Source organism: Lontra canadensis, unplaced genomic scaffold (assembly GCF_010015895.1).
Source record: "Lontra canadensis isolate GAN:19392208 unplaced genomic scaffold, GSC_riverotter_1.0 scaffold210, whole genome shotgun sequence".
NCBI lineage: Eukaryota > Metazoa > Chordata > Mammalia > Carnivora > Mustelidae > Lontra > Lontra canadensis.
The window spans coordinates 1,179,607-1,247,819 of record NW_022631204.1 but is presented as its reverse complement, the minus strand read 5'-3'; the positions used below and the strand labels follow the sequence as shown (position 1 = coordinate 1,247,819).

At 45.0% G+C, this 68,213-nt stretch overlaps 3 protein-coding genes across 14 annotated transcripts; 2 read left to right on the top strand and 1 right to left on the bottom strand.

Annotated features, from left to right (window-relative positions):
- Window positions 1-1,159: 1,159 nt before the first annotated feature.
- Window positions 1,160-16,608, bottom strand: ZMYM3 (zinc finger MYM-type containing 3). 7 transcript variants are annotated; one of them, XM_032848866.1, is made up of 25 exons: window positions 16,543-16,608; window positions 14,450-15,135; window positions 13,453-13,496; window positions 13,060-13,132; window positions 12,317-12,611; window positions 11,876-12,053; window positions 11,300-11,518; window positions 10,855-11,005; window positions 10,482-10,597; window positions 10,214-10,300; window positions 9,917-10,067; window positions 9,522-9,694; window positions 9,150-9,315; window positions 8,378-8,475; window positions 8,129-8,291; window positions 7,736-7,848; window positions 7,429-7,603; window positions 7,125-7,271; window positions 6,545-6,648; window positions 6,055-6,223; window positions 5,576-5,727; window positions 4,757-4,871; window positions 3,644-3,898; window positions 2,757-2,874; window positions 1,160-2,621 (listed from the first exon to the last, which is right to left on the bottom strand). In XM_032848866.1, the coding sequence occupies exons 2-25, from the start codon at window positions 15,114-15,116 to the stop codon at window positions 2,429-2,431; spliced, it is 4,122 nt and encodes a 1,373-aa protein (XP_032704757.1). In that variant the 5' UTR covers window positions 15,117-15,135; window positions 16,543-16,608; the 3' UTR covers window positions 1,160-2,428. The 7 variants fall into 7 exon arrangements, with proteins under 7 accessions (XP_032704757.1, XP_032704758.1, XP_032704759.1 ...); XM_032848867.1 differs by lacking the exon at window positions 16,543-16,608 and adding an exon at window positions 16,333-16,356; XM_032848868.1 differs by lacking the exon at window positions 16,543-16,608 and adding an exon at window positions 15,897-16,063 and having other exon boundaries at window positions 13,060-13,126.
- Window positions 16,609-29,685: 13,077 nt separating this feature from the next.
- On the top strand, window positions 29,686-42,836 carry NONO (non-POU domain containing octamer binding). Of its 2 annotated transcripts, none has more exons than XM_032848855.1 (11): window positions 29,686-29,803; window positions 35,854-36,013; window positions 37,187-37,380; window positions 38,634-38,935; window positions 39,538-39,633; window positions 39,830-40,026; window positions 40,371-40,455; window positions 40,852-40,954; window positions 41,547-41,586; window positions 41,823-41,932; window positions 42,672-42,836. In XM_032848855.1, the coding sequence occupies exons 2-11, from the start codon at window positions 35,863-35,865 to the stop codon at window positions 42,804-42,806; spliced, it is 1,413 nt and encodes a 470-aa protein (XP_032704746.1). In that variant the 5' UTR covers window positions 29,686-29,803; window positions 35,854-35,862; the 3' UTR covers window positions 42,807-42,836. The 2 variants fall into 2 exon arrangements, with proteins under 2 accessions (XP_032704746.1, XP_032704747.1); XM_032848856.1 differs by lacking the exon at window positions 29,686-29,803 and adding an exon at window positions 31,473-31,669.
- Window positions 42,837-43,591: 755 nt separating this feature from the next.
- On the top strand, window positions 43,592-67,990 carry ITGB1BP2 (integrin subunit beta 1 binding protein 2). Of its 5 annotated transcripts, none has more exons than XM_032848860.1 (12): window positions 43,592-44,399; window positions 44,636-44,685; window positions 44,775-44,831; window positions 44,910-45,055; window positions 45,758-45,852; window positions 45,958-46,016; window positions 46,147-46,217; window positions 46,336-46,435; window positions 46,703-46,816; window positions 47,064-47,126; window positions 51,397-51,435; window positions 67,767-67,990. In XM_032848860.1, the coding sequence occupies exons 1-12, from the start codon at window positions 44,336-44,338 to the stop codon at window positions 67,878-67,880; spliced, it is 972 nt and encodes a 323-aa protein (XP_032704751.1). In that variant the 5' UTR covers window positions 43,592-44,335; the 3' UTR covers window positions 67,881-67,990. The 5 variants fall into 5 exon arrangements, with proteins under 5 accessions (XP_032704751.1, XP_032704749.1, XP_032704752.1 ...); XM_032848858.1 differs by having other exon boundaries at window positions 51,397-51,450; XM_032848861.1 differs by lacking the exon at window positions 51,397-51,435.
- The last annotated feature ends 223 nt before the right edge of the window (window positions 67,991-68,213 follow it).

The window sequence follows — 68,213 nt, the reverse complement described above, 5'->3', positions numbered from 1 at the left end:
AGCCCAACATGGGGCTCTATCCCATGTCCCCGAGATCGTGACCTGAGCCGAAATCGAGTGGGATTCTTCACCGACTGAGCCACCCAGGTGCCCTGATACTGTTATTCCGGGTCCATTTTCCTGTGTGGCCTTTGCAACGGTTCTCTGGGAAAGCTGTGGCAAGGATATGATTGCATTTTTAAGGTGAGGCTCAAAAAGGCAGGACTGTCCAGGTCTAAGTGGTGGAGCTTTGAGTAGAAAGTCAAGTTTGGGTGTTCTCCAGCACAGAGGTGTCTCAGGAGAGTCTCAAACCCAACATGACCAAAACCTCCACTTGTTACCAACCCCGTCCTACTCCTACTCTCCGGCAAAGAAACAAAAACAGAACCACCACTCTCCAACCAGCAAGGCTAGAAACCTCGGATTCACGCTCACTTCCTCCCTCTCCCCCAGATCCTGCAGATTTAACTTTGAAATATCTGAATCCAGCCTCTCTTCCTATGTTATCCCCATTGCACGCATGAAGGCCCAGACTCTACCAGCCCCCCATTCTTACCTGCCCCCACCCCCCATCCTTTATAGTGTTGTCGGGGTGGTCTCCTCCCTAAAGAACAGATTAGATCCTGTCGCTCTCGCACTTCCCTTCCCTGTGGCTTTGATTGGGTGGAGCCCCCCAACCCCTCCCACTTACGGAGGCCCAGGTCAAATGCCATCGCCCTCAGTGAACTTACCGCACACACCTCCCCATAAACTGGAAATGAGTTCCTTATTCCTCTGTTCTCCCAAAGTACTGGATGTATTTATTTCACTCTGCCAGTCTTAGAACTGTGCACGGGTCTGTCTTCCCTTGCAGCCTGGGAGCCTGCTGGGGATAGGATCCGGGTCTAATTAATCTTTGTCTTCTCTGAAGCATGTAATCTGAGGTCCTTGACATAGTAGGTCCTTAACGGAGAGCTGCTAAATTGATTTTTTTTTCCCCCATAAGTATTTGGAAACCCGTAATAAAGAGGACTGTATTCCTAGTGGATTCCTTCAGCAAGGCAAGCAAAAATGATTCTTAGACTAGGGCAGGACACCCCTACTTCTTCACCCCTCAAGAGCTTTGAAGCTGTCTAGCACTGGTCCTCTGTATCCCTCGCTGCACCAGACGCTGCTCTCCCTCCCCCAGAGAAGGCAAAAGACAATTTTAACTCTTTATTTGAAACAAACAATTCCAGAGACAGAAGGTTAGTCGTGACAACAGCTTCTCACTACAACACAAGGGTGGGCATGGCTCACGGAAGGGACAGGCCAGGCGCCTCAGAACAATATATACAATTTAAACAGTGGCTAAACTGGTGACAGTTATAAAAACACAAAAAGGAGGCTGGGGAACTGCAAAGCCAACAGGGAAAGAACTGGGCACCCCTTCGCTGGACACTAAAAGTTTTCTGGAACTACAAAGGCAAGGTGGGGAAGAGAGCTGTCAGCAGCGGGGGTGGGACCCCTGCCCATAGCTCCTTGCCTGTTCTTTGACCACAGATCCCATCCTGCACGACCTGGGGCCCCCACAGGCTTGGCCTGGCTCTTAGGATGGGGCAAGAACAAAAGCGGGGAACCCAGCCCCAGTCCCAGTCAGAAGGTAGTTTTTTGCCTTGGGAAACTCTGTCCATTGAACTAGAGGGAGGCAGTTACAGAAGGGGGCTAAGCATGTTGACACCATGGCTCATGCCAACCTAAGATGGCAGAGAAAGACAAACACATAAACCAAGGGGACAGGAGTCGGCTCCCCATACTTAGAGTCATTCTCTGCCTTTGAGGGAAAGAAAGCATTTGGGGGGTTTCAAACGTGCAGCACCAGGGGTCGGTGCTTGCAGGGGTGGGAAGGGGGGATACAGTGGCAAGGGGGTTCCAACCACCAGTTATCTCACGGGAGGGGAAGAGCATCTAAGCTCCATGTCATAGGTAGGGGGTCCCCTCATTACTTTCAGATCTTTCGTAGAAGACCCTCCAGCATGGTGCCGGGGAAGAGCAGAGAAGGGAGTGAGCACAGGGCAGAGAAGGCAGCTGGGTTTCTTTCCTTGGCCGAACCTAGGAACAGGGAGCTTTACCTACGTGGGATGGGTCAGGAAACCCAAAGCCAACAGGATCACCAGAGCTATCAACACTCCATCCAGAGTCTGGCCCCAGGAGAACGGGGTTTACTCTGAAGCGTAAAGACAGTGGCCTCGCTGGGTTTTGCCCATCACTGGGAGCCCAGCCCCTGGGGAGAGAGGACTGGGACCCTGGGGTTGTCAAGTGGTAATGGAAGGAGGTAAAAGCCAGGGGTTCCTAGGGAAGGCAGGGGACGGAGGAGGGCAGTCAAGGGCCCTTTCAAATGAGTAGCATTGGTTCCCGGGCCAGGCGCCCTGCGGGACGCGACCCCAGGCCAGGTGTCGGTGTGAGAGACAGACACAGCTAGCACGCAGGCTCAGTCCAGGTCTTCCTCCCCAGGACGACCCAGCTCCTCATAAATCTCACGCACAGCCAGAATGCGATTGAGCATACTCTCCAACATGCTGCGGTCCATGGGGATGACGGAATACCAGAGAGGGGACTCCGCGATGCACGACCGCTCGGGTTGCAGGTAGAAGACATCGTTGCGAGTCCGGAGGCTTTCGGGACTGCGATGATGGGGAAGGGGAGTGGGAGGCGGGGAAGGTGGCAGGGGGGCGGGGGGAGGACAGAGATCAATGTGGGGCAAAGTAGACCCCTGGGGTCCCCATGCTAACGTCATTCCTGCATAGCCTCCAACTCACCATTTGGAGAGATAGAATTCGTAGAACTTGACCGGGCAGCGGAGGGGATTCATGCGGTTTTCACGCTGCTCTAAGATAGGGGCTTCGTCTTCTCTCTTCCGTTTCCCAGGCCCCGTGTCTGCAGAAGAGGCAAGTGACCCAGAGTGGTTAAAAGCACAGTGCTCATGAACCACCTTCCAAAAGCGACGTCCAGGGCACAGAAGGCCTAGGGACGCCCAGTACAGTCTCAGAGGGAAATAAAGGCAGGAGAGTTGGTGACAAGTAAATGTCCTGTGTGTATGTGTGTGGGGGGTGTCACTCTGCAGGCCTCCCTGGTTCTCACTGCCAAAACCTCTTTTTATGATCTCCCCCAAACAGATTCCCCAAAGAAGTAATCTCAGAAGTGATACGCACATTCTCCAAAACAGGCCTGACCCTGCAAGGCTGGGCTGGCCTTCCAGGACAAAGAAATGGCCACAGTCCCGGCCCCTGGGACATGAATCCAGGGGGAGGCTTGGGTCTGGGGCAGTGACCTCGGTGACTGCACACAGAGGGGCCAGGACTCCAGGACCCAGAGCAGAAAGCAAGGTGTGGTTTCTGTCATGCCCAAGAGCAAGGAGCCAGGGAGAGTCTCCCTTCCACGGGCATCAACTCTCCCCCACAGCCGAGCACACCCAATGGCTTCCTACCTGTCCGCCATCCCCTAAAAAAAGGAAACTGCCTGGAAATGAGATGAGTTAGGACACAGGCAGCTGGGCGACCTCCCACGGATGCAAGAGCCACTGGCCAGCTGTCCACACCTGCTTTGCCAGCAGGGGCATGGAGGGGTGGGGAAGTGGAGGAGAGGGCTGGGCTGGTGGTGAGGCAAGCAGAGGGGGTAAAGATAAGAGTGGGGGGCAGCCTCGTACCTCGCCCTTTTCTCTGGCGGACTGGGGCATAGTAGCGGATGCTCACCACCTTGGTGGTGCCCCGAGGGGTGGTACACTTGCGGGACTGCCGCACCACATTGGTGAAGGAGAGCTGCATGTGCTCCTCGGCTGTCTGTAGCCCAAAAAACTTCGTGTTGAAGAACATGAGAGTGTTGAGGAGGACGAAGGGCGAGTACACCCCCAGCTGCTTACACTCCCAGAGGTGCTCTTCCTCCACCCGGGAGAACACCGTATCTGCAACGGTTGGGGAGGAGATGCCAGTCAGAGGGGATCGCCCGCCCACACCTGACCACCTCTGATCCCCGGATGTCCTGCTCACAAGCATGTCTGGCACCGTCCCTGTCCAGGGAAGCAGCCACCACAGATGAAGCCCTGGCGCTCTGCCAGAGTAGACGGTGGGGCTGGGTTGGGTTTGGTTTTGAAGTAGGCTGTGCGCCCAGCGTGGAGCCCAGCGTGGGGGGCTTGAACTCACGACCCTGAGATAGGACGTGAGCTGAGATAAAGAGTCAGACACTAGGGGGAGGTGGCTGGGTGGCTCAGTCAGTTAAGAATCGGATCACAGTCCTGGGATCCTGGGATGGAGCCCCACAGGGGACTCCCTGCTCAGCAGGGAGTCTGCTTCTCTCTCTCTCTCCCCTGCCCTTCTCCCCATTCTCTCCCCCTGCCCCCCCAAATAAACAAATAAAATCTTAAAAAAAAAACAGACACCCAACCAACTGAGCCACCCAGGCACGCCAAACCGATTTTTTTTAAGGTTTCCACCTGCATTTGGAGCTTCTCTTGCCACCCTCAAGTTACAAGTAGGCAGATGTAAACCTCAGCGAGTTCCACAATGTCTTCTTTTCTTTCAGTGCTTACCGACCAAACCCAGACCACCTTCCTCAGACCCAGAGACAGCTAGTCAGACCTAAGTCAGGTTCAAGGACGGGGACCCTGGGCCCCTAGCTCTGAACCATGAGGCCCCCAGGTCCGTAACTCCTGCCCTCTGAGTCTTGGTGAAGAGTAGTAGACCAAAGAGCCCAGAACTCTTGGAATGGCGCATTGAAAGACCGGAGGAAAGGGCAGAGGGACTGCTAAGTCCCCGTCCCTTACTGTTGGGGAGGAGCGTGGGCTGCCAGGTACTCAGAGACTTGTTGAGTTCTTGAACGAAAGTCAGGTAGTAAAGGTCCGTGAAGATGTTCACCATTCGGTTATTTTCCAGCAAGTACTAAAGAAAGAAAACCAAATGCACATAAAAAAGCTAAACTCTGGGGCACCTGGGTGGCTCAGTCAGTGAAGCATCTGCCTTCACCTCAGATCATAATCCCAGGGTCCTAGGATAGAACTCTGTATCAGGGGGTGGGCGGGGGAAGTCCCTGCTCAGTGGGGAGTCTGCTTCTCCCTCTCCCTCTGCTGCTCCCCTTGCTTGTGCTCTCTCCCTCCCTCTGTCAAATAAATAAATAAAATCTTTAAATAAAAGTGCTCTATTTTAGGTTCTAAAGGAAAGACATGATGCCGAAGGCCCCAGGCTTGTTGACCTGGGTAATGAGGAGGCAGTGGGAAACGGCTGCTGGGTTATGTGACCCCGGGTGCTCTTCCCCAGGGATGCCCACCACTCCGAGGTGCTGGGACCTTGCTAGAAGAGGAGGGCGTTTTGGAAGAGATATGTCATAGCTGGTTCTTCACCAACCCAGCCCCCCTCATCACAAGACACATGGCCGACCTCTCCCTGTGGGAACTAACCACCCCCAACACTCAAGGAACCCAGGTCCGCCCACCCTTCCCTTCTTAGAAGGGTCTGAGAATTGCTGAGGGGACCTGCTCAGGGTAGGAGACAGGGTGGGGCACAGTGAGCAGGACAGGACCATTTCTGGTGGGACCCTGCCTGCTCTGCCGAGGGTGATGGCCAATGAGGCAGCGTGCAAGGGGTACCTGTTGGATGCCAAGACACAGATAGTAGATACTGTCGGGTTCGTATCGTTCACCGTTGGGTCGAGTGATTTCTCTCACAAACTGGGCCAGGCCGTAGTTGAGTTCGGCAGCAGAGCAAGCCAGAATATCCTCTTTGATGCGCATCGGTTTGGCTGCAGGGATGTGCAGTAGAGGTGGATGGGATTAAGAACGCTCTATGCGGAGAATTTCATTTCTCCATTGTTAATCCCTTCATCCCTCAGTCGCATCCAGCTCTAGCACAAACCCACCCATTGCCAAAAAAAAAAAAAAAGAGCCCTCAGCCTTGAAACCTAGGCAGCCCCTCCCCATCTTCACAGGACACCCTTCGGTGATCACAGCCTTATCACTCCCAGACACCATCACATCCTCAGCTGAATCACAGCCCTGGCCCTCTTCCTCCTCCTCTCCCTCTCCCCACTCTCCTCCTTAGAGGGTACCCTCCCTCCGCCGCAACCTACGGCCAAAACGCAGCTCATCCCCCTTGCTCGTTTCTCCATTGGCATATTTTGACTGCACCCAGCACTTCCAAGCATTGACACCATATGAATAGTTAAGGCCAGTACAGCTAGGCTGGCTGCTCATGGAGTCCCGGGAACAGCTCTCCGAAAGCACCAGCCGCTTTTGACCCTGGAAGGGGAGAGAAAGGACAGGCGTGGCTGGGGCAAGGCCAGGGGCACCATGGAAGCTAGGTGGGACAGTGCTGACCGCCGCAGAACCAGGAGACTGACGTCAGAACAAGGCAAGCGGCCGGAGCGCAGAGCCCCAGAAACAGCCCTGATGACCTCATGAACTGAGGACAGAGAAAGTTTGGTTGCGTCTCAGGACTCACCATGGGAGAGACAGGAGGGCAGGGAAGTCAAACTAAGGCTGCTGGCTTGGCTACGAGACACTCCCCTGAGTCCCTTGGGCCCCTTCCCTCTGCCATGGGTTCAGCACCCTAGCCCTCACCTTCCTCATGGTGCGGGGAAGGTCTTGTTCAGTAGACACATCCTCGGGCCCTACCAGGCCGCAATCAAAGAGGAAGTCTACACTGGGGTTAATGTCCAAAGGATCTGTTAAGAGCAGAAAGGAAGAAGAAATCAAGGTTTTCAGATCTCAACCCAGTAATGCTCCTACCCTACCCCTCCTACTTGGCCACATGCATGGGAGGTGAGCCTCCCACATGGCTTCACCGTACGCAGTAGGAACTGGCAAAGCTGTACCAAGAACACACTCAGAGGCACACAGACACCAAAGCTCCCAACGATGTGAATGCTAGTAACACTATGGAACTTTGTACTTAAATGCGGGTAAGATGGTAAATCTCAGGTCACGCTTTTTTGCCATGATTGGAAAAAACAAACAAGACACAGCCATAAAATAGCGCGCCTATCCTGGGATCTCTGTCACTGGTCCCTGCGTGAGCCTTCTGTCATAGGGTCCCAAGGAGCACTGTTTAGGGTCATGCTCAGGCCACGAGGGTCACTCCTCGCCTGATGGCACAAAGGGTCCTCCTGGACTCCCTGGACACACTTTGCATCCTACTCACTCTTAGGGAAGTCAGCCTCTAAATCTTGCCCAGGCTCATCCAGGACATTGGCCATCTTGACAGCCATGGCCAAGACATCATCTCGAGCTGGCCCGAAGAGGTCGCAGTCTTCCAGAAGCCCCTCTGCACTCTGGTTGCTCACAAGATCTGGGAGGCAGAAAAGGTAACCAACACTCCTGCCTAGGGCCCGACCCCAACTACTCCCCAGTCCTGCCAAGGCACCAAAATCACCACGCTCCACCCCCAAGGGCCGAGACAGGTGGGTTGCACCCTGTGTCCCACATCACCGCTGTCTGTGGCATACCACAAAGGTCAGATGAGGCCTTGTCTAACTCCTCAGCCTCGGCAATCATTTCGGCCATAGCCAGGATGTCGGCTTCCAAGGGGTTGGAAGGGATCTTCACCTTCAGCTCCTCGATGGTCTCCACAATCTTGTCTGTGCTCTCCAAGGTGGTGGGCAGGAACATGGGCACAGGCACCTGGAGGCACAAGTCCCAACTAGACACCAAGAAGTGGAGCGGCCCGGGTGAGGCGCCGCTGGCAAGGGGGAGGGTAGGTCTCAGTCCTGAGAGGGTAGAGGAGGCCGCAGTAGGAAGGGCCGTGAAACTCACCGGGATGGGCATGGAGAAAGGCACCGGGACTTTCTGGCAATACAGATGCATAGGCACTGGCACAAAGATGGGCACTGGGATGGGTAGCACAATCACCTGTGGCTTCCACTCTTCTGCCGGTAAGAAAGGGGTCTTCTCAGAGCCCCCACTCTGAGATTGGTCATGTCTGGCCTGGGGTCGGACGCTTGCTCATCACCCCCAAAGGCTTTGATGCACGCCTTGTGTCACAAACCCACGCCTGCACCGAAGGCTGAGAGACAATTCTCTGGTTCCACGACAAACATGCCCATGCTACATGAGCTGCCTCAAAACCCCCTGGTCCGGCTCCCAAGCGCATAGCTGGAGGCCTGGACTATGGAACGTAGCCCCGGATACCTAGGTACCCCAGCTCACCTGTTTGACTTCCTTTGGACTTCATCTCCACCTTGCAGGAGACCCCCCGATTCTGCATCAGTGGTTTACACATGGCAGCTTTGTTTTTGCGGGGTGTTGCTGGGGGCGGTGGGGGCGGAGGAGGGGTGGAAGCGGTGGGAGCCGATCGGGTCTTTGCAGGGATCTGCAAAGACAAAGGAACGTTCGTGCCGCCAACATACCAGAGCCCCCCCTTCTGAGACCATCCACCCCTCTGGCTTCGGCCCTGACCTTGCCCAGATTCCCATTTTCCTCTGGGGTCTTCGCTGTATTGCTGTTCTCCACTTTGGTTTGAGACGGTGTCTGGGGCTTTGACTCAGGAGACTGACCTAGAGATCAAACAAATGAATGCTCTCATCTGAGGAAGTGCTCTCTGTTTTCCTCGTCCCTGTCCCAGGAGAGCTCCGTTAAAGAGGGGTGCTAAATGCAAATGGCCTATCTAGACTATCCTCTCTTCGCCACCCCAGATCTCGTCTTCTCTAGGCCCCAGTGACCGGGGCCAAGAAGACTTGGCTCCCAGCTGCCAAGAAGATCAAAAAATAGTTTCCCCAAGAACCCACACTTTGAGACCTTCCACGCAGATGGCCCTCAGAAGCCTGGGACCCCTGCAGCAGTGGAGGGGCTGAGGGGACATTCTAGAAACAGTAGTCTTCAGTCTCACTAAAGGCAGAGCTTACGAGGACAACTCCTCTTCTCGGAAAACTAACCACAGCCCCCACAGCCCCCCACTAAGCCTGCCCCACCTGGGAAGGTGTTCCTTCCCTAAGAATACATCCTCCATAGAATCGCAGAGGACTCGAACTCGGAGAACCTTTAAACAAGGCTCCCCCTAGTCCTTGCACGGGCCAGGAAGCTGCAGGGGAGCACGGCACCAGGAGCTCTGGCCTAGGTGGAGGTGAAAACCAGAGCGCGAGAAGGGAGACACTGGGCCTGGGGTTAGAAGAGTCTGGGCAGGTTCTCATGGAGTAGGCACCCACCCCCTGCTGCCCCGCCTGGGACTCACTGTTCAGGAGGCTCTCAGGCCCACTCTGGGTGTCCAGATTGGGCTGGTTCTGCTGACTGTAAAAACGCAGCAGACACTGTTGGTTGCAGAAATGGCGGATCTGCCCACGCCAGTGGATGGTCTCCAGCAGCTTCCCCTGACGCTTACAGGCGTGGCACCGGGCAGCCTGAGGGGGTCGACCGGAGGAGGGTCAGCCCCACCTCCCTAAAACAGTGCTGGGCCCTCTGCCCCGGGGACAAGCCCTGGGCTCTGCTCCACTGAGAGCCTGGGCCAGCCAGAGCCCCCTCCCCAAACATGGGCCACAGCCCCGCAGTCAGTGCAGCAGCACCCCCAACACGGTGCCCCCACAACGCGCCATGCTGTGCCCCTCACCTTACAGTACCACAGCAAGTACTTGCTCTTGCAGTCCTCACTGCAGAAGTCCCAGGTGCTGCCGTCCAGCTGCTCGGTGACCCCACGCTGGCAGGTCTGGGAGCAGTAAGTACAAGTGATACAGCACAGCCCCAGCTTCTTCGTGAAGTCCTGTTTGTACAGCAGCACGCAGCCTGGGGAGAGGGCAAGAGGGAGGAGTCCGGAGACACAGAGATGGCCACGGGGGCTTGCGAGTGCCGACCTCTTCGAGGGGGTCCGAGTAAAAGCCCCAACAGCCTCTGGGGCCCGAAGCCTTCGGAGGAGCCCAAGGCCCTCACCCCACAGCCCTCCTGCCTTCCCTGCCGGCCTCTACGGCGGTGAGGTACGGGCCTCCTGCCCCTCGGCCGCCTCCTTACCTTCACTGCAGAAGCTCTTCTCCACCCCACTGAATCGAAGCTTCTCGTGCAGGAGCTTCTCCTGCCGGCAGTGCTCGCACTGGGACACCACCCCCCGAAGCCGCTTGAAGTCCTCGCAGCAGTCCCGGCAGCAGAACTGGAACACCTGGTCCTGAGATGAGGGCACAGGGTGGGAGGACAGAGCCGTGATATCCGGCGGTGGCCACGGCCCAGCGGCCAGAGCCCCTCGGGCAGACTTCCGTCCGTCCGCTGTGCGCTCGGTTGTGCGGCAGGACAGTGGTGGGGCAGGGGTCTTACCTGCCAATCCAAGACCTCAGGCTTGCCACTGAAGAGGCTGTGGCAGTAGTGACAGCTCAGGTGAATGCCCCCCTCGGGGCTTGTGCGCTGGAGGGAAGGAAGACAAGTAAGGGAGGTGCGTGGTGTTGGTGGCAGGGCGGGTGGGGAGGTGGGGGGGAGGAGTCGGGCTTGCTCTTGGCTCGGGCCCAGGGCCTACCTACCCCCAACTCTCGTACCCTTTCTCTGTCACCACACCCTTCTTTAATCCCTGGTCCAGGGTTGGGAGTACCTGGAACTTGGTCCAGCAGCTCGGGCTGCAGAATTGGTAGACTGTGCGATCAACCTTGTTGTAGTAACAGGGGTCAGAGAGGCTGCGGCGGCAGAAGCTGCAGGGTCGGGGAGGGCCTGGGGCACAGAGAGAAAGGGAGAGAGAGAGAAAAAGACAGAGAGACAGAGAGAGACAGAGAGTACGCGCAAGAGAGAGACAGAGAGAGCACACAGAAGGTGTAAGGCAGTGCAGAGGCGGAACAGGAAACCCACGGGAAGATGGGAAGACGTGGCCGGGGCTGAGGTCGGGCGGCAAGGGTTACTTTGGAAGAGGGGAGTACGGGAGGTAGAAGGAAGGCCAGCAGGGGTCTCAGAGAAGAGGGCTTTGCACCTACCAGCGAGCCCTGCCTGCTTCACTTTGTAAGAGGTGGTACAGCACAGGGAACAGAACAAGCTGGTCTTGCCATTACGATCCACATGTGATAGCATCTCAAAGTTCTTACACAGGGTCTTGCACCAGACACAGGGGTACACACGTGTGTTTTTCTGTGAGGATGGGGAAGGAGAGGCTGAGGCTGGATTTGTCCCTTCACTTTTATTTGTTAAATTGTTTAAAACATGAAAGATTTCAGGCATACAAAAAAAGTAGAGATGGTGATATTAACAAAGACCTGTGTATCCACCAGCCAGCTTCAAAAATAAAACATAACAGATACAATTGAAACCCCCTTTATTTGTTTTATTCCTCCCGACCCTCGACCCCGTCAGGCACCTTTATTCGTCACCCGGGCACCGCACCCCCTTCCACAGCCCTCTAATGCACTACTCCCTCGGCCCCACCTTCTTGTACGCCCCCAAGCAGGTTGTGTTGCAGAACCGCTTTTGTTGGCCCTCGTGGAAGAGGAGCTCAGGGCCAGGGCTCCCGGTCTTGGTGTAGATGTAAGCCCCGCACTGGTCACAACAGTTGGTTTTCAGTCCCTTGTTGGCCCGGAATTTGGAGAAGCATGAATCGCTGCAGAGCCGGTGTACCACGCTGCCGTTGCTGACCTCGTGCAGGACCTGTCGTGTACACACACGCACACCCTGAGCAGAGGCCTGGGCACCACCACCCACCCTGGAGCAAGGACGGCCCACCCCGCCTCACCCTAGACCTTCACAGCAGACAGTGGGCCCAGGGACCCCCCAACCTGCATATCGGGCTGCCGACTTGATGGTGAGGTCCTGGGAGGCAAGGAAGGCCGGCTGCGTACATCCTGGAGAAGCTCTATCCTTGAATACGCTCCCTCACGGTGGCTGCCTCTCCCCCACCACACACTCCCCTCTTCCACAGGGCCTGGCCCCTGCAGCCCCAGGAGTGCAGGGGCAGCTCAGGGCCAGCCAGGCTCTGCAAATCCGGCCCCCATTGAGCTTCCTCACCTCTCCGGTCTTCTGGCATATGCTGCAGCGAGTGGCATCGGCGGGATCCCCGGACTGGGGGATTGGGCGCTGCTGCTGGGCCTCATACAGGGACAGACAGACGGACGTGCAAAACTCGTGGAAGGAGCCTCCTGAACCAGTCTGGGCCACAACCGAGTCCTTGGTGTTCCAGATCTCCCTGGAGGGGGTGGGGGTGGGGGTGAAACAGGTTCAGATATTCACTCAGCACTACCCTCTCCTTTCACCAGCTCCCACCGCCCCCTCTTCCTCGGGGACCGGTGACCACGGGCCCCCCGACTACTCTTACTCTCCTCGGGGCCCCTCCCTCACCTGCCTGGCTCCCAGTTCTGCTCCACTAGGTGCTTGCCAACACGGTCTCTGTCTCAGCCATTACTCCCAGCCTGCTCCCTGCCCTCCCCGCACCTGGAGACCTTCACGTACTTCTTGCAGAAAGTACAGGTCTTTTTGCCCGAAGGCTTCTTAGAGAAAGTGGTGAGACAGGATGAAGAGCAGAAGAGCTGTGGCAGCCCCTTGCGCTGGTAGGCAGTCTGCCCCTTCTGCAGTGGCGTCCGGCAATGCGCACACGTCATCTTGGTGCCCACTGCGGAGCGCCCAGCCCTTTGGGCCACACTCGAGCGGAGGGACATGCGAGGGGACCGCCGGGGCCGGAATGGCACAAAGTCCTCATCGTTGGGGTCATCTACCATGGCATCAGAATCCTCATCTGACACGGGAACTGAGGAAGTGGGGAAAGGGGCAGTGAACAGAGGCAACCGGACCGGACCAGGTCTCCAGCCATCCTCTGAACCCATCAGGTAGCTCAGCGGATACTGGATCCCCCAGTGCGACGGGGGCGGGGGCAGGATCCCCATCCCCCTGGTTCCTGCCTTTCCACCCCCACCCCTAGTATACTGGTATCTTAAGCCACTGGTGTCACTCTCTCTCAGTCACTCCATAATCGCCTAGTGAGGGCACAGGAGGGCTCCAAGTGAGAAGACTCAGGACAGGGATGGCACGGCTGAAATAGCAAACTCCATTCTCATTGCTCTTGTTTTCAATTTCCCCCACTGCCCCTGGTTCCCATGCCAACCCACAGCAGAAACAGGCACTTCACACTCTGCAGGGTGCAGGAGATCCATGGCCGCCACATCCCACTCGGTCACACTTCCTCAAGTCCTACTCACTGCTCTCAGTGGAATCCACAACCTCAGGTTTCGGAGGCTCCACTCTTCTAACGCGCTCGCTTCTCTTCTGTACCTTGGAAACAGCGGAGGGAGGAAAGCTGACACCAGGGGCAGGCTAAAGGGCCTGCTGCACTAGTGCAGGGTGGGGGGGGGTACAGAGGTGGGAGGGGGAAGGGAGAGTAGGGACCCTTGGCCCAGCCCTTAGGAGGAGGGAAGAAAAGGGGGCTGGACTTACTCCTTCAGAAGCAGGAGACACAAGAGCTCCCGCCCTCCTCCTAACTCTCCTCACACACACCCTCCACAGAACAACATCTGGGAGGGAAAATGAAGGGTCTGTCCTTCCCAGAGCTACAGGGGGAACCAGACTCCTTCCAATCCCCTCCCCCCCCTCACCCGCTCAGGCGGCTTCTCACTCGCCTTCCCAGTCAGGCCATCTCCTGCAAAGGAAGCAGAAAACAGCCTAAATCTTGAGCTTGCCCTCACCGCCCCCTCCCTGGCCCAACCTCCGCCTCCATTCTTGGGGAAGGGCTTACTCAAAACTGAAAGGGAAAACTCAAGTGCCTGTGGCTTCTTGGGGCCCCTCTCAGGGTTACCTCGAGCTCTGCACTAAGGGGAGCAGCTATTCTCCATTAAAAAAAAAAATCCTAGCCTTCCCACCCTCCTTCTGTCCCAATCATTGAGAGTTAAGGAAATGCAGGTAACACATGCCTTCCATCAGAGGACTTCTAGCTCACTAACAAAACCAAATGCAACCACCCAAAGGTAGCAAGGGGAAAAGGAAGCATTGACGTATGGATAGGTTACCCTGGACTCAGGTGGTTCTATAAGCCCCAAGCCACTGGTCACAAGCTGGGAGAGGCAGAACAGGGGAGAAAAGAAAGCCCCTCAAGCCCAGGCTATGCCTCCCCCCATGAGGGCACAATTCCAGGCCCTGTGTTTCTACATTCCCCCTAAATCGCTATATTGTTGGTGGCTCCAGGACCCAGTTATCATTCATCAAACCCAGAAACCCCACTCTCTTCTGGAACAAAATAGCTGGAAAGACCTTAGCACCAAGAAGCCTGGCATCCTCTCCAAATTCTGAAGGAAGGACGTTGGCACCAACAGCCCACTGGGGTTAAAAAAAAAGGGGGGGAACCTCTCCCAACAAATCCACTCTTCCCAACCCACGCCCTGAAACCTCACCCCTATTCCTCTCCCACAACCACTGAGCTGCCTCTCCACCCTTACCTTCTTTCATCTTTGCCACACCCCCCAAATCCTCCCTTCCAAACTCCCAACTCCTTCTCTATATATCCTCCTCCCCTACGTCTTCTCCAAACACACAACCATCCCTCCTTACCCCTACCCTCTCACCATCCTGGATTCTCCAGCTGATTAGACAACCTACCTGGCAAGGAAGGGTGTGCAGGAGGGCTAGGGCCCCCAGGTTTGGTTTGAGAACTGTTGATTCCATCACCCAGAGTCTCTCCCACTGAAGGGCTGGGGGGACCATTTGGGCTCTGTGGCTGCCCTTGGGGAAGCTCCTCCTCCTGCCCAGGGGAGCCCCTTCTCCCTGTAGCTATGTTGGTGGTCTCCTCCTCTTCAATATGGGGGGACTGCAGTGTTATCAGTGAATCTGGAGCCAACGGCTCTAGTAGCCCCTCCGGTGAAGAGGGATTTGCCCCAGACCCTGCCTCAGGTGGTACCACCTCAGGGGTCTGGCCCCCTGGTCCAGGCTCTAGGGTCTGATCTCCTGCATCCCATGCAAGGGTCCCCTCAGGACCATGGTCCACCTCTGGGGGAGAGGGGGCTTTATAGAGCAGCCCCCCCAGCCCCAGCAGCTCAGTGGCTCCATCCAGGACTCCAGGGTCTTTTTCCAGGCCAGCAGGAGTATCAAGCAGGTCCAGGGCTCCTGAGGATGGAGAAGGGCCAGGGGGTGCCCATCCTCGAGTTGGGGCAGTCTGGGATTCCAGTAGGTCCTCTCCAAATTCCATGTCTACTGGAAGGTCTCCAGCCAGGGGCTTCTCTGGCAGGGTCAATGGGTCAAACGGGCTGGGGAAATCACTGGGGTCCATGAGGATGACTGGATATGGGCTGTAGATTAGGGGTAGAAGAGGGGGCAGAAGAGGTGGTCTTCGCCAGAATGCCTTCTTATATAGGTTCTGGGACACACCCCATCATCCACTTGGATTTCTCTTGAACAGCCCCCACCACAACCGACAAGCATTTCCACAGGCTTTAGTCCGAATGACCACTCCCACCCTCAATACAGCGCCCCCTGTGGGGAGAGGCGTTCCCCGCCCTGGCCCTGTGCCCACACTCGCCTAGCAGTCCGTCGTTCCACCCTCCCGCCTGCCCCCGCCACCCCACTGCAACTCCAAGTTCCCCTCCCCCCTTACCTTTCACTCCCCCCCCCAACTCGGGCTGAACGCCCCCTTAGAGTCTCCTAGGACCGCTGCCACCAAGAGCCTTTCCCACCCCCGCGGTCTCAGTTCCTATCCCCTCCCCTCTCTTCTGGAGCCCCCCAGCTCCCCAGTCTTTACCCACCCTGTCTGGCCCCACCCCCCCTCCCCGCGTTGCAAGGTCCTCCCTCAGCTCTTCCTTCGCCCCCACAAACTGCCCTTCCTAACCCCTCCCCCCCAGTTACCTTTCAGGGTCGCCCACTTCCTCAGCCCCGTCCCCCCTTCCTATTGCTCCCCTAGTCCTCCCTCTCCTGTTGCCCACCCCCCACCTCAGGCATTTACAGGAAGACATTTTGGAGCTACGATCTCTCCTTAGACCCCCCCCCCCGCCTCCTGGCTACTGCGAGATCCCGCCTGCAGGTTCGGTTCGGCTTGATGAGGCCCGACCCCTACCTGCGGCAGGGTTAGTGTAACGGCTACAAGCCTAGAACTGCAGACAGCGACGGCCCCGCGCTCGTTCTCCACCTCCCTCCCTAGCAGCCGGGACAGGGGTCGCGGCCCCTTTAAATGGCAGCGCCGTTCACAGCGCTCAGCGCTCTGCACCAGGCGGGCGGGCGGCGCCAGCAACCAACCCCATTGGCTGGCTCGTGGAGGGGGCTCGCGAGACAGCGCCGGCCCCCGGCGCGAGACTCCCAGCCCAGTGGCCGCCTGGAAATTGCGGAGTGGAGCCTAGTCGCTGGAGATGGAGCTTGAGCCCCCGCCCGGGGCCCCGTTAGTTGAGGAGGAAAAGATAGCCTCTGGAGCTTTGAAGCCGGCCCTCGGGAAAGGCGGCACCCCCTCTCCATGGAATGGCCGAGTACACTAACCCACAAAAAATAGATCTACGCACCTGCTTCTCTTACCTGGCTCAAGAGTCTTCTCCCCCTTCCCACCATCCCCCCGTCACACCCGTGCCCGCCCTACCTCCTGGAGCCCACTCTACCCGTGATCCCCTCCTCTCATTCAAATGGTTCCCGGTCCCCTCCCCCTCCCCGTGTCTCTCTTCGCTTCCCACTCGTGTTCAGCCCCCCAGCGTCCGCCCCCCCCCAACAGTCCCTACCTACGCCATGCAGCAGGCGCCTGCCAAGATTACCCTCCCCCCAACCCTACCTCTCCGGGGCCCGCCCCCTGGGCGACTTCTGGGGTAATGAGTGACAGCGGAGTGGGGGGGGGGAGGCAGGGACCCAGCCCTCACGTGCCCCTCCTTCCCTTGTCTGCAGCCTTGTGCTCCCCTAACCATTCTGAATGTCATAGTTGTGGGGTGTCTTAAGCCTGGTCTCCAGCCACCTGGGGCGAGTTAAATGGCTCTGGCTCAGTGACAACGCCTATGCAGTAACCGTTACTGCCTGATGACCCCAAAACCAGGCCCTGCAAAGGCACTCCCCCACTCCCTCAACGGTCTTAGGGTAAGTTCTGGGATCTTCTCCCTGAGTCTTCCTGCAGGAGCTCCCTGCATTTATCTCTCCAGTAGTTTTCCTCACCGAGGCCAACAGCTCCGTTTCCTCCTTTCTCTCTCTGTGCCTCTCTCTTCCTCCCTCCCTCCCTTTTTCTGTCCTTGTCTCTTTCCTCCTCTCTCTCGCTCTCTCTCTGGCGCGCACTCTCTCCCTCCCTCTCTCTCTCTCTGCTAGTCTCTTTTTGTCTCAGTCTCTGTCTCTGTCTCTCGTATGCACGAGCACGCACGCGCGCACACACACGCCCCCCCCCCAAACCCCCCCTCCCGCTCCCGGATGGTCCTTAGCATGTGGGTGTGGCTGAGGTTGAAGCTTGAGAAGTGGGCTAGGGGGAGGGGGCACAGCGTTAGGCCTACCGGTTTAAAAAAAAAAATATGTGTGCCAGGATCCTTGCTCAGTCCCCATTATAGTTAGAGCACTTTGCAGTCCCCGCCCCCTACTTTCCTCCTCCAACCCCCGAGGGCTGGAGAGCTTTTAGTGTCTGAGATCCCAGAGGAGGCTCGGGCCGGAGGGGAGTCCTGCCACAGATTTAGGAACGTGTAGATTCGGTGTCCAGTGCCTGCTCTAGCTTGCCTCTTTGCTCTGGGCCTTCCTTCCCACACTAAGCCTCTCCGGGCCTTCTAGTCCTAGGGAGTTTTAGCCTCCCTGGTCTCACTCACTTTCCCATAAACCTTAATCCTTCCTGGCTCCCCACATGGCCTTGAGATTATCTTTGCTCTCTCTGGTACACAGAGATAAAAGGAAGACTTTCCCCCCTCGGGTTTCCCAAACCCAGCTTCCTTTGGGTCTTAACCAGTATTCTGTGTACCTATCCCCCACCTTCTGCTTACTTCCATGTCCCTGTACCTCCCTTTGCATTTTCAATTTGTTCCATCTCGGTTAGTCCACCTCCTTCTTTTGTATTGCCTGCCCTTCTCAGCACAGCCTGGATCCTTGGCTCGCCTGGTTGCAGAGAATGCCTGGTTTCAAGCTGAAGGGAGACAGTCTAAGGAGGGATTAATGGTGTATTACTAATTCAGAGGCAGCATGGTGGCATGGAAGTGTGTGGGCTCTGGAGACAGGCGGGGCTTCTAATCTCAGCTCTGCTCACTTTTTAGCCATTTGACTTTGGACAAGTCACTTGTCAAGTCACCGGGTTTTAGTTTTCTCTTCAGCACAGATAAGAAAGCCATCTAAATGTCCAATAACAGGGGATTGGTTAAGTTGGTTTTGTCTATATTCATTCAATGGATGTACTTATTAAAATGTGGTTACATTAGAAAAAAAAGAACCAATGACAGCACACCACAGATAATTTTCAGTGCAGTGGACGCATGTCACACATTATCAAAACTCACAGAACATATGACGCCAAAAGCCCATAACAATGTGTCATCAATTGTAACAAATAAGGGATGTTGTTCCAGGGAGGCGGTGCCAGGAAGGTACACAGAGACTATATGGGAAGTGCCTGTACTTTCAGCTCACTTGTGCCGCAAACCTAAAACTGTTCTAAAAATACACTTTAGTCTATTAAAAGAATAAATGACACACAAAAATGTTCCTGTTATGTTACGTTTTTTATTTTTGTTTTTAAGACATCTCTATACCCAATGTGGAGCTTGAACTTACAACCCTGAAATCGAGAGACCCATGTTTTACTGAGCCAGCCAGATGCCCCCTCTCAGAACATTTTCGAAAAAGGAGTTAAACCATGATGCTAACTTTGTAGAGAAATTCTATATATAGTTGGCCTTGAACAACATGGGTTTGAACTGTATGGGTCCACTTACATGTGGATTTTTTTCAATACAGTACAGTACTGTAAGTGTATTTTCTTTTCCTTATGATTTTCCTAACATTTTCTTTTCTCTAGCTTGCCTTATTGTAAGCCTACAGTATACAATACATATAACGTACAAAATAGGTGTTAATCAATGGTTTATGTTATTGGTAAGTAGTAGTTAAGTTTCGGGGGGAGTCAAACTTGGATTTTCCACTGTGCCCCTATCCCCACGTTGTTCAAGGGTCAACTGTACAGGTATACATAGAAAAAGACTAGAAGGAAATACTGGCTATAATACCTCATAAGGCTGCTATTAAGGGAGATGCACACCTATCCAATGTTGAATAGATACCGCTTCATAGGTTACTATTATCATTAAAAAAGAAACATACCTGACTTCATGCATGGTCTGGGACTTTGCACACTGAAACCTTTGTGTCCTTAAAACAAATACATTTCTTTTGGTCTTTGACTAAGCCAAGAGTACCCACAGTTGATAGGTTTGAATATGTATGGGCCACAGATGAAAGGCTGTAATATAGAAGGGGGGTGTTGGTTAAGAGTGTGGCCTGCAATTCAATGCTCTCATTTTTAGCCTTGCTGGTTATCATGTAGTACTCAATTGTTACTTGTTATTCATCAGTTATAAAGCACTCAAGTGCTGTAAGCACTGTACAACAGGTAAAAACTCAATCCCTGTCCTCGTGAGAGCTCTTTCATTTTAATTATGTATATGTGTGTATGTGTATATATATATACACATGCATATACATATATGTACATATACATATATGTTTTCTGATTACAAAAATATAATAAATGTTCACTGTAAAAATTTTGTAAAACATAAAAAGTCTGAAGAAAAAAGCATTGATCACTTATATCCTACCTATTAAATCTGGAGATGACCTGTTTTTGATGTATTTCTTTCTAGTTCTATTTTTGCATACATATTTTTTTTTTACAAAATTGGGATTCTCTTGTACGACATGTTCTACAACATAATTATAATGACTGTGTATTATTTCATCGTTTGGATTCTACCATGCTTTATTTAATTACTGCCGGATGTCAAACTTTTATTTTTGTACCACAGGCAAGCCTACATATAACCTGGTCAAAGAAATGGAGGTACTGTTTGGCAATCATTTGATTAGAGTCAGATTCACTCTTTAGAAACAACTGTGGAAACACACGGATTCTTACTATTTTATACCATTTTGAAGTACCCTGGAGTGTAGAAAAGGAAATAGGTATTTAGGGAGACTAGTGAGCTCCTCAACCATGGAGACCAGTTTTTATTGCCTCTTTCTCCAGCATCTAGCATAGTCCTTGGTACTCAATAAATGTTTATTGGATGAACTGATGAATGTGTGAATAAAGGACAGAGGGGTTGGAAAGCCCCAACAAACTCAAATTGCAGCAATACTTCTAGGATGTAAGGCTTAACAAGGGCAAAGATAAAACTGAAACAAGAAAGGAGAAAAGGCAGGAAGGCAAAAATAAGGAATATTCATCTTTCTCTTTAAAAAGAATTAGTATAAACCTATGACTATATGGTCAATTAATCTTCAATAAAACAGGAAAGAATATCCAATGAGAAAAGGACAGTCTCTTCCACAAATGGTGTTGGGGAAACTGACCGCTTTCTTTCAGTATACACAAAAATAAATTCAAAATGGATTAAAGACCTAAACGTGAGACCTGAAACCATAAAAATCCTGAAGAAAGCATGGGCAGTAACCTCTTTGACATAGGCTGAGGAAGCTTTTTCTTAGATATGTCCCCTGAGGCAAGGGAAACAAAAGCAAAAATAAACTATTGGGGCTACATCAAAACAAAAAGCTTCTGCACAGCAAAGGCAGCCATCAACAAAACTAAAAGGCAACCAATAGAATGGGACAACATATTTGCAAATGACATATCTGATAAAGGGCTAGTATCCAAAATATACAAAGAACTTCTAAAACTCAACACCCAAAGAACCTCATTCAATTTAAAAATGGACAGAAGACATGAAGAGGCATTTTTCCAAAGAAGACATGTAGATGGCCAACAGATACATAAAAAGATGTTCAGGGAAATGCAAATCAAACCTACAATGAGATGTCACCTCACACCTGTCAGAATAGCTAGGATCAACAACACAAGAAACAACAGGTGTTGTCGAGGATGTGGAGAAAAAGGAACCCTCATGCAGTGTTGGTGGGAAAGCAAACCGGTGCGGCCACTGTGCAAAAGCAGTATAGAGGTTCCTAAAAAATTTAAAAATAGAACTACCCTAGCATGCGATTCTTGATCTTGGGGTTGTGAGTTCAAGTCCCATTCTGGGCCTAGAACTTAGTTAAAAAAACCAGAACTAACCTATGAAAATTAAAAATAGAACTACCCTGGGCGCCTGGGTGGTTCAGTTGGTTGAGCAACTGCCTTCGGCTCAGGTCATGATCCCGGACTTCCAGGATCGAGTCCCGCATTGGGCTCCCAGCTCCTTGGGGAGTCTGCTTCTCCCTCTGACCTTCTCCTCTCTCATGCTCTCTCTCACTCATTCTCCCTCAAATAAATAAATAAGATCTTTAAAAAAATAGAACTACCCTATGATCTAATAATCTCACTACTGGGTATTTACCCAAAGAATACAAAACACTAATTCAAAGGGACACACACACACACTATATTTATAATAACATTGTTTACAGTAACCAAGATATGGAAGCAGCCTAAGTGTCCAAGCATTGATGAGTGGGTAAAGAAGATGAGGTAGATAAACATACAATGGAATGTTATTACATACAAGACTGAAATCTTCTCATTTGCCGCGACATGGATGGAGCTAGAAAGTATAATGCTAAGAAAAATAAGTTAGGGGAGCCTGGGGGGTTCTGTCATCAAGAGTCTCCCTTTTGCTCGGGTCATGATCCCGGAGTCCTGGAATTGAACCCTGCATCAGGCTCCCTGCTCAGCGGGGAATTTGCCTCTGCCTCTCCCTCTCCCTCTGCCTGCTGCTCTGCCTTCTTGTGCTCTCTCTGTCAAGTAAATAAAATTTTTAAAAATCTTTAAAAAAATAAGTTAGAGAAAGACAAATACCGTATCATTTCCCTCATACACGGAATTTAAGAAACAAAGCAAGTGAGCAAAGGGAAAAAGAGAGAGAGAAAGAGAGACAAACCAAGAAACACACTCTTGGTTATAGAAAACAAACTGATGATTACCAGAGGGGACGTGGGTGGGGGTTGGGTGAAATAGGTGCTGGAGATTAAGGAGTCCCTTGTGGTGATGATCAGGTGATGATGTGTGGAATCGTTGAATCACCATACCATACACCTGAAACTAATGTAACACTATACGTTAACTAAGTGAATTAAAATTTTCCAAAGAGAGGGATTAGTGAAATATAGTGAAAAGACACCTATTCCTCCTTCCCAGCAAGTCTAATTATGGCAGTCTGACCTACTAGTGTGCTTCAGACTATACTCTCCTCTTTAACATTCCCTCTGTCCTGTCCAAACATCTCCCCAAGCTTTGGAGGCGACATATCCCAATTGCCTCCACATAAGATCAACTGACATTATGAGACACACCCTATGATCTATGTGGGTCCCAAGGTCCCTATAGACTTTCTGCTATGGCACTATCCCTCGGGAAATCAACTTAGGTTAATAATATTTCTTTGAGTTCCATTTACACTTTTTTTTAAGATTTTTTTTTTTTGATCTAGAGAGACAAAGTGAGAGAGGGAACACAAGCAGGGGGACTGAGAAAGGGAGATGCGGGCTTCCCACTGAGCAGGGAGCCTGCGAAGGGCCTCGATCCCAGGAGCCTGCGAAGGGCCTCGATCCCAGGAGCCTGGGATCATGACCTGAGCCAAAGGCAGATGCTTAACGACTGAGTCACCCAGGTGCCCCCACTTCTTTTTAAAATAAGAGCTTTATTGAGGTAGAATTCATATATTACAATATTTGCCCATTTGCTGTGTATAATTCAATGGATTTTAGTATATTCATGGATCTGTGCAACAATTACCACAATTTTACAACATTGTCATCATTTTTTTATTATTTTAATAACTGTAATCAACATACAGTGTGGTAGTTTTTTCAGATGTACAGTATAATGATTCAACAATTCTATACATTACTCAGTGCTCATCATGATAAGCGTACTCTGTTTTCATAGAGAGGGGGCAGAGGCAGAGGGGGAGAGAAAAAATATTTTTTAAATATTTTATTTATTTATTTTGGGGGGGAGGGGCAGAGGGAGAGGGAGAGAGAGAACCCAAGCAGACTCCATACTGAGCATAGAGCCTGGTGTGGGACTTGATCCCATGACCCAAAGACCTCGACCCAAGCCGAAATCAAGAGATGAACACTCAATCTGCCAAGCTACCCAGGTGCCCAGAGAGAGACAATCTCAAGAAGACTCCACACCCAGCATGGAGCCTGACACAGGGTTCCATCTCACAACCGTGAGGTCAGGACCTGAGCTGAAATCAAGAAGCAGATGCTTAACTGACTGTGTCACCCAGACACCCCAATAAGTTTACTCTTAATCCCCTTCGCCTATTTCACCTGTCCCTGTCCCCCCCCCATCAGTTTATTCTCTATAGCTTAGAGTCTGTTTTTTGGTTTGTCTCTTTCTCTTTTTTCTTCTTTTTTGACTTTTTCATTTGTTTTGTTTCTTAAATTCCACATATGACTAAAATCGTATGGTATTTATCTTTCTCTGACTGACTTATTTTGCTTAGCATTATACTCTCTAGATCCATTCGTGTTGTTGCAAATGGTAAGATTCCATTCTTTTTTATGGTTGAATAATATTCCTGTGTGTGTGTGTGTGAGAGAGAGAGAGAGAGATACACACCTTTACTCATTTATCTATCAGTGGACACTTAGGTTTCTTTCATAATTTGGCTATTGTAAATAATGCTGTTATAATCATAGGGATGCATTTATCCTTTCAAATTAGTGTTTTATATATATATTTTGTAAATATTTTATTTGACAGAGAGAGAGATCACAAGTAGGCAGAGAAGCAGGTGGGGGGGGGGAGCAGGCCCCCTGCTGAGCAGAGAGCTGATAAGGGGCTTGATCCCAGGACCCTGAGACCATGACCTGAGCCCAAGGCAGAGGCTTAACCCACTGACCACCCAGGTGCCACTGTTTTGTATTCTTTTTAAACTTAAATTCAATTTATTTATTTCAGTGCAATTAAGTAACATATCCTGTATTATTTGTTTTAGGGGTATAGGTCTGTGATTCATCAGTCTTATATAATACTTCATTACAACACATACCCTCCCCAATATCCATCACCTAGTTACCCTATCCCTCCAGCCCCCCTCCCCTCCAGCAACCCTCAATCTGTTTCCTAAGATTGAGAGTCTCTTATGGTTTGTCTCCCTCTCTAGTTTCATCTTCTTTCATTTTTTTTCTCTCTTCCCCTAGATCCTATGCCTTGTTTCTTAAATTCCACATATCAGTGAGATCATATGATAATTGTCTTTCTCTGACTTGTTTTGCTTATGGGCAGAATACCCTCTAATTCCATCCATGTCATTGCAAATGGCAAGATTTCATTTTTTTAAAAAGTTTTTTTTAGGGGCGCCTGGGTGGTTCCGTGGGTTGAGGCCTTTGCCTTCGGCTCGGGTCGTGATCCCGGGGTCCTGGGATCGAGCCCCACATCGGGCTCTCTGCTCGGTGGGGAGCCTGCTTCCTCCTCTCTCTCCGCCTGCCTCTCTGCCTTCTTGTGATCTCTGCCTGTCAAATAAAATCTTTAAAAAAAAGTTTTTTTAATTTATTTGTCAAAGAGAGAGAGTATGAGCAGGGGGGAGGAGGCAGAGTGAGAGGGAGAAACAGACTCCCGGTGAGCAGGAAGCCTAATGCAGAACTCGATCTCAGGACCTTGGAATCATAACCTGAACTGAAGGCAGATGCTTAACAGAGTGAACCACCCAGGTGTCTCAAGATTTCATTTTTTTCTTGGTGGCTGCATACATTCCAGTGTGTGTGTGTGTGTGTGTGTGTGTGTGTGTGTGTGTATCACATCGTCTTTATCCATTCATCTGTCAATGGACATCTGGGCTCTTTCCATAGTTTGGCTATTCTGGACATTGGTGCTATATACATTGGGGTGCAGGTGCCCCTTCAGATCACTACCTTTGTATCTTTGGGGTAAATACCCAGTAATGTGATTACCAGGTCATAGGGTAGTTCTATTTTTAATTTTTTGAGGAACCTCCATACTATTTTCCACAGTGGCTGTACCGGTTTGCATTCATTCCCACCCATTTTCATCATTTTAAAAAAAGAAAGTCTGTATGCTTTTTTAAAAGATTTTATTTTTGCAAGAGAGAAAGAGAGAGAGTGAGCACAAGCTGGGAGGGAGGGGCAGAGGGACAAGCAGACTACCTGCTGAGCAGGGAGCCAGAAGTGGGTCTTGATCCCAGGACCCTAGGATCATGATCTGAGCCAAAGAGAGATGCCCAACCAATTGAGTCACCCAGGCACCCAAGAAAGTCTATATTTTTAAGCTAGATTCTCCCATCCCCCCACCCCTGTAGCCTTATGTAAGCACCACTCTACTTTCAGTCTCCATAGATTCACCTATTCTGGACATTTCATATAAGTGGAATCATATGTGATCTTTTGTGACTGGCTTTTTCACTTAGCATAATGTTCTCAATGTCCAACCATGTTGCAGCATGTATCAGAACATATTCCTTTTATGGTTGAAAAATATTCCAGGGGCGCCTGGGTGGCTCAGTGGGTTAAAGCTTCTGCTTTCGGCTCAGGTCTTGATCCCAGGGATCAAGCCAAGAGTCAGGCTCTCTGTTCAGCGGGGAGCCTGCTTCCCTTCCTTTCTCTCTGGCTGCTTCTCTGCCTACTTGTGATCTCTGTCAAATAAATAAATAAAATCTAAAAAAAAAAAAAGAAAAATATTCCACTACATGGATATCCCATTTTTTACTTATCTATTTATCAGTTGATGTACTTTTTGGCTATTATGAATAATACTGATATAAACATTTGTATACAGAAATTAGAGTGATGAGGCACCAAGCTAAGAACCCTGATAGCGACCAAGAACTGGAATAGACAAGACTGTCTCTCCTAGAGCCTCCTAAGAGATTCTGAAGAATCACGGCCCTGTCCACACTTTAATTTCATCCCAGTGATACTGATTTTAGACTCTGCCTTCCAGAACTGTGAGAGAATACATTTCTGTTATTTTAAGCCATCAACTTTGTGGTAATTTTTTACAACACTTCAGGACAGTACTACAGTGATCCTTCTGAAGTTCAAACCTATCATACATAGAAAAACTGTATTTTCTCTTTGTATCTCAGTCTCTTTGTCTCTCTCGCTCTCTAGAAATAAATAAATATATAAATACACATACACACAGAGGCACTCATGCATACGTGTGTGCATCTGTGATAGTCTGGAAGAAAATGCACTAAAATGTTAATAGCAATTTCTCCATAATGGGATTATGATGATTTTTTTTATACTCTTGTTTTTTAGTTTTGCCCTCAATAAGCATATATTACTTTTATAATCAGGAAAAAAACAACATAGGAACACCTGGATGGCTCAATCAGTTAAGCATATGCCTTCGGCTCAGGGCATGATCCCAGGGTCCTGGGTCCGAGCCCTGCATCAGGCTCCCTGCTCAGCGGGGAGCCTGCTTCTCCCTCTGCCTGCCACTCCCCCTGCTTGTACTCTCTCTCTCTCTCTCTCTCTCTCTCTGACATAAATAAATAAATAAATATCTTTTAAAAAGACATAAATTATTGGGGCACCTGGGTGGCTCAGTTGGTTAAGCATCTGGCTTCAGCTCAGGTCATGATCTTGGGGTCTTGTGATCAAACCCCTGCATAGGTTTCCCTGCCCAGCAGGGAGTCTGCTTCTCCCTCTGCCCTTTACCCTGCTCATGCTCTCGCTCTCAAATAAATAAATAAATAAAATCTTAAAAAGAAAACCCCTAAATTACTTAAAAAAATCTTCAATGTCTCCCCATCACTTACAAAGTAAAGTACAAACTTCTAAGCACAGCACAGGCCCTCAATTATTTGGCTTATGCCTATCTCTCTAGCCTAATTTCCTATCTCTTAGCCTCCCCATTTTTCTTCAGCCAGGCTGAATTACCTAAAACATAGGTCATTCTGCTTCTGATCCATTGCCAATTGGTCTGACTTCAACCTCTTGGTTAGGACCCAGTTCAAAAGCGTTCTTTTCTTGTGAAGCCATTCCTGATCCACTCATGCAGACCCCTGCTAACTTCGACTTACCACTTTACCTCTAATATGTTGCTATTACTTTTTTAAGATTTTATTTATTTATTTTACAGGGAGAGAGAACAAGCAGGCCCTAGGCAGAGGGAGAGGGAGAAGCATGCTCCCGCTGAGCAGAGAGCCCCACCCAGGTGCCCCTGGTGCTATTATTTTATTTGCCTAGAGTATTGCAATTATTTGTTTACGTCAACATTTCTGTTTATGTTGTGATTGTCTTGAGGAGATACATGCAAGTACAACAGTCTTCCTTTTATTTTGTTACCAAATATTTTCCAACATAAACAGCTGTTGTGATTTTTAACAAAGTATACATTCATTAGAATGTTACTGAATCCAAGGTAACATCCAGTCCTGCAGCAGTTTCCTTGCTCAGCAGGGAGCCTGTTTTTCCTTCTTCTCCTTCTGCCTTTCCCCCTGATTGTGTGCTCTCTCTGTGTGTCAAATAAATAAAATCTTTAAAAAAAATGTTACCAAGGAGCACCTGGGTGGCTCAGAGCATCCTGCTCTCTGCTCAGCAGGGAGCCTGCTTCTCCCTCTCCCTCTTCCTCTTCCTGCTGCTCTGGCGCTTGTGCTCTCTCTCTTTCTCTCTAATAAATAAATAAATAAAATCTGAAAATAAATGTTACCAAATCTGTAGTAGCTTTTCTATAGTTTTTTTTTAAAGCTTTTATTTATTTATTTGACAGAGATCACAAGTAGGCAGAGAGGCAGGCAGAGAGAGAAAGGAGGAAGCAGGCTCCCCGCAGAGCAGAGAGCTCGATGCGGGGCTCGCTCCCAGGACCCTGGGATCATGACCTGAGCCGAAGGCAGAGAGGCTTTAACCCACTGAGCCACCCAGGCACCCCAGCTTTTCTATAATTTATATTTTTTCACTGGAGACACTAAAAACCATCATGTGGGTGTCTATAAAATATTTTATTTTTTAATATTTCATGTTAAAAAGTCCTCATAGATCTTTATGCATTTATATGGGAAGAGAGCTAAAGTATTTTTTAAAGTGAGAAAGTCATGGCTCAAAAAAATATGTATACCTTAGCTTAATCCTATGTATATTAAAAAAGTATAAACATTTCTTTTTGACTAGGTAAATACAGACATAGAAAAATAGAAATGGAAGAAAGTGGTCATAATTGTAACCAGAGGGAGAGATTTTTCTCTTTATACTCTTGGGTATTGTTTTTTTCCCCATGAGGAGGGAAATAAATGTTTTTCAGGAATAGAGGTGATATTTTTGTTGTTATATTAGAGGTGTTACTTATTCTCAAAAAGTTTGGGAAAAATTGGTTTAGAAATGTCCAATATGGTAGCCACTAGCCATATGTGACTATTTAAATTTTAGCTGATTAAAATTAAATAGAATTAACAGTTCAGTAACTGAGTTGCACTAATCATATTTCAAGCCCTCAATGGCCACATATGTAGAGCCAGTAGTTACTGTACTGAACAAAGCAAATAACATTTCTCCTTTTTTAAAAAAAGATTTTATTTTTTTATTTGGCAGAGACAGAGAGAGTACAGGAAGGGGGAGACTCCCCAGGGAGCAGGGAGCCCTAGGCACGGCTTGATCTCAGGACCTCGATATCATGGCCCCAGCTGAAGGCAGACGTTTAACCTTCTGAGCCACCCAGGCACCCCGCAAATAACAGTTCTGTCCTTGCAGAAGTTCCTACTGGACAGTGCAGGTCTAGATCACTGTGTCCGCACATAATGAGGCACCAGTTGGGACACCCTGAAACCCTGAGTGTGAATTACTTAGCGGGAACGAACTATAACCACCGATCAGTTGAGACTTGTAGCTCTTGATTAACCAAAGGGCTAGTTTGGCATTACTCGAAAATGAAGGTGCCTACCTGACTGGCATCCTACAGAATATAAAATCAGTCTGATGTGGAGGCCTACAATGTATCCATGGCAATAAAGACACCTGTTGAATCTCTTTGTGATTCACAGGAACAATAGTGGTGTTTGGACTGCTGGGTTCCCCGGTTACCATGGAAATAGGTGGTTACAATTGTATTTAATCACAGAAACTAAGTTATCAATCCCCGTCCTCTCCTCCACCCCTTTCTATAATCATAACCATAACCATAGCCATAGTGATGACTGTTTCAGTTGAACTTCACGAGTAGACCTGGCGGCAGACGCAACTAGAAATCTAAGTACGGAATGTCAAGGGCAATCCCTAATGAGGAAGTGTGAAAAAAGAAACATGGCGGGGCATTTTTTCAGAAGGAAAAGGCTAGATCTACCACACGGATACAATGACATTGTTACTCTTGCTTCTTGCACAGGCGCAGTGCAGGAGTTCTCAGCGCACGCCTACGCGCACTTTTTCTCACCTTTTCTTCTCTTTCCACTTTCCTCTCTCTCCTTTTTCGCCCTCTCCTTTGCCTCTACCATTACTTGGTTTTTCAGTCTTTCTGTTAGCCCGATTACGCTCTCCTTCCGACCCTCCATCCCCCTCCCTACCACTTTATCCCCCTCCCCCTTCCTTTACCGTCTCTAGCAGACGACAACTTGCGCATGCGCATTAAATAGAACGCCTCGCTCTTTGTCCCCCATCTGTCGTTCACACGAACTCGAACCTTTCGCGTTCGGTAGCCAATAGGATCGAAGAAATGGCGGAAAAAGGATTCCGCCTCTGGAGATAAACCTTGACTGGCAAGGCAGAAAACCAATCAAGGACGCCAGTTTGTACCCCTTAGGAGGCACCGAGCTCCGTCGTCTCGTTTCCGGCGGTCGCGCGCTCTTTTCTCGGGACGGTAGAGGCCGTGTAGCGTCGCCGTTACTCTGAGGAGAGAACAGTCGGTAGAGGGTGAGTTTTGGGACGACTTAGTTCTTGTTTGAGAGGAGAGCAGGATTTTTTGCGACAGGAGGCTAGGGCGAGGTTAGGTTTGGAGGGAGGTTGGCCGTTCGTTCCAAGGCCCATTAAGGCCTTGTCCCCGCCGCCACACGGCCTCTTCAGCCCACCCGCGGGGGCCCATCGCTTTCCGCTCTCCTTGCTTTCCGTTTTAACCTGGCTCCCATTGCCGTTCTCGCCCCGTTGCTTTGTGCGACTCATCTTCGATTCTGATCCCTGTCAGTAAGTTCCCCAGCCCTTTAGCCACCTTGGGCCTCAGGGTGTGGGGTCTATTATCCGTGAGCCCTGAAGTCGAGCCTGGAGGAGGAGGCGCTTTGTCGGCGCTCCTCCTCTCAGCCTCGCGAGGCCATTAATTCAGAATGAGAAATGGAGGGGGCCCCCAAGAGATGTTTCTTTGTCAAAACTCTAGGCTGGGAAGTTCATCTGCTAGTGCAGACCCCGCGGCTTCCCCGGTCAGGTTCCTGTATGCCCTTTTTTTTTTTTTTTTAAAAGTCTTGTTGTCTAGCTACTCGACCCATTTATAGCATCACTTTTTAAAACGAAAATTAATTTTATGGATTTCCTATTGGGTATTTTCCTCTTGGGGAAACTATTGTTGTCACCTGAAACCTTTCTTCGTGTTCTTAACGGGGAAGTTGAGGTTAGAGACGACTTGGAGGTACTTTGCTATCAACCGAAGTTGGGGTAGGTGTAGGGGGTAAGGTTGCCAGGTAAAATACCGGACGCCCCGTTAAATTTGGATTTCACATAGCAGATTATTTTTAGTATCCGTTTCATAGGGTTTAGTTACTAAAAGATCATTTTTAAAGTCTGAAATTCAAATGTACGTTGTGTATTTTTATTTGATAAATCTGGCAACTCTCATTGCGGGGGCGGGGTACTGACTAGATTTATGCTGTGTTTTTGTCCAACTTTGTTGTTAAATGAAAGGTCTTAAGAAGCTCCTGGAAAAGTACCTTACCATATCAGTGCATTTTGCAGCTTTCAGGCAGATCCATATCCATGCAGCCATCTAGGTCGGTAGATTTTTTTACCAGATTTCCCCCCCACCCCCCAGCTTCCACTTAAAAAAAGTTGATCCTTTTCCTGAAAACTGATTTCAAATATGTGTGATGTAGTGTTTGGTCTTGTACCTAAGCCACATTTATGCAGTAATACTGTGTTCAGTAGCCCCAGTCTTTCTAAACCAGCAGTACATATTTTCTTTCAAGAAAAGTCCTTCATCAGGGTTAGTCTTTGGGATAGATAAGTGGACAAATCCTTGATGCCGATCTTTGTGCTTAGTTCTTAGAGGCCCAGTGGTTGGGGGCAATGAATTTATTGCTCAAGAGAGATTTCTGCACAATTTCCGTATTATGTTGGTGGTCATCATCAGAAATAAGTGATAGGGACAGTACTTACTGAGTACTTGCTCCTTTGTGGGCACTGTTTTAAGTGACTTATACAATACTATTTAGTCTTCACCATTGAATGCCTTCTTGGGAAAGAGTAAACTGGAAGGAAGGATTGTAAAGATTAGCATCGTAGAGACATTTATTCAGAAACACAGTTTGGTTGTAAAAAAATGATTTTTGCTAGAATCCAAAAGAGAAGAGTGTAATTAATGATATTTGTCTAACTACAGCACCAGCTGAATGCAGAAATACGGATAGTGGTTGCCATCTGGAACAAGTGCTGTGTACACGATCTCATTTAGTCCTTAAAATAACCAGCCCTGTGAAGTTGCCATTGTTGCCCACTCCTTACAGGTGAAGAAACTTGAGGCTCAGAAGTTAGGTGACATGGCTAGTCAGTTTGTTGGATCTAAACTTTGAAATCAAGGTGAGTTTGATTACTAAGCTTGTAGCATAGTGATGAGAATGAGCTTTAGAGTTAAATAGTTGTGAGTTCCACTCCTTGCTCCATCACATTTGGGTAACCTTAGATGGACATCAGTTTTCTTACCCAGGAGATAATAGTTTTGAGCTCTGAGTGAGATAGTGCAGACTTAGCAGTGCCTGGCATATAATGATTGGTAAATATCTGATACTATCATCTTCACTACCAGACTACACATCTAAAACCAAAAATAACCTCCCTTGAAGTTACTTTACATGGTTTTAGAACATCCTAGCACTTTTTCTTCAAGGAGGTAGATCATTTCTACTAAAAAGTTATAAAATGGCCTTTTTGAAAAGGAGTGGTGAAATTTGGTTACGATGTGTATACAGAGTTTTTAATATTTGAGTTTTGAGTGGATCTCTATGAGGATTTTTATAAATGTGTAAATATAAATTGTGGATTCCTGAATGGGATGCGAGATACTGAGGCTGGGGCCACTGATTCCCAAATTAAAGGCTGGAGAAAAAAAGAGGGTCCTTGGATTCTAGCCAGGGGTAAGAAGGTAAGAACCTAGTTGGAGAAATGGCTGTGAAGATAACTCAAGTTTCTGCTATAGGCCAGTTTGGAGTCAGGGGAAGGGAGGTGTTTAATAGCTGGGACTAAAATACTTAAAAGATCTGAATCTAATGCCAACTTAACCCCATCCCCAAAAGTTGCTGGGGTTGACTTCATAAATTTTATATGTTTTAATTTCCTATTTTTATGTCTTATTTTTAGAAACATGATTGCCCTTTTTTTTAGAGGAAAAAATGCTGCACTGTGGGTAAGACTAACAAAGATAGATGCGATTATTCTAAGAATTTATTATAAGGAAGTAGTCAAAAAGAGCTATAAGCAAAAAGATGTTTACTGCATCATTCTAATAGGAAAAGGGTGAAAACAAATGTCTCATGGTAGGGGGTAGTTTAGTAAGTTAGTATATATCCACATGGACTTTGGGTAGCTGTTAAAAATTAAAAGTGTTGACATGGAATTTAAGAAAAACAACATACAGTGCTGCAATATAACTTCATTATATTGAAATGATAATGTATGCTTTGGAAGGTAAATAAGTAAAAATGGAAATTGTGGGAGGAATATTTACTCATGGATGTGCCCAAGATTTAACTATGAACATTGTTTATAAATAATGGTGAAAATAGGAACAACCCAAGTGTCCCAACACCATAGGTGCTTGGTTGACAGCCAAATACTGTGTCCGTTAAAAATTAATGTAGAAGAAAAAAATAATGTAAAAGATTGAGTGACATAAAAGCTCTTCATCATGTAATAAAGTAGAAAAGGCAGGTTGTAAAAATAGTCTTTATAATATTTCATTTAGAGTACATGCAAATAAATCAGTGACCGGAAGGGTAAGTAACTGACTTCTGGTGGTGGATATTTTTGTTTCTGTTTTCTATATTAAAGATAGATTTGAATAAAATCTTTTAGAAAAGTGGGGGCGCCTGGGTGGCTCAGTGGGTTAAAGCCTCTGCCTTCAGCTCGGGTCATGATCCCAGGGTCCTGGGATCTAGCCCTGCATCGGGCTCTCTGCTCAGTGGGGAGCCTGCTTCCCAGTCTCTCTCTGCCTGCTTGTGATCTCTGTCAAATAAATAAATAAAATCTTTTAAAAAAAAGATATATTTTGTAATAGGTACCTTGTTAATGAGAAACATAAGTTTGATGAAATGATACAAATAAGATTCAAGTCTTGGCTTATTGTGTCAACTCTCCAGTGAGGCTTACCTCAGCTCTGTTTAAAATTGCAGTCTTATCGGGCACCTGGGTGGCTCAGTTGGTTAAGTTTCTGCCTCCAGCTCAAGTCATGATCCCAGGGTCTTGGGATGGAGTCCTACATGGGGCTCCCTGCTCAGCAGGGAGTCTGCTTCTTCCTCTACACTGCCCCACCCCCCGCCCCGCTCCTGTTCTCTCTCTCAAATAAATACAATCTTTTTAAAAATTTCAGGCTTACCCCTTTCACTCCCCTATCGACTTCGTCCCTGTTTCTTTATTTTCTAGTAGCACTTATTTCTTATTAAATACTATGTAATTATTGGGGGGGGTTGTTTTTGTTTGTTTTTGGTTTTTTGGTGGTTTTTTTTGGTCTAACTGGAAGGTAAGCACAACTGAAGGCAAGAATCTTTTCCTTTGTTCATTGATGTATCCCAGGCACCTATAATTGTTCCTAGCAAATAGCATTCAGTGAATATTTGTTGGGTGAATTAGTAAAAAAAAAAATTAGTAAATAATGATCAATAAGCTATAAACAGGGCAGTTTTCATTTTTGCCTGCCTTCTGTTCTAGTCTACATGCATTTTTGAGGGGGAAAAAAACCATTTCCTGTTTCTTAAACCTTTCCCTTTTAAAACCTCAAACATTTTTCTTTTCTTTAAAGATTTTATTTATTTGTAAGAGACAGCATGAGTGGGGAGAGGGACGGGAAAGCAGATGCCCCACTGAGCAGGGAGCCAGGACTCTGGGATCGTAACCTGAGCCACTCAGGTGCCCCAAAATGTTGAACATTTTCACATGTACATGGTCTTCATAATTTTTAATGCTGTGTAACACTCCACTGAATAGATGTACCATAATTTATTAAAAACTGTACCTCTGATTTTGGGTATTTTAAGTCATTATTTTGTTACTGTAAAGATCATCATAGTGACTTTTTCATGGATATGGTTTTTAAATTTTAAAATTACATTCTTTCGGGGGAGGGCAAAGGAAGAGGGAGAGAGAAGTCCTAAGCAGTCTCCACACCTAGCACAAGAGCCTTACAGGGGACTGGATCTCAACAGCCCTGAGATCATGACCTGAGCCAAAATCAAGAGTCAGATGCTTAACCTGAGCTGCTCAGGCACCTCTAAAATTATATCCTTAGGGTAAATTTCTAGGAATAGAATTTCCTCAGTTACAGAATGTGAACAATTTGATAGCTCTTGTTATTACTTGTTTTATGAAACAAGCATTTGATAAAGTTGTTTACGTTTTGGAGGGATATGATAAGAAATGTATTAGGAAAGCTTCTATATACATAAAAAGTATTCTCATATACCCCAGAATCAGTAATTATCAAGTCATTGTCACATTTTGTTTGAGAAATCAATTTTCTCTATTTTAGAGGAATCATGCAATGTTACCAATAAATGTTGATGAAGAGGTCCTTGTCAGCATTTTTCCTTGAGCTAAATTCTGACTAGGTCTTGTTTAGGGGAAAGGATTTAGGATTGGCTTATGCCCTTTTATTGCTGGTGAACTGTCCTTAAATGAGGAAGATGGTCCTCAGCTTGTTAACTAGATCAATTAGAAAATTTCCATTTTAAAGCCATCAGTTTTTGAATTCACTCTGGATTGTACCAGGAATTTTCATTTTGTTTTAATCTTAGATTAATTTTTAGGTGAGATTTAACATGATTATATATTCATCTTTTTATTTGATGCTTTTCATTGCTTTAGTAGTCATTTATCCTCATTGTGATTAATAACCATATTTACTGAATACTTACTATATTTCAGTACTAAGCTAGTGTTTTCACATGTTTATGAATCCTTATAGCCATCTTGAGAGGCATTTTTATTAGCCTCTTGGTAACAGCTTAAATTTGTGCAGGAGTGATTTACTAAGTAGTACATAGCTAGTGAGTACTAGGACCATGCTTCCAATCTAAGTATGTCTAACTGCACAGCCCATACTTTCTCTACTGTTCATTCCACAATATCTACTGTAGGTTGAGACTGCAGAGTACCATGTAACAAGATTTAATAGTCCTTGTCCTTGTGATAAGTAGAATATATTTCCCTCATTATGTTTCAGTATTATGATAGAGCTAGTTTTTAGGCAGTAGCTTCTTTGGGGAAAGTAGTTTCCAATTAATGTATAGAACTAGTGAACTGGAAGTTTCTTCAAGCTACTCTGATGCAAGCTGTTCTCATTTAGTACTTGTCTAGTTTCTCTGTGCAGCGTAACTGCTAAAGTCTAGTGGTTTTTAGATTTTTGAGTGGTGCAACTTTTCCATACTTGTTTACAATAACCAGTTTGAATCTGGCGAAAGCCAGGATATCAGAGATGATTAGTGACACGTAAATCATCAGGAAGGTGACTGATTAGTCCTGAATGTATTTGGCAGTCCACATTTTCCTTTTAGGGTGCAAAAATGCAGAGCAATAAAACCTTTAACTTGGAGAAGCAAAACCATACTCCAAGGAAGCATCATCAGCATCACCACCAGCAGCACCACCAGCAGCAACAGCAGCAGCCGCCACCGCCACCGATACCTGCAAATGGGCAACAGGCCAGCAGCCAGAGTGAGTACATGCTTGTAGGGGGGTCAGAATAGGTTCCCTCTTGGGAAAGGTTTCTTGGTTTTTAGATTAGTCTCTTGGGCTTAAAAAGGAATAAGCCTTTGTGGCACAACTTTTGCTCTTTTTTCTCCTATTTACCTCTTAATACTTAGGATAGAAAAGGGTGATTCACTCAGAGGAGCAGCAGACATGTTGGGTAGCAGATGAGTACAAGTTGCTGTGTTGTGTTCGCGTATTCTGCTAAACAGATGTCTGTGTGTTTTACCTCAGAGCTCGGTTCTTAGAGGTAATCATCAGATGATTGGTAGTTAGAAAATACAGAACAAGTCTTTAAGGGAAAAGAAGTCTGGTACTGAGTGTTATACTTTAAGCCTGGGTTCTGTGCCAACCCGTTTTTAATCAGAGTAAACATTCTTTAAAGGCATGTTCCATTCATTCAGCAAACTTTGAGTACCTATTGTGTGCCTCTAAAACTAGAACCAACCTCAGCCCTCTTTTATTTCCAGAGATCCCTACAAAGAATACTGTTTCCTAACTCATTTCCTTTCATTCCGTTAACCCAAGCATGAAAGAATGGGAACTGTTAAGGTTTTGAAGATTGGTGAGAGATAGGAAAAATGGAGCAATTATGTTTCAATTTTATTTTTTAAAGACTTTATTTATTTGAGAGTGAGTGAAAGTGCATAAGTAGGGGGAGGGACAGAGAGAGAGGGATAAGGAGACTCCTCACTGAGCAGGGAAGCCCAGTGTGGGGCTCGATCCCAGGACCCTGGGATCATGACCTGAGCCAAAGGCAGACACTTAACCGATTGAGCCATCAAGGCACCCCTATGTTTCAAATTTAAAAAACTGATCTCTTCTGACATAAGTCTCCTTGACTTGCTTAATTTTCTCTTTGACCAATAGCTTCTGTATTGTCTTTCTGTCTCTTAGTCTGGGTGGCTCCTGACCCTTAGTAGAGCTATTGAGAAGTATTCCCAGATGTCTGCATACTGCTTTGACATTTTAAGGTCCAATTTACTGATAAGTGGTTATTGGATAGATTATTTTGGGAAATGGTGTTTGACTTCTTTACAGCAATTGGGTTTCCTAATCTAGCAGCAGTTGTACCTCTTTGAGAATGTGACTGTAGATCTCTTTGCCCAATCTTTTGAGTGACTTTGTGTATTCTCTCAGATGAAGGCTTGACTATCGACCTGAAGAATTTTAGGAAACCAGGAGAGAAGACCTTCACTCAACGTAGCCGGCTCTTTGTGGGCAATCTTCCTCCTGACATCACTGAGGAGGAGATGAGGAAACTATTTGAGAAATATGGGAAGGCAGGCGAAGTCTTCATTCATAAGGATAAGGGCTTTGGCTTTATCCGCTTGGTGAGCAACAATGGGCTTTTAGAGTATGTGCTCTGAAAGGTGGGGAAGCCGGGGAATGATGGATATGGAAAATTGGGCAGTGGAAATAATTCTCAAATGGTCTGTTTGTTAAATGTTTAATAGATATAGTTGGTAGAACAGGACAGAAGATACATGTTTTATTTTTATTTTTCCTCATAGGTTTTTGTTTTGTTTCAAGGGCAACATAGGTTTATTTGTCTAGGACACTGAGACTAAAATATGTTCTTTGGAACTTCTGTTTTAATTGGTAAATTTCAAACATACGGAGGTAGACACAATAGTATAATGAACCTATATATACTTCATGCCCAGCTTTAATAATTATCAACTCAATTTTATTTTATCTTAGTAATGATTAAGGTTTATATAATTTATTTCCCAAGTTCTTGCCTATGTATCATCTCACTTAAGACTTCTTGAAACTATGAAGGGACAGTTTTATTCATACCTATTTTTAAAAATTTTTTAAGTTGTGTTAAAATACACATAAGATTTATCCGTTTTTAAGTGTAGATCTTTTTCATAAAAACTAATTTGATTAGGAAACATGTTTAAGTATATGAGGGAGGAACTTTTCTAAGCATTCTCTACGTAAACAAGGAACATAATGTGTTAGCAAGTTCACTAGATACCGTGGTCAGAGCTAGTTTTCATTCCAGATCTACCATTAACTCAAGATTACATGGGCAGGTAATTTTTTCTGGGGTTCAAGGTTCCTCTTTAGTAATATGAGAAGGGGTTTCCATTAGGGTCTATGGTTCTAAAGAGGTCTCATGAAGGGAATACATGATTTTCGTTAAACTTGTATGTAGCTAGTGAAATTAAAATATTCTGGCTGCTATATTGTAATTATTGTAATAAAATTGTAATTTTATATTACATATATCACATGTATAAAAATTATAATAAAATATTCTGGCTGCTGGTCATTGTCCCAAAGATCTGTTACCACTTGGATGAATAACCTACGATACTGATGACCATATAAGTGGTATTAACTTCTAGAATTTCCAGTTGATTTATTGCAAGGATATCAGAGCAATTAACGATCTGAAAGAGTTATCTGAAACATGTAATTTCTATTCTTTCAGTACTATCAAGGTTTATTTGTGTGTTGTCAGGGTTTGGGGCAGGCGGACATTTTATATTGGGCTGTGCTACTTTTGACTCTTGATGCTGCACATGTGGTCTTTGTCAAACTCGAGTTATTCTAACTTGCCTCTGCTTTATAGGAAACACGAACCCTAGCGGAGATTGCCAAAGTAGAACTGGACAACATGCCACTCCGTGGAAAGCAGCTGCGTGTGCGCTTTGCCTGCCATAGTGCATCCCTTACAGTCCGAAACCTTCCTCAGTATGTTTCCAATGAACTGCTGGAGGAAGCCTTTTCGGTGTTTGGCCAGGTGGAAAGGGCTGTGGTCATCGTGGATGATCGAGGAAGGCCCTCAGGAAAAGGCATTGTTGAATTCTCAGGGAAGCCAGCTGCTCGGAAAGCTCTGGACAGGTGCAGTGAAGGCTCCTTCCTGCTAACCACGTAAGTGAAGGGGTGCTTTTAGAAATAGACCGTAGGTCATTACTTCCTTTGGTGGTGTGGGAAGGTAACCTCTAGGAACCATGTTTTTGTGTTCACTTAAAGACTTTGGATATTATAATTCAACTTTTTAGTAGGGTTTTCAGTGTAATCTTAAATTAGCAGAAATAGTATGAGGATTAAGAAATAAACCCTTCAGTCTTCTAGTAGGTTGTTTAATCAGTCTTAAATCTCCCCTTTGAAGTCTTAGAACTCTGAAAAGTTGTTTTGTGCATGCAGCATCTCTGTGTTTACTTGATGTCATTGTCTGGAGTTTTATAGATACTGGATATTTAAACTGCACTTAAGTATCCTATCTACTTACTTTGAACATCTTTAAAGCTGTATTCTGAGATTTAAAGCCTCATTCCATCCCGTCAACCCCAGATTCCACATAATGCCATTAAAAGAACTTGGTTACTTGGGGCTGGGTGTAAAGACTCCTTCAGAAATATGTTTAATTGTCCAGTCCTGATCCCTAACTACTTAACCATGCCAGTGGTAGGTATAGAGAGGAAGCCTGCTGTAGGGTATAATTTGATTGACGCTGAGCTGCTTTCTCCCAGATTTCCCCGGCCTGTGACTGTGGAGCCCATGGACCAGTTGGATGATGAAGAGGGACTTCCAGAGAAGCTGGTTATAAAGAACCAGCAATTTCACAAGTATGTGGTTCTAATAGATTCCCTTTTAGGTGCTTGTCTATTCTTAAGGAAGCTTGTAAAGGGATGTGTCAAAGAGGCAGGTCTTTCCTATAGCTCTTCTTTGGCCACCATAGTCTTGGCCCTCAGGAAGAATGCAGTGCTTAGGTGGGGGGGAATCTTGGACATAGTTTTAATAACCCAGGAACCTTGTCTACAGGGAGCGAGAGCAGCCACCCAGATTTGCACAGCCTGGCTCCTTTGAGTATGAGTATGCCATGCGCTGGAAGGCACTCATTGAGATGGAGAAGCAGCAGCAGGACCAAGTGGATCGCAACATCAAGGAGGCTCGTGAGAAGCTGGAGATGGAGATGGAGGCTGCTCGCCATGAGCACCAGGTGATGCTGATGAGACAGGGTGAGTATGGTCGTACAGGTCTTCAATCTAGAATGAGAACAAGATGGCTTTCTTCAGGAATGTTTTATATCAGTTGGTAGAGAAAGGCCTAAATCTCTGCTGTTATTCTCTGAAATATTTTGTTGATCTCGGTAGGCAGATGAGCTTGGAGATGTGACAGAGAATGTTGGATTCTGTGGAGAAGGACATAATAGGTGTGACTTCATTTTTGGAATCTGGATAGCTCAGATGGCCATGCGGGGATTATATATCCCCTTTGCTTTCTGGATCTTTCTTTATGGAAAATTATTAGGCCTATATGAGGAGAATGAAGAATGCTCTGGATTGGTCTGTTGTTTTCCTAGACTTGATGAGGCGCCAGGAAGAACTTCGGAGGATGGAGGAGCTGCACAACCAAGAAGTGCAAAAACGAAAGCAGCTGGAGCTCAGGTGACTAGCTCTGAACCCTCTCCTCTGACAGCTGTGACGTAATGTCTCATTCCCTTTTCCTGTTGCCCGGTTGCCTCATGCATTTGTCAATATCGCGTGAAGGCTTCTCATGTTCTCCCTTCGGATGGGAAATATTTCAGAGGCCCGTGATTCTAGGAGTTACCCAGAGCCGCACTAAAGGGAACACAGCTGAGTGCTGCTGTCAGGAGGTTCTTTTCTAGAAGGAGGAATTTTCCCCTGAAGGACACCTTTGGCTTGCTTTAGGGCTGGACACATTTAGCAGTGAGTTTCTTGGAAAGCTCTGATAGCTTTCAGTAGGCTCTTGATCTCCCCTGTTAAGATAATCGGCTCAAGTTCTGAAATGTCTCTGCTAAATACTTTGGTCACTCTCTGTAGGCAGGAGGAGGAGCGTAGGCGCCGTGAGGAAGAGATGCGACGGCAACAGGAAGAAATGATGCGGCGACAGCAGGAAGGATTCAAGGGAACATTCCCTGATGCGGTATATCTCCCATGTGCCCATGATGTACCAGGCCAGTCATGATACGACAAACCCACCATAAGTTGTCCACTAGGACTATAAAACATACCAGTTTTGACCAGTTATGACCAGTTTTTGTATTCTGTGAAACTCATTTTAGAAAGAAGAATTCATAGGAAGGAAAGGTAAGGTGTGAAGGGGAGTTCTTGCTTCACAGGCAACTTAGGATGGAGAGCTAGGGCCAGTGTTACACTGTTTAGACTCATTGATTACATGACATATCCAGTCCTATAGCAGCCTAAACTAGTTCTCTGATGTCCTTGGCGTTACTGTGCAGACTGAGGTCCTTGAAGTCCTTGAAGTTGTCAGCTATCTCTCCCCTTGCCTTTTATCTCTTCTGTTCTAGGAGACGCTGACTTGTGTCCTTGCAATTCTAACCTTGATCTCACCTGCACAACTAGCAAGGAGTTGTTGGTTTTCCTCAGCTTGGCCTCAGTGTACTTGGAATGTGTTACCACTCTGTTTGCTTCCCTTAGAGTGTGGTCCTCAATGTATTGTGAATGGTAGAATGCAGTACTGTCTTGGACTGTCTTGAGTATTTCATATTTTTCAGAGAGAACAGGAGATACGGATGGGCCAGATGGCTATGGGAGGTAAGGACTTAGGAGGTTAATGGCTCCGATTTCCTTTTTTGTATGATTTCTGGTGAACTCAGTGGCTTCCCAGACATAGTCTAGATTTAAGGGGGCTGACATTTCTCTCAGGGAGCATCGTTTTGGGGGGTGGGTAACACATCCTTAGCTCAGAGGTCTTGTTGAATTGTTTTCTCTTACACAGAAAGACTGACAGTGTCTGTCTCCTGTACTGATCACACACTGTTCTGCTTTAGGTGCTATGGGAATAAACAACAGAGGCGCCATGCCCCCTGCTCCAGTGCCAGCTGGTACCCCAGCTCCTCCAGGACCTGCCACTATGATGCCAGATGGAACCTTGGGATTGGTAATACACTGCAGAGCCTTACAGTAATTCTAAATGGTGATAGGAGAAAAGACTTTGATTTCAGTCCCTGTGCCTGCCTAATTTTACTACAGATAATCAGGTTTTAGGGTCACTGGTTTCCATTAAATGTAACCTCAAGGTCTTGATTTTTTGAATTTTGAACAAACTCAGTCTCTATAATTTGTCTAGGAGTTAAGTAAATGCCTTTGACTGGCTTGTCTGACTGTGAGGTGCTATCCTGGGTTAATGGGGGTAACAGGTTTCGCTTAGTTGTTACTGTTTTGGAGGGAAGGCAACTGAAAGTTAGGTATTAATCACATAAAATAGATTAGGAACCCAAAAGGCTTTATGGCTCATACTGAGTTCTAGTTCTAGTGTCAAAATTTTAAAACTGGGTGGGCATAAGATTGCTGAAGAGTAATGGCTTGTCCTTGTCCATATACTTAGTTCAAGAAAAGGGAGTTAAGTAGAACTTACTTAGTCTGGGAATTTGCTGTGTAATATTGCTTAGTCAATAGGAATTGGGATAAAAAGAAAGGTAGCCTGGTTGGGTGGGTCTATAATTCAAACAGCCTTCTTTTCGGGGATGTCCGCTAAGTTCTAAACAGTTGTAGTCACCCCTAGCACATAAAGAGCTTTGAATAGTCAGGGTGGGAATGGCCCCCCTGGGAAGGATTACAAATGGGTGGGAAGCTTGGGACATAGGTTCTATTGTAACTTTTCTCTCTTCTCTTCCAAGACCCCACCAACAACTGAACGCTTTGGCCAAGCTGCTACAATGGAAGGAATTGGGGCAATTGGTGGAACCCCTCCTGCATTCAACCGTGCAGCTCCTGGAGCTGAATTTGCTCCAAACAAACGTCGCCGATACTAATAAAAATTTCAATGTCTAGTTTCTCAAAAACCCTTTAAAGAAGGACCCTTTTTGGACTAGCCAGAATTCTGCCCTGGAAAAGTGTTACGGATTCCTCCCAATAGTTAGGTCTTCCTTGCCTGTACTACTCTGAGGGAGTTTGCTGGAGGCTGAGGGCAAGGGAGGGGCGATATTTAACAAATCAGTTCAGTGTGGTATATCGTTTAACTAATCGATTCTGTGTGGTGCATTCCTGAAGTCTCTCGTGATTGTTGAGGGCCTGGGGTGGGGGGGGAACCATGGCAAAATGGATCCAGTTAGAGCCCCCATTAATCTTGATCATTCCATTCTTTGTCCATCCTGTTCTATTTGGTTTCTCATTATACCCTTCAACCCCAGAGACACTGCCACATACACCACAAAAACAAATCCCCCAATGACCTTAGCCCCATTGTTCCATTCATTCACAGGTGGGAATTCAGGCAAATGTCCACAGAGGTCACAGACAACATACATACGGTTCTGTTATATCCCATATATTACCCCTTCATGTCCTAAGGAAGACATTTTCTCTTAGAGATTTTCATTTTAGTGTATCTTTAAAAAAATCTTGTGTTAAGTTGCCTCCATCTTTTTTCTTGGGTTTGGACAACCCAGGAATGGCCCTTTTGTGTCTATGATGTTGCTGTTCACAGCTTTTCTTGATAGGCCTAGTACAATCTTGGGAACAGGGTTGCTGTATGCTGAAGGTCGGACAGTAGCTCTTAGCCTTGCCTATCTTAGGTAGTTATGCTGTGCATTTTTTTTTTATTGGTGTACCATGTTTGATTTGTCCCTGATATCTTTGGAGTTTTTCTGAGAAATGGAGCAGTAATACAGCATCAACTTATTAAAATACGTTTTAAGCCTTTTAAATTTCTGTGCTATTTTTGAAAGGGAATGGAGGGAGGGGAGTTCTGTCCCGAGATAATCATAGGTTCCATGAGGATAATCCTTTATCACCTTTTGCTCAAAAGTATGTATATCCATTTGGGCAAACTTGGGAGGTTGGATGCATACTATGGCTTATGTGGTTGACAAAGATTGGTGCTATTGGTATACAGAAGCAATCAGGATGAGCAGAAAGCTGCTGCTTGAAAGAGGAAGAAAATGAGCTGGAAGAACTGGGATACCTTCATTGAGCTGGGAGGGGTCTCGGAATTGGGATTCATTTCTGAGCAGCTGCTGGTATGTCAGAGGCTTGGAATTGGCCTGGTAAATCTAAAAGTGTCTCAGCAGTGATTAGCTGACCTCACCCAAGTTCCAGGTCCTAGTCTGCCTGATCCTTTTTTCTTGAGCCCCAGAGCTAAAATGCTCCTGAGCGTGCTCCTATTGGTTGAGAAGACCAACTAAAGTTCCCTTGCCCATGTTAGGAGGTGTACGCCTCCTGAACTAAAGATAGAAACAGCTGGCCCTTGCAGGCAGCTAAAAGCCTCCAGACTAAGAGGTGTTCCCCACTCGGCAGCCAGACTCCTTGAGATACCCTTTCAGTAATTCTACCAACGGCCTCCATGTCTCTACTCTGCCGTAACAAAGGCTGTGGGCAGCACTTTGACCCCAATGCCAACCTTCCTGGTGAGTAATTCTGACTTTGCCAGGGGGCTCTTAATTGCTGGGGGAGTGGTCAGCTGTGGGCAGAATGTTAAAGGAGCAGAGAAATACAGTGTATCTGCCCTACTTTTAATTGGGGGGTCTTCAGTTTTATTTTTTATTCTAAAGAAAAATCATGAGCATATAAATCTGGGGAAGAAGTAAGAGTAGTGATATTTGGTATAGTTGCCTTTCCTTGATCCTTCTGCTGGTATCCACAGATTCCTGTTGCCATCACCCTGGGGTCCCAATCTTCCACGATGCACTTAAGGTGAGGAGTAGGCAAGAAGGGATAGCAAGACCATTTCCCAAAGGAAATATACCCAGGAATCTAAGCTGAGCTGGGTCTTTTGTTACCAGGGTTGGTCCTGCTGCCGGAAGCGAACTGTAGATTTCTCTGAATTCTTAAACATCAAGGTAAATTATTTATTTCCTTGGATTCTGTCCCTAATAGAAGGATTCTATCCCTAATCCTTCTTTCCTTATCTATACTAGGGCTGTACTGTGGGACCACACTGTGCTGAGAAGCTCCCTGAGGCCCCTCAACCTGAGGTGCCTGCCACAAGCAGTTCACTTCAGGAGCAAAAACCTCTGAATACGATTCCAAAGTCAGCAGAGACTTTGCGTCGGGAGAGGCCCAAGTAAAGAGGAGAAAGTCCCTGGGTTTTTCCTACATTCATGGAGTTTCCTAGAAGTGATTAATGGGTCACTGGGGCTTGGGGACTAGGGATATGAGATGGGGCAAGTGTCAGGGTTTTGTGTATATTTTATACCTTGGGGGAAATTTGTATCCAGAAATAATGTCTTTGCTTTAAGGTTGGTGTGGGGGTGATGGGATAGGTGTTTAGAATCAATAGAGTAGATAGCTCCTCATAAATACATACTTAGTTATAATACAAGAGAGATTGTTGAGGATGACCTGACTTTTTTTTCATTATGGAAAACGTTAAAATGAGTTTTAGGTCAAGAAAAAGATGCAGTATTGGCAGCCAAGAGGCCGTAGAGAATAAACTAATTTTGTGGAAGTAGCATGAAGAACAGAAGAAAGTCATGTTAGGTCCACAATTAGAAGAGGATGAGGATATGATGGGAGTTCTGCAGAGCAATGTTAGATTGAGAGCAACTGAGTAGATGGGCAGAAAAGCTCTAGGGATTTCCCCAGGGTTCAGGGACTTGGGATGTCCACAAAGAAGGTTATTGGCAATGGAGTTGCTACTCAACTTTTCCAACCCTGCCACCACTTTCACCAGATCTCTTTGACACCATTACCACTGGTGGGAGTGTTGGAGCTGATGATCATGGTTATTGGGTCAGAACTAAATCACCCCACCCATACCCCCCAGGTCAGAGTTTCCTCCAAAGCTGCTTCCACTAAATATATCCCAAGCCCTGGAAATGGCATTGGAACAGAAGGAATTGGACCAGGAACCTGGAACAGGTAAGTGGGTCCTCAGTAGGACAGGCTTTGCAGACTGGAATTTAGTGCAAGTGGCAATTAGGTGGAGGGAATAGATAGGTTCCTGACTCTGTTTCCTTTGCCTAGGACTTGACAGTAGTCTGATCCGGACTGGTTCCAGCTGCCAGAATCCAGGATGTGATGCTGTGAGTGAGAGCTTATAGGGGGTACAATCATGTAGCTGAGAGATACTATACCTGGGATGACAGATATGAGGGTGTGTGGGGTATACTTTAGAATGACCTGATTCTTCTGATTCTTCTTTACCCATCTTAGATTTACCAAAGCCCTGAGAGTGATGCTACTCCATGTACCTACCACCCAGGAGCACCTCGATTCCATGAGGGGTGAGAGAGGGGACTGGGTATGGTCTATAAGACCAGTTTCTCCCACTGTTGATAAGGGGGGCATGGGGGCTCATGGGGAGGGGAAAAGAGATTCAGTTGAATTATCTTCCTACCTCAGGATGAAGTCTTGGAGCTGTTGTGGTATCCAGACCCTGGATTTTGGGGCATTCCTGGCACAGCCAGGATGCAGAGTTGGTAGGCATGACTGGGGGAAGCAGGTAAGCCCCAGCTTTCCCAAACTTTTGATTAGAACCCAATTTCAGAAATAATTTCCCCTCCTTGTACCTCATGGCCAAGCTCTCTAACTCCTCCCTTTTGTACAAACCAAGTAAGATTCTGTTCCTTATCCTCAGCAGCCTGAAGGCTTTGCAATATGAAGTAGTATTAATCTTTTCTGAGATTCTGTGTCTCTTTAGACACACCTGAGAACTTTCCTTGGGTTAAGCGTTCGTTCTTACCACACACATTTCACATCTTCTCTTTAGCTGCCAGCATCTTGCCGTCATGATTGGCATCAGACAGAGTCCTTAGTAGTGGTGACTGTATATGGCCAGATTCCACTTCCTGCGTTCAACTGGGTGAAGGCCAGTCAAACGGAGGTGAGGAGTTGTCTGATCCTGGATGGGAGGCTGGTGAATTGGGTGATACTACAGTTTTACAGGCAGAGTTGCTGTATGCAGCGAACATGTGGGCTCCATAGTCCCCTGAGAGGAGGGTAGAGCTAGTAGGTCAGGGCTATCTGGCTGACCTGTGGATATAGGGCTCACACCTCTGGGCTGGTTCTCTTGTAATAACTTGTTCTTACCTTCTGGGATTGTTACTACCCCTGTAATTCTTTCCTCTCAGCTTCATGTCCACATTGTCTTTGATGGTAACCGTGTGTTCCAGGCACAGATGAAGCTCTGGGGGGTAAGTGAAGATAAGGGACACAGGAGGGGGAGGAACATGGGGTGAAAGGAAGGGCCAGACTGGAATGAATAGCGGGTCTCTTGAGGGAAGGAACTCTAGTGGGAAAGTAGAGGTTTTCTCTTCGTTTGCTTAGTCTTTCTCTCCCTTTCTCTCCCCTTTTTCTCTCCCCTCCTTCTTCTCTTCCTCCTTTCCTCCTTCTCTCTTTCTTATTATCTCATTTTATTCCTCCCCATCTTGTTTTGCCCACCTTACATTTGTTTATTTTTCTTTGTCATTAATTACTACCCCACCCTCACCCCAATCCTTTTGATTTCCTCATTTTCTTCTTCTTCTGTGTTCCTCTATCTTTTCCTCCTCCTCAGGTCATAAACGTGGAGCAGAGCTCTGTCTCCTTGATGCCATCTCGGGTTGAAATCTCCTTGGTCAAGGCTGACCCAGGATCCTGGGCCCAGCTGGAGCACCCCGATGCACTAGCTGAGAAGGCTAAGGCAGGGGTTGGGTTAGAGATGGATGAGGAAGAATCTGAGGATTCAGATGATGATCTGAGCTGGACAGAGGAGGAGGAAGAGGAGGAAGCAATGGGGGAATAGTGACACCAGTCAAGTATCTAGATAAGACCTCAGTGATTCCCTTAGAATCTCAGAGACCAGGATATGGTTGGCCATGTGGTGTCATTGAGCAACAGCAGGCTGAAGGAGGGGAGAACAAAAGTGTCCAAACCATGCTGTTTTTTCCCTTAAATAAATCTTGTATTCTGCAGTTTTACATAGTGTCGTTCTCTCACCTCACTAAGATGGTATTCATTCCTCCCAACTTCTGTGTGTCTTTAACACACGTGTGAAAACAAGCACATGTACATTCAATCTGTTCTTTATAATCACCAGGTAATCTACTGAATACTTATTGTGTGCCCAGTTGTGTATTAGGTGGTTTAGAGCTATCTTTTTTTTTTTAATATTCAGTAAGAACCATAACACTCTTTTTTTTTTTTTTTTACTTTTTTAAAATTTATTTTTTTTTCCAGTTTAGAGCTATCTGTCTGAGAAACAAAAGACTTATTTGTTCCCCTCAGGAAAATTATAGTCTGGCTGACAGACTAATCCACATGAAATAATAATAAACATTATCAGGTGTTTTAACTGAGTGTTAAATTGTGCAGTACAGTTATTAAGACCTATAGTTGTTGAGAGAGAGTGGAGCGATTAATGTAGACTATAATAGAAAGGGAAAGCTCCATGGAAGAATGTTTTTTAACAGCTATGTTGGGATACAATTCACATACCATACAATTCACTCATTTAAAGTGTAAAATTCAGTGATTTTTTTTAGTATACTCAGAGTTGTGCAACCACTCTCAATTTTCATCACTCCAACAAGAAACCCTGTACCCGTTAGTGTACCCAGCCACTATCAGTATTCCCCCAAAATCATAGCTGTGGGCAACCACTAATCTACTTTCTGACTCTATGGATTTTCCTATAATGGATATTTCATATGATTGGAATCATATAATACGTGGGCTTTTGTAAGAGGCTTCTTTCACTTAGCATAATCTTTTCACAGTTCCTCCATGTTGTAACATGTATCATTACCTTATTCCTTTTATGGCTGAATAATATTCCATTGTGTGGCTATACTACATTATATTTATTTCGTCAACTGAGGTACATTTGGGTTGTTTCCCTTATTCTGAATAATGCTCCTATGAACATTTATATACAAATTTTTATGTGGACTTTTGTTTTCACTTCTCCTGGATATATACCTAGATGTATAATTTCTGGGTCAAATGGTAACTTTAACCTCTTAAGAAACTACCAGACTGTTTTCCAAAGGGGCTGTACCATTTTACATTCCCATCGGCAGTGTAAGGGTTCCAGTTTCTCCACATCTTCAATAACACTTGTTATTTGTTCTTTTTTAAATGGGTGTGAAGTGGAATTTCATTATGGTTTTAACTGCATTTCCCCAATGCTAATGATGTTGAGCATCTTTTCATGTGCTTATTGGCCATTTGTGTTCTTATTTGGAGAAATGTCTATTCAAGTCCTTTGCCCATTTGTTAACCTACGTTGTCTTTTATTGCGTTGTAAGAATTTTTTTAATATATTCTGGAGACAAATCTCTTGTTAGATATATGACTTGGAAATATTTTCTCCCATTCTTTGTTTTGTCTTTCTACTTCCTTGATGGTGTCCTTTGGTACACAAACATCTTTAACCTCTATGAAGTCTAATTTATCTTTTTTTGGTTGCTTATATTTTTGATAACCAAAACATTGCTTAATTCGAGGTCATAAAGAGGATTCGCTCCTATGTTTTTGAAGGGTTTTATAGTTTTACATTTAGGTCTTTGATCCATTTTGAGTTATTTTTTGTATATGGCATGAGGTAGGGACCCAACTTTATGTTTTTGCATGTGGATATCTAGTTGTCCCAGCATCATTTGTTGAGAAGGCTATTCTGTTCCCACTGGGTGTTTTGGCACCCTAGTTGAAAATCAATTGACCAAAAATGTAAGGGGTAAGAAATAAGTTTTGAATGGAAATTTTTAGAAATGAGAAATTTTGATGGGTATGGAAGAGTGGGGAGAGCCAAGCTGAGGCTGGAAGGTGTTTTGTTTTACTTTTTGTGTTTTATTTTAAATTCCTGAAGTAACACTCAGGAATCACTCAATGTAAAATACTCAGCGCAGAAGTATGTAAAGTAAAAAGTAAATGTTACTCTTTTTTTAAAAAATTTTATTCATTTATTTGAGAGAGAGAGAGAGATCACAAGTAGGCAGGGAGGCAGGCAGAGAGAGGGGGAAGCAGGCTCCCCGCTGAGCAGAGAGCCCGATGCAGGGCTCCATCCCAGGATCCCGAGATCATGACCTGGGTGGAAGGCAGAGGCTTAACCCACTGAGCCACCCAGGTGCCCCAAATGTTACTCTTTAGACTCCTTCCAAGTTTAGTCCCTTTGCTGTTTGTAACCACTGCTAACATATCAGAGGATGTGTTTAAGGGAGGGAACAAAAAAGTTAGTTGCGTTAAGCTGGATTGGGAGGAGGCTAAAATTCTAGATTAAGGATTTTGAACATGATTTAAAAGAGAGTTAGAGTTAAACTCTATCTCTGAAACTCATAGCACACTATATTGAACTTAAATAAAATAAAATTTTAAAAAGAGAAAGGCAGTATAGGCCTTTTAAAAATGTAGATTCTTTTTTAAAAGATTTTTTATTTATTTGAGAAAGAGAGAGTGTGAGCAATAGCATAAGCAGTGGGGAGGGACAGAGAAAAAGGAAGAAACAGATGCCCTGCTGAGCAGGGAGCCCAATGCAGGGCTCCATCCCAGGACCCTGGGATCATGACCTGAGCTTAAGGCAGTTGCTTAAATAAGCCACCCAGGTGCCTCATTAAAATGTAGATTCGGGCACCTGGGTGGCTCAGTGGGTTAAGCCTCTGTCTTGGACTCCGGTCATGATCTCAGGTCCTGGGATCGAGCCCTGCATCGGGCTCTCTGCTCAGTGGTGAGCCTGCTTCCCCCTCTCTCTCTGCCTGCCTCTCTGCCTACTTGTGATCACTGTCTGTCAAATAAAGAAAATCTTTAAAATAAATAAATAAATAAAATGTGGATTCTTAATTAGAGGAGTGATAATCTCTTGAGTCTCCCTTGAGTCAGATTTACTCCCTCAACAGGGTGGCCAGGAATCTGGGAGATTCAAACTCTAAGAAACTTCACACTACGAAGTTTCACCAAGCCTCAAAATGATCTCAAATTCTTTTCATAGCACCCTTTTCTCTCAGTTCAGATTCAAGGAACATAACGTCTCATTGGGAGCTAGAAGTAAAATGGAGGTGGGAGAATGGACATGGGTAGCAAAGGAAAGGGGTCACAGGATAGCATGGTTGAGAATTTGGAGATTGAGGCAAGATTAGGGGATATTGGAGAATGCATCCAAGGAATGCATCTCTATCTCACAGAGAAGTTTGATCAGAATTAAAGGGGCTTCCTGGACTTTCAGGATATTCAGCATTTCTGGCTCATTTCTCTGCTCTCATTCTACAGATTTAAAGTGCAAATAAATTTTCCCCTTTGACCTGAACCTTTCAGGTTCTTTCAAACCCTGGCAGTAGTTTACTTTTAATGTCATTTTTCTACAGGTGAGTTGACATCAATAGGGGCTTAGATGGACATTTTAAAAATTTAGAGCTGTAGAATGTGTATAGAAAAGTGCAGAAAGTGCACTGATCTTAAATGTACAACTTTTTTCTATCTTATCAAAATCAGGGGACCAGCAACTACCCAGAATTCCTGGAGAGGATGAAGGTGAAGAATCAGAAAGTTCAAGTAACCCTTGTTGTATATAAACCTGATCTATAAAATTTCAAGTTTACAGAATTAATAAAGTAGCATACTTATTTTACACAGTCCAAAGCCTAAAATGTAAGAAAGTTTCAAACAGGTACATAACATTAACAATAATAACAACAACAATAACCATAGCTACTGTTTCTCATACAAACTAACCTGTCAGGCACTATGCTAAGTGCTTTGCATGCATTATCTCATTTACTTCCCTACTTCCTATCATCACATGTACATATCGGCTCACATTGGCGCAAATCCTCTCCTTACTTCCTTTACACTTCTCATGTCTTCCCATTGTGCTTTGTATCCTGTTCCCTCACACCTTCCCAGAAACTTTACACTATTAATTATCCTTTCTCTCTCCTGTTTATTCAACCTTTCCTTCTCATTGGATATTTTCATTGACCTTTAAACATGCTCAAGTCTCCGATTTTACAAAAACAATTTCACTAGACTACATAACCCTTTCCAACTGCTACTTAACTCCTTTCTATCCTTTATAAGTGAACTTTTTTAAAAAAAAGATTTTATTTATTTATTTGACAGAGATCACAAGTAGGCAGAGAGGCAGGAAGAGGGGGTGGGGGAGCAGGCTCCCCACTGAGCAGAGAGCCTGATGCAGGGCTCCATCCCAAGACCCTGAGATTATGACCTGAGCGGAAGGCAGAGGCTTAACCCACTGAGCCCCCCAGGCGCCCCCGAACTTCTTGAAATAACTATTCATTTTTTATTTCCACCTTCCTATTCCCTTCAAAACACACTTTAATCTGACTTCCAACCCACTCAATCTGTGATGATGAGGTCACTTTGGGCCATCAAGTCACTAAATCCCGTGGATACTTTTTGGTCCTTGTCTTACTTGATCTCACAAGCAAAAACTGACACTCATAATGGTTTCTTCCTTGAAATACATTCAATACATTGGCTTCTATGACCCACGGCTCCTCTTGGTTGTCCTCCTACTTATCTGGCCACTCCTTTCAGTCTCCTTTGCAGGCTCTTCTTTTTCTTTTCTTTTTTTTTTAAATATTTTATTTATTTATTTGACAGAGATAGATCACAAGTAGGCAGAGAGCCAGGCAGAGAGAGAGAGAGGGAGAAGCAGGGTCCCTGCTGAGCAGAGAGGCAGGCTCTTCTTTTTCTACCTGGCCATCAAATGATGAAGTTCCTCAGGACTTAGACCTAGTTTGCTCTCTTCCTATATATAACTCTTCTAGACATTCTCAGTTATGCCCGTGACTTCAAATACCACCCACATCCAGATGACTCACACATGTTTATCTCTAGGTCATAGCTTTCCTTTGAGGTCCAGATTTGTATATTACAGTAATAATAGCTAACACATATATAGAACAGTGTTTGGCATATATAGTAAGTACTATATAAGTGTTTGCTATTAATAGTACTACTATTACTCTTCTTTCTCATCACCAAAAGCTTTCACTTCAGACTATTAGGTTAGGGTGTTTTTTTCTCTTAGGAGGGACACATCTTCAATATCCTGTTTATAATGTTTCAATAATAAAATGGGATTTTCTTGACACTCAGGTTTTGCTAGTCCACAAAGTGATAACATGTTTTGTTGTTGTTGTTGTTTTAGTGATAACATGTTTAACATACCATTCATTGCCTTAGCTCTAGGATTAAGGGAGATTGTATTCACCTGCTGAAGGAATAAAGCATCATGTATAGAATGCCACTGTGCTAACCACTTCCACCCACATTATTTTACTTAATTCTCACACCTGCTCTGTGAGGTAGGTATTATTGTCCCAGGTTTTTATAGATGAGGAAACCAAGACTCAGGGCAGGAAATAGCTTGCTTGAAGTAACATAGCTACTGATTAAAACTCATTCATTGCTGAGAGCTGTCCTAGAGCCATCTGAGAATATCCGAATCCTAAGGACCCAACTGGAGTCTTAGAAGAGGGGTCTTAGATGCCAAGCATAACACCAAGCCACTCTAGTCTAGCAGAGTCCCTTTGACAAGCCTATCTAGGCAACAACAAAGCACTTGGTGGATCAGTGATACCTCACATTGATATAACACCTTTCCAAACAACTTTTACACCAGATTCAGAGTTACTATTTCTGGGATCCTTGCCTCCACTGTCCGCTTTCTCCCTTTCTGCTTCTCAAATCCCAGAACACTTGCTACAGGGAGAACTGAGCAGACCAATATAAATTCTTGCTGTCCAATTTCACCTTGGCCCTTGCAGCTGCTCAGCAACTCTTTTATTTGTCTCATACGTTCCCTGGCACTGTCCCCGCAGAGGCTCTTGACAGATAGATTTTCCTCTTCTCAAATTCCAGCTCCTCCTGTTCCACTCCTTCAGACTAATACACACACTTTCTTGAGATGCTTGACAATTCAATAACATTATTTTAAAGGTTTTTTTCCTGTAGAGAATTTAAAGCATATACAAAAGTAGACAGAATAGCATAACAAACCCCATTTGCCACACACTCAGCTTCAACTAGTATCAATTCTCACATACTTTTTTCATCTGATTTCCTCCTTTCCACATTATTTTGGAGCATATCCCAGACATGATATCATTCCATACTTTAATATTTTAGCACGTATCTTTAAGAGGTAAGGATTCTTTTTTAAGAAAAATCATAGTTGTAATACCATTAGCACACAGGGCGCCTGGGTGGCTCTGTGGGTTGAGCCTCTGCCTTCGGCTTGGGTCATGATCTCAGGGTCCTGGGATTGAGCCCCGCATCGGGCTCTCTGCTCAGCGGGGAGCCTGCTTCCTCCTCTCTCTGCCTGCCTCTCTGCCTACTTGTGATCTCGCTTTGTCAAGTAAATGAATAAAATCTTCGAAAAAAAATACCATTCACACACAAAAACAAGCAATATTCCCTTTAATATCATTAAATGCCAATCAGTATTTAAATTTCCAGTAGTTTCATAAATGTCAAAAGAATTTTTTACACCTTTTTTTTGAATCAGTATCAAAATAAAGCCTACACATTTTGATTGGTGGATATGTATTGTATGTCACTTTTATCTATCTTTTTAAATTAAGCTCTATGCCCACTGTGGGGCTTGAACTCATGATCAAGTCATATGCTCCACCCACTGAGCCAGCCAGCCACCCCATATATCACTTAAAAACTAAAGATTCCCTCTTATTCCTTTTTTTCTTACAGCTTTTTATTGAGGAAATCAGATTATTTTCAGTAGTTTCACACAGTCTGGGTTTTGCTGATTGCATCTCTGCTGTATAGTTTTAAATGTTTCCTTGACCTCTGTTATGTATGTTGGTAAAATCAGTGTCTGTACCATGCATCCTCTATATCCGTTGTCCTGTTTTCAGTGGGATGGAGAAATTGTCCATGTGCCCAAAGAAGTGGAAGGTGTCTGGCTTGGCAAGTGACTCAGGAAAGAGCGGAAAGAGCTAGGACTCTTTAGCAGTACTGAAACAGATGGTTGGGGTCAGAGCTCAATAAATAGTAACAGAGGTCCAGGCAAGATAGGATGGGTGAGGGGCTGTGCAGTGTCAGATTTCTACTCTGCTGGTATGTTGAGCAGGGCAGGCAAGGAAGTGGGGATCAGGCTGAAGTCAGCGCTGGAAAAGAAGATGGAGTCCTTGAGGCGGCGGTTGGGATTATTTCTCCAGGGATTACTCTACTTGCTATACCCTGTTTTCTAAATATATCTTATCCATTCATTCCCCGCTCTGTGCCTTTGCCCAGGATGTTTCCTCTGCTTGGAATATCATCTCCTTTGTCTCCATTTATCCAAATCCTATTTCTCTTTAATGGCCAGTGCAAGCTCTTTGTTTTCCATACTTTTGCTTGTGGAATCATAAAATATCTCTAAAAGGATAAATAAGAATATTGGTTGCTTGGTGTACCTGGGTGGGTCAGTTGGTTAGGCATCTGACTCTTGGTTTCGGCTCAGGTTGTGATCTCAGGGTCACAGGGATTGAACACTGTGTCAGGCTCTGTACTCCGCACGCAGTCTCTTGAGTTTCTCTCTCTAAAAAAATAAAACCTAAAGAAAAAAAAATACAGATTGCTTTTCCAGGAAGGGATATCCAGAGAACAGGGCTGGAAGGGAGAAAGATATTACCGATTTGTTGCAGGAGGGACAGTTAATTTGATGAAAATGTCTGCTATGAATTTGGTAGAAGTAGAAGCAGGGAGATTGAGTAGAATGAGGAGGGTCTGGAACAGCCTCTGCGGGGACAGTGCCAGGGAACGTATGAGACAAATAAAGGAGTTGCTGAGCAGCTACAAGGGCCATTTTGAAATTGGATAGCATGAATTTATGTTGGTCTGCTCTGCTCTCCTGTAGCAAGTGTTCTAGGATTTGGGGAGCAGAAAGGAAGAAAGAGGACAGTGGAAGCACGGATCCAAAAGACCATAACACTGAATCTGGTATAACTGGGAAATAATAACTGATCTGGATAAATTGAGAGGTAAAGTACCTAAGGGTTCCACTGAGATTAGAGTTGAAGAGATCAGAGACATAGAAGTTGTTTGGAGAAGTGTTACATCAATGTGTGATATGAGTGATTAACCAAGGGCTTCATTGGTTCCCAGATAGGCTTGGCAAAGGGACTCTTCTAGGACTCCAGGGTCCTTAGGTTTTGGATATTCTCAAATGGCTCTAGAATAGCCCTTAGCAATGACTGGGGTTTTAGGGAGGAATTCATCATTGAACTTGGAGCTTCTGCAAGAGGCATGATGGGAGGAGTAGCAAAAAATTAAACTATTCTTTATTGAGCCTTTACTGTGATCTAAGCACTGTAATAAATCTGTCTATTCTGTTATCTTTTTCTATCTCTATATAATATATACATGTATCTCAAATGAGAATATATATTTAATTCTCAGAACAGTGTATTAAAAGCATTATTATTATTATAATTTCTTAAAGATTTTATTTATTTGGGAGAGAGAGACAGAGATAGAGCACAACCTGAGGGGAGAGAGAGAAGCAGGCTCCCTGCTCAGCAAGGCCTTGGGATCATGGCCTGAGCCAAAGATAGACGCTTAACTGACTGAGCCACCCAGGTGCCCTTATTATCATTTTTATAAAACACGAAGAAATTGAGCTTCAGGGGGGTTACATAATTTTCCCCAGGTCAAGCAGCTATCAGGTATCAGAGCCTGGGACACAAATCTAGGTCTTGACTACAAAGCCCATGTTCTTTGGTGTTCCAGCAGTACTTTCCAACAAACACCTCCCTCCACTAAATGAATCCTATTTTGCCAGTGACCTCTGTAATTGTGGATCCATTGTCACCAAAAATAGTTATACACCAAACTGAAAACTTTTGATGAGTAAGGATTTAATTGAGTAGGATGGAAGAGATAGTTGAAGGCAGTGAAACTAATTGAAGATAATTGGCAGTGGTCCAGGGGAGAAAGTTAAGGCTGCAGACTAAGTGGGCATGGTAGTCAAAATGGAGGAAGGAGTCATAGATGTAAGAGGTATGTCTTAATTCAAGCTGCTGTGACAAAGTATCATAGACTGGGTATTTTATAAACAACAGAAATTTACTTCTCCACAGTTGAGTTCTGATGAGGGCCCTCTACCAGGTAGAGAGCAGAGAAAGGAAGCAAGCTCTCTCATGACTCTTAAAAGGGTACTAATCTTATTTATGTCCTCATCTAATCCTAATTACCTCCCAAAGGCCCTACCTCCCAATACCATCATATTGAGGGATAGGGTTTCAATATATGAATTGTAAGGGGACATAATCAGTCTGTAACAAGATAGTCCCCAGGTAAGAATGAAAGTAATGTGGCCATGCTCTTCTGTGTTTCTTAAACTTAACGCAACTCACTCCTTCCTCGATGTCTCTGTAATATCTGATCCCCCTACCTGGAATAGTCTCCTTCCAGGTTTTTGAATAGCTGGCTCCTTCTTTTCATTCATATTTCAGCTCATGATAGGTAACCAATTCATTATCTTGAAAATTAATTAATCAAGAGAGAATCAAGAATTTATCCTGCCTTTCCTATCTGAATTGGGTAACAAGATAGATGGAGTGGTACGTCTTTTTGCAAAACTATTCCAGTGAATGAAAAGAAATAATAAAATCAGAACATCACTTTTTGGCAATCCTTGATAAATAGCTATAAATAGTAAGCATCAACAGTTTTAAGATTATAAAGAGAGTGCTTTAAGTGCTTTAAGATTAGTAAGAGACGTCAGACATTGTGTCCATCCTATAGTCATACCAAAGAGATGGAAGCCAAGTTTGATTTAGTCTTTCGATCCAGCTGCCAGTTTGCAGGAAATAGAGGAACTGCACAATGCCTGTGTAATCAGCAAAACCCACAGTGAGAAGCTTTACAGGTCAAACCACTCAAGTTCCTCCACAAAAGAATTACCTCTTAGAGAGGGCTTTCTTGACCATCACCTCTAAATTAGCACCTTCTTTCCACGTTACTATCACATTACCCCATTTGATTTTCCCCATAGCCTTTATCATCAACTGAGGTTTCTTTACATGAGAAACAGTATAGCATTAACAGTTAAGAGGACGTACTATAACATCAGCCTGCCTGGATTCAAATCGTGACTTCTCCACTTACTAGCTATATGACCTTAGACTACTTAAGAGTTATGTGCCTCAGTTTCCCCAACTGTAAAATGGGATTAATAATAGTGCCTATATCATAAGGTCATTAGTAATATTAAATGAGTTAACATATCTAAAGAGCTTAGTATAGTTCCTGATATAGGGTAAGCATTATAAAAATGTTAACACTATTAATGTATAATCGGTTTTTTATTTTCTTTTAAAGATTTTATTTATTTAGTTGACAGAGAGAGAGAGATATCAAGTAGGTAGAGCAGCAGGCAGAGAGAGAGAGGGGAAAGCAGGCTCCCCGCTGAGCAAGAGAGCCTGATTCGGGGCTCGATCCCAGGACCCTGAGATCATGACCTGAGCCAAAGGCAGAGGCTTTAACCCACTGAGCTACCCAGGTGCCCCCAATCAGTTTTTTATTTGTACATTATTTCTTTCACTGGAATATAAATCTGTACTTACATGCTATTCCCAGAACCTAAAACTGCCTAGCACATATATGAGACATGCTTAATAAATATTTGTTGAACGAAGGGCCTGAATTAGAGTAGCAAAGAATAGACAGGAAAGAGACACGTAAGATATTATTTAAAAAGAAATAAACCTTGGACTTAGAGTTTTTTTTTTCTGATATGGGATGGAATGGTATGAGATGACTACTCCAAGGCTTCAAGTTTAAGTAATAGGTAGAAGGTGAGTGCTTTTAACAAAAATAGGAGAAGTAAGAACTAGAAGTAATATTTGAAAATTCTGATAATTTTATTTTAGATATGAGCTTGAAATTATGGCAAAACATGAGTAGAAATGCTAGCAGGAGGTTAATTATAAATGTAAAATTGGAATTCATGAGAAAAGTCAGCACTGAAAATAGATTTCAGTATCATCTTCATCAATGTGACACTTAAGTATTCAACTTTCATCTTTAAAAAAACAAAAACTCCAGAGGTTGAATAAAATGGAAAATAAAATATTTGAACCCTTAAATTTATCCTACAGAGGAAGTCACTGTTAGTTTGGTGTATATCCTTTTCTATGCATTTGCAAACATATTGGCATATAACATGTAGGGACATAGTAAAAGTCCAAGTGGCTATCTATATACATATGGAGAAATTTGTTTTTCTTTTTGGCCAATTTGAAATCATTCTTTTTTTAAAAAAAGATTTTATTATATTTTTTTTGACAGAGATCACAAGTAGGCAGAGAGGCAGACAGAGGTGGGGGGAAGCAGGCTCCTTGCCAACAGGGAGCCCGATGCAGGGCTCGATCCCAGGACCCTGGGATCACGACTTGAGCCAAAGGCAGAGGCTTTAACCCACTGAGGCACCCAGGTGCCCCAATTTGAAATCATTCTATAGTATTTTTCCATTGCTTGCTTAATCATTAAATATGTCACTTTATGGTCCTTGAAGATATTTCCATATCAGATCTCAGACATTCTTTTTTGTACTGTATTGTACTTGATTGTATATATATGCCATAATTTATCTATCTGTTCCCCTACAGATGGATACTTAGGTTGTTTCCAGGTTTTTGTTATTACAAATTATGCAGCAAGGAAAATCATTTGACATGTATCTTTGATTATTTGTGCTAGTATTTCTTTTCTTTTTTTTAAAGATTTTATTTATTTATTTGACAGAGAGAGAGATCACAAGTAGGCAGAGAGTCAGGCAGAGAGAGGGGGAAGCAGGCTCCCTGCTGAGCAGAGAGCCTGATGCGGGGCTTGATCCCAGGACCCTGAGATCATGACCTGAGCCAAAGACAGAGGCTTAATCCTCTGAGCCACCCAGGCGCCCCTGTGCTAGTATTTCTTAAAGATAGATTCCTAGAAGTGGGATTGCTAGAAAGAAGGATACAAATTTTTATATATCTAAAATGTTAATAGATGGTCGCCTGGCTGGCTCAATCAGAAGAGCATGTGACTCTTAATCTCAGGATCATGAGTTTGAGCCCCACATTGGCATAGAGATTACTTAAAAAATAAATTTAAAAAAATGTTAATAGATGTTATGCAATTTCCCTCCACAAAAATGATTCCAATTTACATGGCCATTGGCAATATTTGAGGTACCAGTTTCCCTAATACCCTCATTAATACTTTGTTATCAATTAAAAAATATTTACCAACCAGATGTGCCAATGATGGTATCTCATTTTTATTTTGCATTTCCTCTGATTACAAGAAAGGGTGAGGGGTGGCTGGGTGGCTCAGTTGGTTAAGTGTCTGACTGTTGATTTCGGCTCAGGTCATGCTCTCAGGGTCCTGGAATCAAGCCCCAAGTGGGGCTTCACACTCAGTGGGGAGTCTACTTGAGATTCTTTCTCCCTCTCCCCATCCCCACTTGTACTCTGTCAAACAAATAAATAAAATCTTTAAAGGAAAACAAGGGGTGAGCATTTTTTTTTACTGAATATCCATATATAGACTTTTGGTTAAACTTAGTTTTCAGTGGCGCCTGGATGGTTAAGTGTCTGCTTTTGGCTCAGGTCACGATTCCAGAGTCTTGGGATCAAGTCCTTGCATTGGGTTCCCTGCTCATCGGGGAGCCTGCTTTTCTCTAAAAAATAATAACAACAATAATAATAATTAGTAAATTAACTACCTTAGTTTTCAGCCCCATGTGTCATTCATACTCTTGTTGTCTTGGATCTTGGAGCCTTTCCATAGTTTTACTGGTGAAATTGCCCCTTCTCATCTGTATCCTTTTTTTTTTTCCAGTTTTTTTTTTTTGTTTTGTTTTGTTTTTTACATAAGCTCCATGCCCAGTGTGGAGCCCAACATGGGGCTTGAACTCACAGCCCTAAGATCAAGACATGAGCTGAGATCAAGAGATGGACGCTTAACGGACTTACGCCCCCTGGGTGGCTCTGTATCCTTTGCACTAGACCAGAATTTCTTCCTAGTTACTATTTGAGGTACCATTTCTCAAATGGCTTTCCTGGTTCTAGAGAACACCTGGAACTTTTTGTCCTTTGGGTTTGTACATAATTTATATATTAGTATACTTTTAGTAGTGTCTCATAAGGATTCTGAAATGCTATATTTTCATACTAACTTCCCACATAAGGGGTGCCTGGCTGGTTCAGTTGCAAGACCAGCATGCAACTTGGTCTTGGGGTTGTAAGTTTGAGCCCTATCTTGGGTGTAGAGGTTACTTTATTTTTTTTTTTTTTTTTTTTTTTTTTTAAAGATTTTATTTATTTATTTGACAGAGAGAGATCATAGGTAGAGAGAGAGAGAGAGAGAGAGAGAAAGCAGGTTCCCCACTGAGCAGAGAGCCCGATGCGGGGCTCGATCCCAGGACGCCGGGATCACGACCTGAGCCGAAAGCAGAGGCTTTAACCCCCTGAGCCACCCAGGCGCCCCAAGGTTACTTTAAAAATAGATAAATTCCCACATGTAACTGTCTCTCTATTCAGTTCTACTTTTCTCTTTGTCTATTTTTTTTAAGATTTTATTTATTTATTTATTTGTCAGAGAGAGAGAGAGAGAGAGAGAGAGCGCACGGGAGAACACAAGCAGGCAGAGGCAGAGAAAGAAGCAGGCTCTCCACTGAGCAAGGAGCCCGATGCGGGACTATCCCAGGACCCTGGGATCATGACCCGAGCCGAAGGCAGCGGCTTAACCAACAGAGCCACCCAGGCGTCCCTCTTTGTCTATTTTTTTAAGTAATCTATACACCCAACATGGGGCTCCAGTTCACAACCCAGAGATCAAGAGTTTCATGCTCTACCAAGTGAGCCAGCCAGGCGCCCCTATTTGTCTATTCTTGAAGCTTATCACACTTTTATATAGTAATTTTATGTTGGGTAGGCAAGTCTTCCCCTATTTCTTTTTTCTATCTTTTAAAAGTTTCTTGTCTTTTTCTGTGTATTCTTTCAGATAAACTTCAGAACCAGCTTGTCTGGTATTCCCACCCTAGCCCCCCCTCCAAATCCCAATGAGATTGTTATGGAAACTTGTAGTTATTTGAAATTTTTTTCAATTATGAAACCTCTCATTCAGGAATATTGTGCATCTATCTATTTTTCAGATCTTCATACATATAGCCTTCAGCAATATTTTGTAGTTTTATTCATGTAAATGTTTTGTACATATCTTTTTTGTGTGATTTTATTTTTAAGTAATCTCTACATCCAACGTGGGGCTTGAACTTAAAACCCTAAGGTAAGAATCAGATGCTCTACTGGCTGAGCCCCACAGGCACCCCTTTTTGTACATTCCTTGTTGGATTTACTTCTGTCATTTTTTTTTTCCCACTACTATGAATGGGATCTTTTTCCCCATTATATTTTCTTTTTTATTATTATGTGGTTTTTTGTTTTTAAAGATTTTATTTATTTAGGGGTGCCTGGGTGGCTCAGTGGGTTGAAGCCTCTGCCTTCAGCTCGGGTCATGGTCCCAGGGTCCTGGGATCGAGCCCCGCATCTGGCTTTCTGCTCAGCAGGGAGCCTTCTTCCAACTCTCTCTGCCTGCCTCTCTGCCTACTTGTGATCTCTACCTGTCAAATAAATAAATAAATAAATCTTTTTAAAAAGATTATTTATTTATTTATTTGACAGAGAGCGAGCAAGAGAGGGAACACAAGCAAGGGGAGTGGGAGAGCGAGAGAAGCAGACTCCTCACTGAGCAGGGAGCCCAATGTGGGCCTTGATCCCAGGACCCTGGGATCATGACCCAAGCTGAAGGCAGACTCCTAACAACTGAGCCACCCAAGTGCCCCTCCCCATTATATTTTCTAAATGGATATTTTCATATAGAAAAGTTTTTGTATAGAGAAGTTATTGATTTCAAACAAACTCTTTTCCTGTTTAATTTTAATTATTTCTCAGGGCACCTGGGTGGCTCAGTGGGTTAGGCCTCTGCCTTTGGCTCGGGTCATAATCTCGGGGTCCTGGGATGGAGCCCTGCATCGGGCTCTCTGCTCAGCGGGGAGCCTGCTTCCCTCTCTCTCTCTCTGCCTGCCTCTCTGCCTACTTGTGATCTCTCCCTCTCTTTCTCTCTGTCAAATAAATAATCTTAAAATTTTTTAAAATTATTTCTCAGTTGATTTTCTTAGATTATATAGCCTATGTAAAGAAGAACATTTTATGACTCTTTTTTTACAATATTTATAACTTTTATCTTCTTTTGTCTTAATGTTTTCACTAGAACCTGCAGAGCAATGTTGAGTAGTAGTATTTGTAAAAAGAGGTGAATATTCTTGATTTGTTCTGACTTTAAGGGGAATGCTACTAATATCTCTCTATTGAGTTTTTTGTTTTGTTTTGTTTTGTTTTATAACATTTTATTTATTTATTTGACAGAGAGAGAGAGATCACAAGTAGGCAGAGGCAGGCAGAGAGAGAGGAGGAAGCAGGTTCCCTGCCAAGCAGAGAGCCTGATGCGGGGCTCGATCCCAGGACTCTGGGATCATGACCCGAGCCAAAGGCAGAGGCTTTGACCCACTGAGCCACCCAGGCGCCCCTCGCTATTGAGTTTGATTACAGTTGTTATCTATACTCTTTATCAAGTTATAAATGCTCCTGTTCCTAGCCTACTGAGAAAATACTTTTTTAAAAATATTTTATTTATTTATTTGACAGAGAGAGATCACAAGTAGGCAGAGAGGCAGGCAGAGTGAGAGAGAGGAAGCAGGCTCCCTGCTGAGCATAATATATATATATATGTTATTTTTTTACACAGAGTGTCATACTATAAACACCTTCTAAATACTATGGGGGTTTTTTGTTGTTGATAAATCAGTTGTCAGTCTTTTCTTTGTAGGTAATCTATCTTTTCTTTTTTTTTAAAGATTTTATTTATTTATTTGATAGAGATCACAAGTAGGCAGAGAGGCAGGCAGAGAAACAGGGGGAAGCAGGCTCCCTGCTGAGCAGGGAGCCCGACGTGGGGCTCAATCCCAGGACCCTGAGATCATGACCTGAGCCGAAGGCAGAGGCTTTAACCCACTGAGCCACCCAGGCACCCCACTATCTTTTCTTTTTAGCTTTTTCTTCCTGCTTTCATTATGGAAAATTTCAAAAATACAAGAGTAAAGAGAATAGTATACTGCATCCCCATGTACCTGTCACTGAGCTTCAATGATTATTAACTCACGGCCCTCTTGTTTTATCTATATTCCCCTAACCCCTGCTCTCCCACCTGCACACCAAGGTTATTCTGAAGCAAATATCAGACATTGTATTACTTCCTTTTTTTAAAAGATTTTATTTATTTATTTGACAGCAAAAGATCACAAGTAGGCAGAGAGGCAGGGAGAGAGAGAAACAGGCGGAGAGAGAGAGACAGGCTCCCCGCTGAGCAGAGAGCCCGATGCGGGGCTCGATCCCAGGGCCCTGAGACCATGACCCGAGCCGAAGGCAGAGGCTTAATCCACTGAGCCACCCAGGCGCCCCTATTACTTCCTTTTATCCATAAACATTTTGGTATGTATCTCTAAAATATAAGGACTTTCATTAAACATTGGAATAAAACCATCACAATTCTTTTTTTAAAGATTTATATTTATTTATTTGATAGAGAGAGAAGGAACACAAGCAGGGGGAGCAGGAGAGGGAGAAGCAGGCTTCCTGCCAAGCAGGGAGCCCAATGTGGACCTCGATCCCAGGACCCCGGGATCATGACCTCAGCTAAAGGCAGACGCTTAATGACTGAGCCACCCAGGCGCCCATCATCATAATTCTTTTTTTTTAAAGATTTTTATTTATTTGACAGACAGAGATCACAAGTAGGCAGAGAGGTAGGCAGAGAGAGGTGGGGAGGCAGGCTCCCTGCTGAGCAGAGAGCCCAAAGCGGGGCTCGATCCCAGGACCCTGGGATCATGACCTGAGCCGAAGGCAGAGGCTTTAACCCACTGAGCCACCCAGGTGCCCCATCATAATTCTTTAATTATCATCAAATGTTACAGTTACTGTTCATATTTTCCTGATTGTCTCATAAACATTTATGTGTTTATTTTGAGTTTGTTGTCAAGGATTGTCAGGCTCCAAAGGAGGACTATACATTGCAATTGGTTGATGTTTCTTAAATCTCTTAATCTATAGGTACCCCTTCCTTCTCCCCCTCCTTTTTTTCCTCCCATGGGATTTATTTGTTGAAGAAACTGGGTTGCTCATCCTGTAGTGCTTCCTATAGAATGAATTTTAGTGATTGCATCCCTGTGGTGTTGTTCCCTTGTTCTTTTTATTTCCTAATATAGATTAGATCTAAAGTTTGATTAGATTTAGATTCAGGTTCTATTTTTTCCCTCATTTGGGGGGCAAGAATATGTCATAGGTAGTGTTGTATACTTTCATAAGTAGATACCAAGTCTCTTGCTCCTTTTAAGGTATTCTCTTTGGTGTTCTGAAGTTTCACTACAACGTGTCTGGGTACAGATTTCTTTCATTGTTTCTTTTTCCTGTTTGGGATTCCAAATCTTGGAGACTGGCATCTTTCATCAATTCTCAGCTATTTTTTTCTTCAAATCCTGCTGTTTTCTCTCTTCTTCACCTGAACTCCAGTTGGACATCACCTGTAAGGATGGGGCCTTTCAAACTTGGGCTGTGGGGGAGGGGGGCAATTGGGTAGCTCAGTTGGTTAGGCATCTGACTCTTGGTTTTGGCTCAGGTCATGATCACATGGTGCTGGGATCGAGCCCACATTGGGCTCTGTGCTCAGCATGGGAGAGGGGGAGTTTCTGCTTCAGAGTCTCTCTCCTTCTCCCTCCCACTCAATCTCTCTCAGATAAGTAAGTAAGTAAATAAATAAATCTTTATAAATAAATAAATAAATAAATAAATAGACTTAAGCTGTAGGCCACCAGAAATCAGATGACTTCAGAGCAAAAATCTGTTCCAGCACTTACGCAGCAGAGTTGTGGTTATTCATTGTTTCCTCTACTCTCAGTGTACCATATATATGTGTATGGATATATATATATATATATATATCACTATACACACTTAAAATATATCTTGAAATTTATTCCATATCACTGTATAATCTACCTCATTCCTTTTTTTCATGTATTGAGGTATATAAATTATATTTTAGTAAAATGCATGTATCTTAAATATAAATATATATTTTTAAAGATTTTATTTATTTGACAGGCAGTGATCACAAGTAGGCAGAGAGAGAGAGAGAGAGAGAGAGAGAGGAGGAAGCGGGCTCCCTGCTGAGCAGAAAGCCTGATGTGGGGCTCAGTCCCATGACCCTTACATCATGATCTGAGCTGAAGGCAGAGGCTTAACCCACTGAGCCACCCAGGCACCCCAAGTATATATTTTTATATGTGTATACATTTATGTAAAAGCCCCCACCCAGGTCTAAATACAGAACATTTCTAGCACCACAGAAGGCTGGCTCCTTTTAAGATTTTATTTATTTATTTGAGAGAGAGAGAGAGAGAGAGAGAGAGAGAGTGTGTGTGTATGCACGAGGAGGGGAAGGAGCAGAGGGAGAGGGACAAGCAGACTCTGCACTGAGTGTGGAGCCTGACGTGGGGCTTGATCCCACAACCCTGAGATCATGACCTGAACCAAAATCAAGAGTCAGGCCTTTGACTGACTGAGCCCCCCAGGCACCCCGTGCATTATTAGTTTTAATAAATAATGCCAAATTGCCTTCAAAGAGGATGTATTGTATTAAATAACAATATACATGAGGGCCTGTTTCCCACCATCTTTGCCAACTATTAAGTATTTTTTTCTTTGCCAATCTGACAGGTAACACATAGAAACATGTAGTTAATACATATTTTAACTAAAAATACATGCACATGGTAAGAAAATTCAAGCAATATAAAAGGATATACAATGAAAGTTATATATTACCCCTACTCCTAGTCCCTTGTTCCCCTGGTTCTCTTTCCAGAGACGACCGCTAGTGTCATTTCTCGTGAATCTTCCAGATACATTCTGTGCACGTCATGCACATGCAAGTATAAATGGGTGTATGTGTGTGTACATGTGTCTGAGTATCTCTATCTGGCAGATACTTTGATGAAAACAAATTTACCTTCCCCCTTCCCCTTAAAAATCTATCTGTATCTATATACCTATATCCATTTCTTCTCCCTTTTGTTCACAAATGGCAGCAGGCTATTCACTCTGCTTTTTTCACAACGTATCTTTGAGGTTGTGTCATAATAATACATTTACAGCTGCCTTTTCTTTTTTATGATTATATCATTTATTTGACCAGTTCCAGGCATTTTCATTGTTTTCAATATCTTGTTATTACACGTAGCCTCCTTTGTAATATAATATACTAATAATTGAAGTGTGTAATACACACTTCATTTGTATACATCTGCCAGTATATTTATAGGATAAATTCCTAGAAGTATGGTTCCTGGATCAAAGTGGTTAGTGGCCGATGTGATTCCCTGCCCAGCTTCCATTCTACATCTTCCCCATTGTTTAGTGCTCATAAAGTTTGAAGGGGTGGAATCGATCTCAGCCCCAGCTTCTGGCTGGGGGGCACCACCCTCCTAACCCAATCAGGGTAAACCCATCTCCCATGCCGTAGTGATTGGTTCTGACTATCCAGGTCATAGCCAATGAATGCAAACCATTCTCCTGTCAAGGAGATTGTTCAAGAATGGGCCATTGGCCCAGTTCAAGTAAATGAAATGGTAGAGGATGTTTGTTGAAGTATATGGGAGAAGGTTTTGGTTTTGGTTTTGTTCTTTGCTCTTCTGAGACAGATAACAAGCCAATTTTGTCTTTTCTTTTAGACAGTGTGGTGTGGCTGATGTGGAGCCTTCTAACTACAGCCCTTTTGCTACCAAGAAGGAAGTCAAATTTATGATGAAGCTCACACTTTGGAAGACAGATCTGACAGAAGGACATTAGGTCCTTGGTGATACTTTTGATCCATGGAATCAAATCAACTGCAAAGTTCTCTCACCTGCTGGAATTTGCATTTGTATGAACCAATAAATTCTCTTTATTGTTTAAGCCTATTAGAGTTGAGTTTTCTGTTACCACTAAAAAGGCATATGTACTTTAAAAGTTTTTGATAAGTTGCCTTCCAAAAGTTATACCAATTTATAATGCCAGCAACATAGTACAAGAGTGTCTGTTTTGCCCCACTCTTGCCAAAACAATGTATTGTCAAATTTTCTGATATTGCCATTTTTACTGGAAATGAGTGTTATTGTGTTTTTAATACAGTCTTTTTATCAT

Bases quoted from the DNA above. Each gene is read 5' to 3' on its own strand.
- ZMYM3 (XM_032848866.1), bottom strand. From the start codon at position 15,116: ATGGACCCCAGTGATTTCCCCAGCCCGTTTGACCCATTGACCCTGCCA. The intron at 13,497-14,449 runs GTAGGTTGTCTA...CTTCCTTTGCAG, and splicing joins TGCACACCCTTCCTTGCCAG to GAGATGGCCTGACTGGGAAG. The intron at 12,054-12,316 runs GTACGTGAAGGT...CACCCCCTCCAG, and splicing joins ACCTGTACTTTCTGCAAGAA to GGAGATCTGGAACACCAAGG.
- NONO (XM_032848855.1), top strand. From the start codon at position 35,863: ATGCAGAGCAATAAAACCTTTAACTTGGAGAAGCAAAACCATACTCCA. The intron at 38,936-39,537 runs GTAAGTGAAGGG...GCTTTCTCCCAG, and splicing joins GGCTCCTTCCTGCTAACCAC to ATTTCCCCGGCCTGTGACTG. The intron at 39,634-39,829 runs GTATGTGGTTCT...CCTTGTCTACAG, and splicing joins AAGAACCAGCAATTTCACAA to GGAGCGAGAGCAGCCACCCA.
- ITGB1BP2 (XM_032848857.1), top strand. From the start codon at position 44,336: ATGTCTCTACTCTGCCGTAACAAAGGCTGTGGGCAGCACTTTGACCCC. The intron at 44,686-44,774 runs GTGAGGAGTAGG...TTTTGTTACCAG, and splicing joins TCTTCCACGATGCACTTAAG to GGTTGGTCCTGCTGCCGGAA. The intron at 46,017-46,146 runs GTGAGTGAGAGC...TACCCATCTTAG, and splicing joins AGAATCCAGGATGTGATGCT to ATTTACCAAAGCCCTGAGAG.